Consider the following 72,089-nt stretch of genomic DNA (forward strand, 5'->3'; position numbering starts at 1 on the left):
TTATTCAAATGTCTATGCGAGCGTTCATGTAATTTTTACAATGTAGGTTAACCGATACAGTCAATGATGCGTCGGATACAGTCTACAGTGTAGAAGATACTGTATAAGAATGTTGCGTCGTTCGCTACATTGTTTCACTGCGGAGCATATTTGTGTTGCACCATCCTTCTATCCGATTGGCTGAATAAGGACAACAGAGCATTCAGTTAGGATATAACCGTGGATCCAATTGGATATCCTTGTTAACGTTCTCTTTTTTTCTCTGGGATTGTGGAAAACGATTGGATGGAAAAGGGAACTATGCTCGTAGAATTTTTGGGAGACGTTTGGGTTGTAGGAAGTGCCCTTTTATGGCATGCAGAACATTTTACAGATCATCGCACATCAACTTCCGGTTGGGTGTGTTCAGACGCTTAGTCTAGGAAGTAAATTGGAAATATCTCTCCTTTTAACACAATAATTGTTCACGGAATTAATACCAATCGAAAGGTAACCATTTCCGACATACAATGGACGGTTTTCTAACTTATTTTACTTACGCTAGCCTATTCCATATTATCTGCCGTCAATCTAACTTTCTTGTTCATAGAAAGTTGGATATCCTGCTCATTCAACCAGGAAAAAGTAGCAACTCAACTAACTCATTGACTTTCCCCTGGTTACGTTGTAGAAAATGTCAAAGTCTTTGAAGAAAATCGTAGAGGAGAGCCGGGAGAAGAATATACCCGAGGTCGATATGTGCGACAGGGGTGTATCAAATATGCTCGACATTCCAGGGTTATGTGAGTAGGGGCCTACCGTTGCTGTTTAATGCCATTATCTTCTCTATAAAAAAAACACTTGAATATGGCTTGCTGATTAGTTGACAAGTAGAATCAGGTGGACTTGTCTGGGGGTACTCGAGGACCAGAGTTGGGAAACTCTGGGGATAAGCGAGGACCGGAGTTGGGAAACGTTTGTCTAGCCCTGAATTCCTATTGGTTGACTCTGGGGATTATACAGTATTAGGCCTATATCAACATCAGGCTGATGATGTAGCATATAGATAGGAAGCAAAGCAGTGCCTTTGTGATCACACTTTTGTGTGATCTGTTACTTGGTTGATGTTTGGATTTGGTCAAATTAATAATAATTATAAATGGTGTAGCCTACAAACTGCTGCATGCCTTATGCATCTGAAGGCAAAACAGTATATTTTTATTATAGGATTGGTCAGATCGACTCTTATATAATTGAACAGGGAGTTCATTTTCGGTCACACTTTACATGACAGTGTCTTTTTTACTTTATCTAATCAGGTCTGTTACTTACTACAGTTGTAGTAAGTAATTCCTCAGATAATGCTGGTTCATGTATGACATATCCTTTGTGTTTTTACTTTGCAGTCACACTGTCCAACATTACCCAGCTGGTTCTGAGTCACAACAAGCTCACAAGTAAGTTCTGACTGTTTATCTGTTTATTCCGCTGTGAAGCAAGCAGACTTAGACCCAATCATGTCCCTTCAGTATTCTCCACTTTGACAGACAGATGTCTCAACCAATGTTCCCTCCCATTGTTTGGGGCACTGAGCAAATTTTGGGTCTTGTGAGCGGAAACTTGAACTTTGAGAGAATTTTGTGCAACTTACAGCTCGTTTACAGTGAACACTGAAGCTGTACTCTTACAGTTTGACAGTAGCCAATAGGCTATTGTGGCTATTTGAGGACAACGTAGGCCAACCAACAAAACCAATGGAGCGACTCCCAGAACAGTTTCACATGGAAATAGCTTTTGATTTCTATGATATAGCCTACAGTAGCCTATATGGTGTTCAATGCAGGACTACATTGCATGAGACTTTTTTACATTATGAAGGGCTTGACAATAATTAATGATTGCTTACTTGGTCTGTAACACCATGGGCCAATTAGGTGAATGTAAAATGCATTGTGTTGTATGATGCAAGAAACCACTTTACAAAGTAAAATGTATTATTATTACCACACAGAGAATTAGACAATGTAGGCTACCCCTCTGCCTCTTGGTTTATTTGCATATTCAAATCTGTCTCAAAATACAACACTGGCCCTTTAATTAAGACATAAGCTTTTTACCTGACTGGCTTTTCAAAGAGCTCTTGAAATGTAGCCTACACATTTTGTGCTCAGTGGCGCGCGGCTCTGATCTGAAAAGAGCATTCACTTGTGGGTGATTGAAAGACCTCTCGTGGACTACACACGCCAATAGAGTCCTTCTCCGTTGCACTCTGGCTCTGCTTACAACAAAATCACACACTCAATCTTGCAAAGTTAGATTTGTTTTGGTTTGTTGCATTGAAAAGGGGCTGATATAATGTTGATTCGATCACAGAAAAAAGACGTTGCTCTGTATTGTGCAAACTAATGGGGCGAACTCAGTGAAGCTCAATCTTCTCTTGCATCTCTGTGCGGCCTGACGTTTCTTCTGTTTGCCAGTCCTGGAGGAGGTGCGTGGCTACGCAGGTGTGCTGCATAGAGGGAACATTTGTCTCAACCCTAGTTTCTGTCCGATTTGGACATACTCTGAGTGTACAAAACATTAGGAACATGGTATAGACTGAACAGGTTAAATATTTGATCCCTTATTGATGTCACTTCTTAAATCCACTTCAATCACTGTAGATGAAGGGGTGGAGACCGGTTAAAGAAAGATTTTTAAACCTTGAGACAATTGAGACATGGATTGTGTATGTGTGTCATTCAGAGGGTGAATGGGCAAGACAAAATATTTAAGTGCCTTTGAACGGGGTATGGTAGTAGGTGCCAGGCGTTAGTGTGTCAAGAACTGCAATGCTGCTGAGGTTTTTCCATCTTAACAGTTTTCTGTGTGTATCAAGAATGGTCCACCACCAAAGGACATCCATAGACATGACTGTAGGAAGCATTGGAGTCAACATGGGCCAGCATCCCTGTGGCACACTTTCAGCACCTTGTAGAGTCAATGTTGTGACAAATTGAGGCTGTTCTGAGGGGAAAATGCAGTGCAACTTAATATTAGATATTAGTTCCTAATGTATTGTACACACTATACACGTAGGTCCAGTGGACAGTTTATTAGGTACACCACCCAGTTCACGAAAATGGTTTGCTGCTACAGGCAGTGAGTCACGTGTTCGTGACTTTTCATGCACGACAGTGTCTAGGGTTTACAGAGAATGGTGCGACAAACAATAAAACATTCAGTCAGTGGCAGTCCTGTGGGCGAAAACAGCTCGTTGATGAGAGGTGGAAGGAGAATGGCAAGAATCGTACCAGCTAACAGGCGGGCCCACAAACGGGCAGATAACGGCGCAGAACGGCATCTCAGAACGCACATCTCGTCAGTCCTTGTCACGGATGAGCTATTACAGCAGACGACCACACCGGGTTCCACTCCTACCAGCTAACAACAAGAAGTGGCTCCAGTGGGCACGCGATCACCAACACTGGACAATTGAAATTGAAAACATTGAAAACATTGCCTGGTCCGACGAATCATGGTTGCGTCATACTGATGGCAGAGTCAGGATTTGGCGTAAGCAGCATTAGTCCATGGCCCCATCCTGCCTGGTGTCAACGGTACAAGCTGGTGGCGTAATGGTGTGGGGAATGTTTTCCTGGCACTCGTTAGGTCCCTTGATACCAATTGAACAGCGTTTCCATGCCCTGAAGAATTTGGGCTGTTCTGGAGGGTTTCGATCTGGTACTAGATGGGCGTACCTAATAACCTTGCCACAGTGTATATTATTGAAAGAGTTATTTTTACAAAATTACATACATACACAGCTATGAATGGCAACGCAAGGGTGTGAAATTGTGCTTATTACCACTAGAGTGCACACTTGTGCTGTAGTACTTACCTTAAAAGGCTCACTTTCCGAGATGAGCATAGGAGACCAAGGCCTTTGTAGTCAGCTTGAACAACGAAAGTCAGTTCACTTCTCTGTGTTTTAGCTGGGGGTGTTTGACAAAGTATGCATTTACTTGAGGATTTTTATTTGGGATCTCAAAGCCTAGGGTTCATGTGTGTGTTATGAGTAATTTAAAGAAGAACATAATTTAAGTTGCTAATATGTTTATTACATTATTACACTGTTATTGCATTAATATGACATAAAACCAGGTAACATAGCAATGTAATCACAAAGAATGAGGCAGAGAATCATGTCTCTCTGTTAACTTGTGTATCATCTGTACAAGAGTCTGTAGTTAATTTTGGGACAAGCCCACTAGGGATACACTTGAAACAAATGAACAACAAAAAAATCGCAAGATCTCTTGGCATCTTCAGTCACTACTACAGACACCAGCTCCAAGTTCACATCCTAACTACCTGCATCATGTTGGCACATTGTTTATCTCATACTGCTGGTATCTTGAGTTTCCTGTTCTGTTCCTCACCCTAATCCCCATTTTAAGATGTCACACATTGAGATTACATCCATTATACATTTCTCTCTCCATGCTATTTATAGCGGAAGATCAGAGACTTGTTTTTGGAATAGCTAATTACCATTATCATCCATACCCATTTACCTGCAGGTGTTTTAGGTGCGACCATCTGATCCGTCTGTTAGCAATAATGTTCTTAGCTGTATTTATTTAGTTTTTACACAGCAAATCACTGTATTGCAAATATGGAGCTGTGGTTTATGGCTTTACTCTTCGTCTTGCCGTACCTCTACTGGGGTTTTCCCCTCTCTCCCCTCCGTGGCTCTGATCTTGTCCTGCCTGCTTTAAAGCGCTCCCAGATATAAAAGATAGCGTGCCGTCTTTTTGAACTTTTCAAGGTAGTCAGATATTACAGTGACATTTGGAAAGTCTTTCATTAGAGAGGAGGAAGAGGAAGGTGACGAGAAGGGTGATCTGGGTGAGCAGGGTGCTTACTTAGCCTATGGGAGGGAGAGTGAGCAGCGTAGGAAGGGAGAGAGAGGCTTAGTGAGGGAGCAGGAGAAAGAGGGGAAATGAGATGGCTGTTGCTGCTTAGCCAAAGGTTGGGACCGTTTCCCGAACACGTCTCTCCCCTATTACCATCAATCTATCTATCTGATCATTAACAACTCCCGAGTGTCATAGGGTCCCCATGCCGGCTGCACCAACCTGAACCCAGCCGCCTCCTCTCACACACACTCAAGAGGGCACACACTTAATATCACCCACTTAATACCACACACTTAATATCATACGCACACACACTATTCTCTCTCTCGCTTGCTCTCTCTCCCTCATTTATCTCCATTGAGACTAGCAATTAAACACAATTAAGCAAAAAAGTGTTATCTGTAGTATGAAATCGTATCGTCTTCAGCATGTCTAAGTGTTTAACTTTACTCGCATGAATACAGGGCAGGTGTAGTAAATTAATAGTGTGTAAAGAGATCACTGGAGTGTTGTATTGATTGAGGTGTAGGCCTAGATCTGCGTGGCCAGGTCCAGTACTCTGTGACCCTATGTTCACTCTGCATTGATTCAGTGGACATTCACAGATCTATTGAGACTGAGCCTGAATGGAATTGATTTTGTGGTGCGGGGTAAACCACTGGGATAGATGGAGAGAAATGGACTCTAAAAGTCCAGGGATCGGAATCGAGTCACGATTTTTTCACAGCTCTGGACTCCACTCTAAATCAATCAGTGATGACATGGATTCAGACTGGACCGGTTGTGACATGGACTTGGATTCAGACTGGACCGGTTGTGACATGGACTTGGATTCAGACTGGACCGGTTGTGACATGGACATGGATTCATGGATTCAGACTGGACAGACTGGACCGGTTGTGACATGGACATGGATTCAGACTGGACCTGGACCGGTTGTGACATGGACTTGGATTCAGACTGGACCGGTTGTGACATGGACTTGGATTCAGACTGGACACTTGGATTCAGACTGGACCGGTTGTGACATGGACTGACATGGACATGGATTCAGACTGGACCGGTTGTGACATGGACATGGATTCAGACTGGACCGGTTGTGACATGGACTTGGATTCAGACTGGACCGGTTGTGACTTGGTTGACAAAGTCTCTCTCCCTGGTATACTTTTAATTCCACATGCTACTAAGCTTTAGTTACAGACTACAGAGATTACACACACACACACAAGCACTAGGGCTGGGAATTGCCAGGGACCTAACAATACAATATTGTCACGATACTTAGGTGCTGATACGATAAGTATTGCGACTCATATGATTGTCACAAGTCTATATTTACGGGAACTGAAATTGTGATTTGATCTTCCAATCATATTGCTCACTATATGACTGCTGCAGAGAGTGAAGAGAGAGCATGAGAAAATTAGTTTTGATCAGTCATGGAAATAAGTGCTGAAAACAAACCTATTGGCTCACTATTTAAAAACAAGCTATAAGATGAACAATACAGGAGTTTTGGCGCAGGTACAGCCGACTAGTGCTAGCTAATGGTACCTAGCAACAACAACAAAAAAATCCAAGTATTGATAAAATATCGTCCTAAATAATATTGTGGTATGTAACTATAACAATTATGTCTCATCACTGAAAAGCAATCCCCTCAAAGACTAGCCTTTGTGACATGTTGTCCCTGTGATATGGAAACGGTATGGCAGGGACACGTTCAGTCACCCTGATCTCCCCAGGGACATTCCTGTCAGGTCCACCTGTTCTGTTTGTGTACCCCCCCCATCCCTTCTTAAACAACGCCTTCATTGATCAGGCCTCTAATCGGATAGAGGCATCATCTCATTATCTCCCTATCGATCTCTGTCCACCTCTCAAAAATTGACTCGGGGAGGGGAGGGGAGGGGAGGAAAGGATGAGGAGCCGGAGGATAAGGGTGAGAGGGGAAAATAGGGGGAGGTGTAGGGAACAAAAGAAATGGCCCCATCATTAAAATGTCAAACCTCTGCCCTGATTGCCCTGGCCATAGAGCAGCTAAATGAGCCATCAAAGACATACAGGATGATAATTGGCTCGTTAAGACGCTGTACCATCAGCCTGACTATAGTGGTTCTTCAGCTGGTCGTAGTTTGACTCCATGGTTGTGTTTTAAAGTGATGAAAGAGTATGCAATGTTCAATAAGGCTGGGAGGAAGAAATACTGGTGGTCTGTATTTTTATTCCATGTTTTTCTCTCTCAGCCATTCCTGCCAACGTGGCTGACTTGAAGAACCTGGAAGTTCTCAATGTGTTCAACAACCAGATAGAAGAGCTGCCCACTCAGATCAGCAGCCTGCAGAAGCTCAAACACCTCAACCTTGGGTAGGCCACCGAATGTATTTTTAAATATTTTTATTTTCTGTCTTGTGTGTGTGTGCGACTGTGGCTCTTCAGCTATGCCACTCCTTCATCCTCATTCCAAACTCACAAAGCCTACATTGTCAGACAGGTGAGAGAAAGAGGGAAACTGTTAATTTGAACACTTGTTTATTTGCGGGTCTCTCTCTTCCCCTCAGGACATGGCTGTATCTCTGCGCTCAACTGAATTGCTGTTGTCAGGGCAGGGATCCTGTTATTTTCTCATCTCCGTTTGTGACACAAATCACTTCACCCCTGTAATTTACCCTTAACGCTTTACCCATCACTTCACATTCACATAGTGGAATAAACCATTATCAACTAGTATGCACACATTTATCCTCGAAAAATGTAGATCACACATCTGGCTAAACAGTGTAAGAATACGAGCGTATGCCATCTCTTCATATGGTGATCAGTCGATCTATGTAATGCCATAATAAAGACTGGCAGAATTTACCAGCTTGCAATAGGTTTGATTTGATTAGATTGAAGGACTATAGAAGACAGCAAGCTATGTTCCCTACCTATACCAGTCTGCCAAAGACGACGAATCCCAAACTATTTCAGTTCTCAGGTCAAATTATGCACAGCACAAAGGGACAAGGCTAAACCTAAGACTGGTGTGCGTGAGGCATGGTGTATAATTAGCTATTTGCCAAGACAACATCGAGAGGCTCAGAGACAACTTCATATCGTGTATTGCTGTCCTCTGTGAGCACTTAAAGGCGGAACACAACCTGTTTCCTACTCTCATCCTCTGGTCCAGTACTCGGCATTAACGCTTTTCCTTCTGTCTGGGACAATTACAAAAATTTGTTTAACAAGAAGAATATAGATTTAAGTTGTCAAAATGGACAAGTAAAGACTTGTTTTTTCACACAAATTACAATATCAAACAATTACTCAGATCACAGGCCAACTTTGGAATAACATTCAAATACATTTTTCATGTACATATATAAAAAGGCTACAAAGTGTAGGTGATAAGCACATTGGCTACAGCCTCATGTCCAAACCGATGCCGACATGAGGGAGGCGACGGAAAATGTAGCCAAACTTTAATGAGACTTTTAATTACACAGATATCTGCTAAACGCCAGTCACGTTTGGCCAAATACAATGGAGGATAATTCACATGAACTTCTAAAGACTTGATTCTGTCGACGTACCAGAGGCACCGTTCGTTCAGATGTAATGGTCGAGTGAAGGTCCGTGCCTGTTGCGCCCCGCACCTCACCCACCTTGAACCTGAGCAGAGGCGGTCAGCATTTCAAAACTATTCCACCGGAAACTTAATTGTTTTAAAACCTGCATGTTTTATGTCATTTTACGAAGCATGTCTTGTTTCAAAGTAGCCAAATTATGAGCATAGAAATGTTGAGGGAATTGTTGTTCTGTAGGTTTTCAAATCGACGTTATTTTATTGTCCAGCAGCCAAAGGCATTGTACTAGTCAGTAATCCATCATGCTAGTTGATGCATCTTTTTACATTTTCCTTTTCTTCATTTCGAATGGATATTGTCATCTGTCACGTGAAACCGCTTGTGCGTGGGTGCCCGTTTGAGAAGTGTTTTTCTGCTAATTGCATTTTGGAACGTTCGCAAATAGCCTACAGCCATGTGTGCATTGTTGAGCTTTATAATATGAAGAAATAAAACTCTATCAACATTTTTAAGCTAAATGGTCTGATCTGTTGCATCAGCTTCTTTCTTTTTTTATGTGCAGTGGTTGTATGAATTTTGGATCTGTCGTTCCAGAACTTTCCAGACACTGTTTTGAACCGTAGACATATACAAAAGTAATTGGAATGTTGAAATATTTGAAAAACTACCCAGGGTGGCCAACCATCCTCCATGAGAGCCTTAAAGGGACTGTTGTATTCAGAGGCTTGAATATGCAAAGATGCCAATAGGCTGTGTAGCCTATATTCCTTTCTGATTCTCTGGTAAAAAAAATATGTTAACGCATTTGATTTTGTAGAGTGGTTCCTTGCATCTTAAAATTATGTCAGAATAGTGTTATAGGTCTTCTTTTTACAATTTTAAAATGTTTGGGACAAGTGACTCGTGGTTTGACCAGGTAAAAAATCTACAAGTCCTACTTGAGAGTTTTCTCTCTTCTCTTCCTATGTTCTACTCCAGTTCAGTCACAGCCCAAATGTGTGGAATTAACAGTTTGCCCGTTACAGTTTTAACCCCAAATACTTTTGTGGGCCCCCCTCACCACTGAAAGATGGGGGCTGGCGATAAGGGATTGGTCTCAATGTCACGCGGGATTACCAAAGTTTTTACAATCTCCTCCACCGCTCTGACATTCTGCGTCTCTTATGGATTGGCTGTCAGCTGCACCGTCTCCCAACCATAATCTAGGAAACATAAGCCTCGCAGACGTATTCAAGACCCACTGTCCCTTTCAGCGCGGTGTGTGTACTCTGTACTGTGTGTGTCTGATGTGTGTGTGTGCAGGCGAATTTGTGTGTACCTACCAACCTGATCTCATTTGTCAAAACAATCTCTGCCTCCCAACCTGTAATTGCCTTGCAACCATATCCTGGCGTCGCAGAATCAATTTGTTTTTGCTTTTCAAATCCGCCCTGAAAGCAAGGCGCTCCACTGTGTTCCCTGTGTCTTTGAGACGGCCTAGCCTCTTGTGGTGTGTGTGTGGATATTGATAATGTAATACCTGGAGATGTATAGACTGAGGCTTAAATGGTTGGGCTCAATCAGGACCTGATCTCCGGCTAGGCCCAGTGACACCTTGATCCTCTCCTTCTTCCTGAGCTCATTCTATAGAATCCTTAAACAGTTCTGCCACTATCTATAAGAATATGCCTAACAGAAGGACTATATGTGACCTTGCATGCAGAATGTGAGATTACACAATACAATTGAAGAATTATTTATTTCTCCCAAGGTGAACGCCAGCTAGTATGAAAAAAGAATGACTCTGCGTTCACTGTACATTGGATTTACTGTAGAAATAATGTCACAGGCTCAGGAAACCGATGTCTTCACCATTAGACCAAGTGGAAATGTCCTCTTGTGCTGAGGGTGACACTGATTTTTCTTCAGTCGAGGACTACCTCAGGAAATGCCGTTGTAAAGCTGTGAGTTGATTTAGCTCATTGTTTTCTATCTGTCATTATGCGTGCAGTATGAACAGGATGAGTGCTCTGCCCCGAGGCTTCGGGTCCCTGCCTGCTCTGGAGGTGCTGGACCTGACCTACAACAACCTGAACGAGAGCTCACTGCCCGGCAACTTCTTCTACCTCAGTGAGTCACTCTCTCTCACACACACACACACACACACACACACACACACACACACACACACTGCATCGCACGTACACACGTCCACAGAAACCTGTGAAGAAACACACACATGTACTCAAGTGCGACTGAAATATTTCTCCTGTCACCACACGCTGGGCAGACCACCATTCTTATTACTGAGTCAAGCACATCATCATCATGGGGCTCATCTTTCCAATCAACTCCTCCATTCCATCCACCACCCTGTTCTGGTAATTGACGCACCCTCTCTGATAAAAATGTAAAAACAACTGAAAAGGGGATGTCTTCAACCAAGACCTAAAGTGGGAGAGAGAGAGTTGGTCTCCCCATCTCTGACTGTTTCTCTCTCTGAGGCTGCTGTGCTAGCTCTACTAATGGCCTGTTATTTTAATACTGATGATGACATAATGAAAGCACTATTCACACAGCAATCGGCGCCATTTTAATCTTATTTCCCCCCCTCCCCCGCCTCGCACACTACCTCCTCTCCTCCCCACTCCATCTATCAAAGCTGGAGGGGGCTACGATGCCCAGACACACACACACACACACAGATTGCTACTAATTCCCTGCCCAAATTAAACAGCCACTGATTAATGAATGAGGTGCATATGATTGTCTTTAATCAGAGATACAAGAAGGAGGATATGCACTTTCATTATTGCTATTAGACACCTGTAATGTGGCTATTTTTGGTATTTTACTTTGCTCCAAAGGATCTGTTTCCCTTAGAGTGACATACCAGGAAGTATGCCTGTCTGTCTGGATGTCTCCCCAAATCCCTGATGGAAGAATAGTGTCAGTGAATCTGAAGATTACCCTTTTGGTCTAGTCTGTCTCTTTGTTTGCGTGTGTGTCTCTGGGTGTGGGAGTGTGTGTCTCTGTGTGGGTGTCTCTGTGTGGGTGTCTCTGTGTGTGTATGTGTCTCTGTGTATGTGTGAGAGAGAATGAGAGGCAGTGTGAGCTGCTGTCTTCCAGTGTGTCAGTATGTGTGTTTGTTTATATAGACACCCCCCCTGACTAGACAAGCAGCAGTAAATCTATGTTTGACCCATGTGTGTGTCAGCTGCCCAGAGCTTGCAAACGGTTATTAATCAGCCGTGACTGGTCTTATTGATCACGCTTCGGCCTGGTTAGGACTGAAAGTCCAGTGCACACACACACACTAACCAACTCCTGTGTAAATTGCAGCTACCCTGCGTGCACTCTATCTCAGTGACAACGACTTTGAGATGCTTCCTCCAGACATCGGCAAGCTGGGCAAGCTGCAGATTGTGAGTCATTTATCTAAATATCTCCCTCTGAATATCAGTGGTCTCCTTTCTCTCCTTCGGATTGCTTGGTTGGTTCCTTGTATTGTCCGTCACCTAGAACTGCCAGGAGTGACAGTTCCCCACAATAAGGACTTCAAATGGCATGTGTCTCTCCTATTGTGATGTCTCAAGATGTTTTATTCTGATTGTAGACGGGAAATCATTGTTTAGTATACAGTTGAAGTCGGAGGTTTACATATATTGACTCCAACCTAAGTGTATCTCGTTTTCTTTCAACCACTCCACACATTTCTTGTGAACAACCTATAGTTTTGACAAGTCGGTTAGGACATCTACTTTGTGCAAGTAATTTTTCCAACAATTGTTTACAGACAGATTATTTCACTTATAATTCACTGTATCACAATTCTAGTGGGTCGTAAGTTTACATACACTAAGTTGAATGTGCCTTTAAACCGCCCGGACAATTCCAGAAAATTATGTCATGGCTTTAGGCTAATTGACATCATTTGAGTCAGAGGTGTACCTGTGGATGTATTTCAAGGCCTATCTTCAAACTCAGTGCCTCTTTGCTTGACATCATGGGAAAATCAAAAGAAGTCAGCCAAGACCTCAGAAAAAAATATTGTAGATCTTCACAAGTCTGGTTCATCCTTGGAAGCAATTTCCAAATGCCTGAAGGTACCACGTTCATCTGTGCAAACAATAGCATGCAAGTATAAACACCATGGGACCACGCAGCCGTCATACCGCTCAGGAAGGAGACGCGTTCTATCTCCTAGAGATGAACATAGTTTGGTGCGAAAAGTGCAAATCAATCCCAGAACAACAGCAAAGGACCTTGTGAAGATGCTGGAGGAAACAGGTATAAAAGTATCTACATCCACAGTGAAACGAGTCCTATATCAACACAACCTGAAAGGCCGCTCAGCAAGGAAGAAGCCACTGCTCCAAAACCAGCATAAAAAAGCCAGACTACAGTTTGCAACTCCACATGGGGACAAAGATCGTACGTTTTGGAAAAACGTCCTCTGGTCTGATGAAACAAAAATAGATCTGTTTGGCCGTAATGACCATTGTTATGTTTGGAGGAAAAAGGGGGAGGCTTGCAAGCTGAAGAACACCATTCCAACCATGAAGCACGGGGAAGGCAGCACCATGTCGTGGGGGCGCTTTGCTGCAGGAGGGACTGGTTCACTTCACAAAATAGATGGCATCATGAGGTTGGGAAATTTAGATATATTGAAGATATATCTCAAGATGTCAGTCAGGAAGTTAAAGCTTGGTTGCAAAGGGGTCTTCCAAATGGACAATGACCCCAAGCACACTTCCAAAGTTGTGGCAAAATGGCTTAAGACAACAATACTATTACTATTACTATTAATTACTATGATTAAATGTCAGGAATTGTGAAAAACTGAGTTGAAATGTATTTGGTAAGGTGTATGTAAACTTCCGACTTCAACTGGATGTGGATGAATGTCTGCTGTGCAAACAGTACACATTTAATGTTTTATATACATTGACCTCATCCAGAAGACGAGGTCAGTACAGGTGCATCAAAGCTGGGACCAAGAGACAGAGGCTGATTTTCAATCTCAAGGCCATCAGACTGCTAAATAACCATCACTAGCACGTTAGGGGCTGCTGCCTATATACATAGACTTGAAATCACTGGCCACTTTAATAAATTGAACACTAGTCACTTCAATGATGTTTTTATATCTTGCATTACTCTTCTCATATGTATATACTGTATTCTACACTGTCCTACTGTATCTTAGCCTATGCTGCTCTGACATTGCTCGTCCATATATTTATATATTCTTAATTCCATTCCTTTACTTATATTTATGTGTACTGGGTATATGTTGTGTAATTTGTTAGATATTGCTGCGCTGTCGGAGCTAGGAACATTTCGCTACACCCACAATAACATCTGCTAAGCACGTGCATGTGACCAATAAAATGTGATTTTATTTTATTCAGAATGTATAAATCCCTATTTTCCTCTCTCTATCCCCCCTCTTACTCCCTTTTGTCTTTCTCTCTCGTCCTTCATCTCTACGTCTCTCTCATTACCCCCCTTCTCACCCCTATCCTCCTCTCCATAGCTGAGTCTGAGGGATAATGACCTCATCTCTCTGCCTAAAGAGATAGGAGACCTGGCCCAGCTCAAAGAGCTCCACATTCAGGGCAACAGGCTCACTGTGCTGCCCCCTGAACTGGGTAAGACTGACCACACGAACACACTATTGCACACAGACACTGTATGTGGGCGCAGGTGTCGTTGACTGCTCCTCTGGTTGGCTGGCCTCTCCCAGCATCGCCCCACTGCCCTCACTGTGTGTGTGTGTGTGTGTGTGTGTGTGTGTGTGTGTGTGTATGCCCCAGATGGCATGCTTCACAGATCCACAAACCCATGAACCCCCACAGAGGTCACCAGGGGTCGACCCTCTCTCTGACAGCCTGTAGAGTACAATGTGTGGACCCTCGCCACTGGAGGTTCTGCAGCTCAACCCAGCTCAGTTTACGAAACTGAAACACCTTCCAGTACAATACAAAGGAAATATTTTCATCAGTTGGTAAAAACCAAAAAAGGGGATGTCTTCAGCCAAGACCTAAAGCAGAAGAGCGAGAGTTCAGGAGGAAGAGGAGAGGGAGGGAGAGATGGTCTCCTGTTTCTCTCACTATGTGTGTAGAGCTGATTAGAATCTCCCTGTCACGGCTCCCTAATCCCAGTGTCTCACTCCTCTGGCCTTGTTAGGGCCACAGCTACACCACCAGCCAAAAGAGAGGATGGGGGAGGGAAATGATGTGGCGGGAGAGAATGTTAGAGAGATGGAGGGACAGACAGGCGGAGGGAGCGACTGGGGGACGGGGTGCTCCAGAGATGGAGGGACAGACTGGCGGAGGGAGCGACTGAGGGGACGGGGTGCTCCAGAGATGGAGCAGAGGAAAAGAGGGGGATGAGGGGAGAAAGAGATGAAGAGGGAGTGGCCCCTCTAACAAGGAGCAGCCAAGTGCACAGGGGAAGTGCAGGTTTGGGGATAGAAGATCGGCATTGTAGCTGTCGAGGCCACACTGGAGAGAAGAGGGACTAACACCGACCTAATCCTGTAACTAGGGGAGAGGGATGATGGAGCGGTGAGAAGGAAAAGAGGATAAATAAGGGCGATGAGGTTTCAAGTGTATGTAATATAAATCAAAAAAAGTGTATTTCAGACAGATTATTACAGTTTAACCATAATGTAAAACCATCAAATCATTCAGTCTCTGAATTCAACCCTAGTTCGTTCTCACTAAAAGAAATTCCAGACAAAGCTGAAAGCAAGGAGTTGATTAACAAGAGCAGTGAAACTGTAGATTCTGTACAATTATAGATGAACAGCTGAACAACCCTAACTGACTAGTTAGCATGGGGCTGCTGGTGTTGGCTTGCTCTGACCAGGCATAACGTTGGGGTTGGGGGACCTAGGGGTTTTAGGTTTTAGGCCCAGACAGCTCTCTCGGTGCTGGGCTAGTCAGATGTGTGTTAATTGGTCTCTGAGGTGCTACCATCGACCACATTAGCACCGTGACCCGTCGCCCGCGCCACAATGTTGTCAGAACGTTGTTCACTCTTTCGCCCTTTCTCTCCCTCTTTCCTCGCTCCTCTTTTCCCCACACCTTCATCTCTCCACCCGTTACCTCTTCTCCTTTCCTCTCTGACACTCTTTTCTATATCACTCAATCTCCTAATCTCTCTCTGTTCATCCCCTCTCTCTCTTCAGGTAACCTGGATCTGACTGGGCCTAAGCAGGTGTTCAAGGCTGAGAATAACCCGTGGGTGACCCCCATTGCAGACCAGTTCCAGCTGGGTGTCTCCCATGTGTTTGAATACGTCCGCTCCGAGACCTACAAGTAGTAAGTAGTCTAATCTACAAACACCCCTACACCTACAGCAGTAGTGGACTCACTGACTCCGACCTACTGAGGGAGAGGGCTCTAAGAGGAGAGAATGGGACGTGTGTGTGTGTGTGTTAAGGACTTTAATTCGTGTGACTGTCTCCGTGTCCTGCTGGTCTTGTGGCTGTATCATGGTGTTGTTGGACCCTCGCCCTGCCCTGCTCTCTCCTGGGCCCTCAAACCTTTACTTCTCATAAGGGACAGTGCGAGGGATGCGTGGATTCTCTGTCCTCTCCTTACCTCTTTTCTCGTTCTGTCCATTGAGCTACTGGACTACCACTTCAACGCAATCCTCCAGCCGAGACCCACTCACTCTTATAGACCTGAGGGAGTTTGTCCGTTCCTCTACGGATGGTGTACAGTAGCTTTCGGTTTCTGTTGCGTTGTCCTCCTGCTCAGGGCTCTATGGATTTCCATCCCAATGTCAGGTGTAAAAGGGGGATAAATAAAGAAGCGTATGATGTCACTTCCTGCATAATGGCGGATGTCTCTAGGCTCTGACCCCGGCACCAGCTGTCTACGTCCCAGACTCCCTCAGTGCCAGCCCCAGACACAAGGATGGAGAGCTGGAGGAGGAAGGTGATACAGACCTGTAAGACTTGGCCATTGGTGGGAGGCAATGTTCTCTCTAAACCACGCACCTCCTCCAGGACTGGCAAACAGAAGAAACGCCAGCCCACGCAGAGACGCAAGAGGAGATTGAGCTTCACTGAGTTCGCCCCATTAGTTTGCACAATACAGATCAACGTTTTTTTCCTGTGATCGAATCAACATTATATCAGCCACTTTTCAATGCAACAAACCAAAACAAATCTAACTTTGCAAGATTGAGTGTGTGATTTTGTTGTAGGCAGAGCCAGATTCTATTGGCGTGTGTAGTCCACGAGAGGTCTTTCAATCGCCCAGAAGTGAATCTGCTTTTCAGATCAGTGCCGCAAGTGTGCACATTTGTTGATATTCTTTGCTAGTTAGCAAGTTAACCCAGTTATAGATAAGTATAGGGCAGCAATAGGGAGTTAGTTTGGTGGGAGCTACCCAGAGACCAGAGCTAACAGCATGAAATAACACTCCCAACAACAGCACAGCCCTGTCTGACAAGCCCTGGAGCTGTCGATGTCTGCTTTGAGTTACCTCTACTGTCTGTTCACTGCTGAGCCCATCTTTACTCTAAAACCTTGCGCTCACACACACACTCTCTATTTGTCTCTCTTTCTCTCTCTGTGTCTCGCTCTCTCTTGTAATATGTTTTTCTGTTTAAAAGAGCAGAGACTTCCTGTGTGTGGATGGTGAGGCTAATTTTAGTCCTCTTATAGAGGGCAGTTTTATTTTGGAGTCTTTGTTTCTGGAACAACCCAGTCAGGTCATTCTAGTTAATGTCTGTCTGTCTAGTTGGTTCTATTAACCCAGAATCAGATCAATTACTATGACGGGCTTGAGGCATTCATTTTGTCTGTCTGTGACTGGGGACTGGTATTGTAGTACAGTATCGGCCCATTCCAAAGCTATTTACACACTTAAACATTATCTATGCATTTGAAACCCGTAGTTTTGGTTTGTACTGTACCAGGTATGTTCTTAGATGGCACAGTTGAACTAGCCTTGTCCATTGCTCTATGTACTGTACCTAACTTCTGGGCTCCCGAGTGGCGCAGCGGTCTAACGTGATCACACCAACAGCGCCATTACATTTCAGTACACCAGAATTGCATTAATTTCCAATGAAACGTTGCGTTTGCCCTGCAGCTTTGCGTTTGCCTTTCAGCGTTGCGTTTGCCCTGCAGCGTTGCGTTTGCCCTGCAGCGTTGCGTTTGCCCTGCAGCGTTGCGTTTGCCCTGCAGCGTTGCCCTGCAGCGTTGCGTTTGCAGCGTTTGCCTTGCAGCGTTGCGTTTGCAGCGTTGCCTTGCAGCGTTGCGTTTGCAGCGTTGCCTTGCAGCGTTGCGTTTGCAGCGTTGCCTTGCAGCGTTGCGTTTGCAGCGTTTGCCTTGCAGCGTTGCGTTTGCAGCGTTTGCCTTGCAGCGTTGCGTTTGCAGCGTTTGCCTTGCAGCGTTGCGTTTGCAGCGTTTGCCTTGCAGCGTTTGCCTTGCAGCGTTTGCCTTGCAGCGTTGCGTTTGCAGCGTTGCCTTGCAGCGTTGCGTTTGCAGCGTTTGCCTTGCAGCGTTGCGTTTGCAGCGTTTGCCTTGCAGCGTTGCGTTTGCAGCGTTTGCCTTGCAGCGTTGCGTTTGCAGCGTTGCCTTGCAGCGTTGCGTTTGCAGCGTTGCCTTGCAGCGTTGCGTTTGCAGCGTTGCCTTGCAGCGTTGCGTTTGCAGCGTTTGCCTTGCAGCGTTGCGTTTGCAGCGTTGCCTTGCAGCGTTGCGTTTGCAGCGTTGCAGCGTTTGCCTTGCAGCGTTGCGTTTGCAGCGTTGCATTTGCAGCGTTTGCCTTGCAGCGTTGCGTTTGCAGCGTTTGCCTTGCAGCGTTTGCCTTTGCAGCGTTTGCCTTGCAGCGTTGCCTTGCAGCGTTTGCCTTTGCAGCGTTTGCCTTTGCAGCGTTTGCCTTTGCAGCGTTTGCCTTTGCAGCGTTTGCCTTGCAGCGTTTGCCTTTGCAGCGTTTGCCTTTGCAGCGTTTGCCTTTGCAGCGTTTGCCTTTGCAGCGTTTGCCTTTGCAGCGTTTGCCTTTGCAGCGTTTGCCTTGCAGCGTTTGCCTTTGCAGCGTTTGCCTTTGCAGCGTTTGCCTTTGCAGCGTTTGCCTTTGCAGCGTTGCCTTTGCAGCGTTTGCCTTTGCAGCGTTTGCCTTTGCAGCGTTTGCCTTTGCAGCGTTTGCCTTTGCAGCGTTTGCCTTGCAGCGTTTGCCTTTGCAGCGTTTGCCTTTGCAGCGTTTGCCTTTGCAGCGTTTGCCTTTGCAGCGTTGCGTTTGCAGCGTTTGCCTTGCAGCGTTTGCCTTGCAGCGTTGCGTTTGCAGCGTTTGCCTTTGCAGCGTTTGCCTTTGCAGCGTTTGCCTTTGCAGCGTTTGCCTTTGCAGCGTTTGCCTTTGCAGCGTTTGCCTTTGCAGCGTTTGCCTTTGCAGCGTTTGCCTTTGCAGCGTTTGCCTTTGCAGCGTTTGCCTTTGCAGCGTTTGCCTTTGCAGCGTTTGCCTTTGCAGCGTTTGCCTTTGCAGCGTTTGCCTTGCAGCGTTTGCCTTTGCAGCGTTTGCCTTGCAGCGTTTGCCTTTGCAGCGTTTGCCTTGCAGCGTTTGCCTTTGCAGCGTTTGCCTTTGCAGCGTTTGCCTTTGCAGCGTTTGCCTTTGCAGCGTTTGCCTTTGCAGCGTTTGCCTTTGCAGCGTTTGCCTTTTTGCAGCGTTTGCCTTTGCAGCGTTTGCCTTTGCAGCGTTTGCCTTTGCAGCGTTTGCCTTGCAGCGTTTGCCTTTGCAGCGTTTGCCTTTGCAGCGTTTGCCTTTGCAGCGTTTGCCTTTGCAGCGTTTGCCTTGCAGCGTTTGCCTTTGCAGCGTTTGCCTTTGCAGCGTTTGCCTTTGCAGCGTTTGCCTTTGCAGCGTTTGCCTTTGCAGCGTTGCGTTTGCAGAGGCAGTTGCAATGCGTTCTGTGTGGTGCATACGTTGGGTTTAAAGAATGCATGTGTCAAACTGTGTAGACAGCTTGACAGAAATGGCAGCAGAAGGTGAATGATGAACTATTGTTGCGCACATATTCAGATGATGCTGCGTGCTATGTTGCACAAGGACTCTGGCGGTGAGTTCAAAGCGTAAGGCACTGCATCTCAGTGCTAGAGGCGTCCCTACGGACCCTGGTTCGATCCCGGGCTGTATCACAACCGGTCGTGATCGGGAGTCCCATAGGGCGGTGCAAAACTGGGCCAGCGTCGCCTGGGTTAGGGGAGGGTTTGGCCGGGGTATGCTGTCATTGTAAAATAAGAATTTGTTCTTAACTGACTTGCCTAGTTAAATGAAGATTTTTTTTTTTTTTTTAATATTAAACTAGAAGACCAGAGATACAGTCCAGGTTGAGGCGGCGAAAAATTGGGCCAGTGTCACCTGGGTTAGGGATGGTTTAGTAGGCCGTCATTGTGAGGCGGACGCAGAACAAATCCCTTTGTTGAAAACTTTCATATCCAGCTGATCCTACTTCTTCAGAGAGACTCGACCCACACACTGGAACTTATCTTCTTGTGTGAATATGTGCCTCTGTGACCTGGTGCAAGGACATGTCTGTCTGGGTTTATCCAAAGCTATGGCATCCCACTCTACTGTTGAACTGTAGTAGATTCTGCAGGCATACAATATGCATCTTGGCACTGTGATGCTCATAGTTACACCTTTTGTTGCAATCAAACCAACAGCAGTTTCTGTCAATCCAAAATAGTACACTTATTTTAGCGTTCCGTTTACAAAGTGTACGTTTTCTTGAACGTTTCCCTCTGTGTTTTGATAGGCGTATGCTAATGTAGCGCTGGCCACTCACCAACGACAGGTTTGATACACCCCAATGCTGTCTGCATCAGACGTATGGTGTTGAAGACTGGCATATATTACCAACGGCAGGTTTGATGCACAATCAATGCTGTCTGCATCAGTGATGATGTTAAACGCTGCTGGTCAATGAAAATGCAGCGTACCATAAATCACTACTCAGACAGGCCAAGTCAAACCGGCGTCCCTGCCGCTGAGATTATACTAGACCTCTCGCTTTATCTGTCTCATAAGTCATCTTTATATTTCCTCATCGATTCGCTGATTCATCAAGACAAAAGTAGTGGTGAATGTGCTGTTGGAAACGTCACGGTCTGCTGTTGATACTGGCATTTTTATTTGGTATTGCAGGGGACCGATTGCAAGTGTCACGATCGATGATTGTTCCTGCTAATATTTTGTATTATATAGTGTTTTGTATTTGTATAAAGTACCTCAACTGTGCCTTCGTTTAGTGTTCTCCTTGGTACAGAATTCAAGGCCTCTAGGCCTAAATCTATTATGAGCTGGCAAAGATGCGGCAATGTTTCTTCCTTCCTTGTCAGTCAGCTTACGTCCTCTTCTGTAAAGTGGAAAATACATTTCTCCAAGAGAGAAAATAAGCATTTGCTTGCAGAAGTTCCCGTAGTCGCAAGTCTTCCACAATTTATTGAGATGTCATGCTAGCTTTTTTGTGTTAAAAGTTTTTTTTAAATTACTCATTAGCTAGGAGTGAATAGGTTTTGTCTCTTTGAGTCTACTCAGTTGTTACATGGGTTATGCTCGTCATGGACATGGTGTGCTGTAGCACTCTATGTGAAATCACTGTGAGGTGGATTTTAAATAGGCTATTCAGACAATGTGATCCTCATTCTCTGTTAGTGTGTTAACGAGGTGCAGACTTTGTGGGGGATGGTGTTATTACTGTACTTTCACTTTACTGGTCCCCTTCCGTGTGTGTGTGTGTGTGTGTGTGTGTGTGTGTGTCAGTCAGACCTGGGTTCAAATTCTATTTAGGGTTTTGAAATGACTTTCAAAGACATTTTGAAGGTAGTAGTTGAATATTGGAATATATTTGGAAATACACTTGAAATGTGTTGGCATGTATTTGAAAATATTTAAATACACAGTGTATTTTCAAATAGAAAATATTTAAATGCTCCCAAATGTTTTGAACCAATGTCTGTGTGGTATTTGGAAAAAAGTATTTATAGGAAGTCATTTGAAAATACTTTCAAATACTTCAAATTGAAGTACCTGATTTGGGCACATTATTTGAAAATACACAGAAAATAAGTTTTTAAGTAACTAATAATTAAATATGCATGTCTTTGAACCCAGGTCTTGTGTGTGTGTGTGTGTGTGTGGGGGTAACGGTTATCTCACATTAGACAGGCGTTAACAGACCTCCGGGTTGTGTCTGGTCTCCGAAGGATTCATACGCACAGCAGCCTCCTTCTCACTTTCCTCAGTGTCCTTCAGACACCACTACTCAAGACTCACTCTCTATTCCTCCTTCTCTCACTCCCATTTCCCTTCTCTTACTCTGCCTCCATCTAGCTCTCTTTCTCCCTCTTCCCTTCTCTCTACATCAGTTTACTCCCTAACATGTCATGGAGTTTACTTTCATTGCTTGCTCAGGGATAAGAGTACCAGTGTGCTTTTCAATGCAACGCATGGCAGAAAATGTTGTACTTCTTGGTATGTCCTCTTGAACAAAGAATCCATTGCAGTTGGTACTACACTATAGAGCATTAGACATTCTGCATGAGTATAGTTTAACCCTACCTTCACTCCACTAAGGTCTCTTCTATCACGATCACTGCTTTCTCTCGGCGTTGTCAATAGTATCCAGAAATTGCTGTGTCTTCAGTCTTCTGTGGTTTTCTGAAGCCCCAAACCATAGTGCAGCACCATTATACTCATCTGTTTAGGAGCGTGTGTTTTAAGGAGGAGGGTATGGACTGTTAAGTAGTGCCCGCTCTCCTCTCTTCCCTTCGTCCTTCTTAGTTCTTCAAATTAAGTGTGTGTGTGTTGTCTTAATTGTGTTTTCATTTCTCAGTCAGCTCTGGACAGCTGTGCAGTGACGAACACTGGCCACCCTCTCTTATCAGCAATCATTAAGAGAAGAGCGAGAAACGGAGCGAGAGAAATCTGTTGTGTGTGTGAGGGAGCAGAATTTGAGTTTAACATGTGTTAATGCTTTATGATTATGCCATGGCTTTCCCTTCGCCGCTGTCTGTCTGTCTGTCAGTCCACCAGTCCGGCTGCCAATTATTTCTGTCAAGTTAACAAGCTCCGTATGAAATATGCATGACAGGTACACACACACACACACCTGCTGTGAAACTACTACTGCTGGCTTCAGCCAGAGACTGAAGCTAAGTAGGCTCTAGGTGTATCAGTTAAAAATTACTTTAAACCTATTAGGAAGTGTTCTCCTCAATGCTGTGTGGGCATTCGGATCATTAGGAACCAATCAGGGTTTGTCTGGTCTAGACACAGGTGCTCAGCACTTTACAAATCCACCCGCTGAGTCTGCCATCTAAATGGTACCCTATGTAATGCACTACCTTTGACCATAGGGCAATGGCTGTGTCAGTCACGTGATATTTAAAATGATGTGTTTTTAAACCATAGACCTCTGGAGTTATCTTTGTAGGACTTTTGAGTTTTATTTTGAGTCTGACCTCAGAAAGTACAATGAGAGAGGCAAGGTGATAGATGATGTTATCATGTGTTGATAACTCTGAATTCAACTAACACATTCGTGTCATAACGGCACAGTAGGAGAGGGGAGGAAAATCCTTTGCACTAAGCTTCTCTCTGGTGTAGCTAACTAACATCCCCCCTCCCCCAACACACACACACACTTTACCTTAGCATATTTTATCAGGCGATTCTGCATGGCTAGCTAGCCCTAGTTCGTTAATTCTGCTGAATGTGCTCAGAAGAGTTTTCAGACTTTCATCCTCCGAGCTAATTATATTCATGCATTAATGAATATGCCCGCCTCGCTGACATGGGTGGACAGGGGCCCACTGGCTACTGGGTACGGCTGCCATTTGGGTCTTTACTCCCTCTGTGACTAGTATGTGTCTGGAGCCAGTAGTGCAGCTGTCAGTGTATGAGGCTGGTGAAATGGCTGTTGAGCTGTAAGTAAACTTTGTCAATCTCAGTGCGGACTGAAGCAGTCAGTGATAGTTGAAACCTGAATGTCCAAAATCGACTGTATACTCACAGATCTAGAGTTTGCCCATTAGAAAGAAAAACACTTCTCTTCTGTGAAGAAAGATGACAACGTGCGGAGGAGGACAGTGAAGACCTGGCTTGTTATTGTCTTGTAGTGGCAGATTGCAGATCGTTTTCCATACTGTCCTACAGTATACAGACCCTGTATAGTGTATAACCACAGTACATCAGACCCTGTTATGGTATATAACCACAAACCACAGGGATAGAATAAACTGTCCAGCTCCCTGCCTCAGCCTAAATCCATAGTGACAAGGCCACAGGAAATCCATGGGGAGGCTCGATGAGACTAAATGACAATAATTAAGACGCATGACAAACGAGCTGTGCTCCCAGCCTATGACAGATCTTCCCTCCACTCCTACTCTCCTCCCTGCCTGCCCACATCGTTAGCTGTAACCTTAAGGATGATCGAACAGTCTATTGTTGCTGACTGACCAGCCCACTGCTATGCCTACGTGTGGCACCAACGAGGGTAAGAACAATTTGGGATATTCTACCTCTGCTTTTACACAACTCATAGCACCAATGTATTGTAATGCGTATACCCCTGAGAGAAATGATAATTCCAATGACCCTAATGTAGATCCTCATGAGTCGTGTATCATTCTAGGCAATTAGTGCAGGCCTACTACTGTGTATATGAGGTTGTTGGACTGTATTTGTGCCATAGAAGTGGATGGCTACTTCGTTAATAATGCATGTTGTACATAGGCTAATTTGTGTTATTGTTACATCATTGATTTCTCTGATTTTTCTTCCTCACAGGGGCCTCAATCGTGCTGTTTGGGGCCCTCGATTGGCCCCTTGTCTCCATTCATTACGGGAACTGAGAGAAAAAAGGAGAGAGAGCGAGTGGGGCAGAGAGAGAGCAAAGCTAGAGAGACGAGGCCCCTGTATGTTTGTCCTTTTAATGAGGCGTCTGATTGATAACCTGTAGGAGGCCCCTGGCCACTCAGGGGCCCGTGTTATAGAGCTGTCCTCGAGGCCCGGCTAATGAGAAGTGATGGGACTCCAGTGATCTCTCACCCCATTTGACCTGACCTATAGATACTGTCTTCTCTGAGGTATGCAGATTTCGATGCATAGTACAGAGAAAGGTATACTTGGAAATTTGCATTGACTGTGATATGTGGTTGTTTCCCTCCTATTAACCTTAGTTGAATGTACTGGACTGTAAGTCACTCTGGATGAGAGCTTCTGCTAAATGACAAAAGTAAGAGTTTGTACGTATTTCTAGGCGCCATATGAGTTTGAATTAACTTCTTATAACTATAGCAATTGATAGAAATGGTAGATCTTGATTTCACTCAGAAGTATATTTCCATCTGTAAAACCTATAGTAATGCCATAAAATAACTGTAAAACTGAAAATGGAATGGCCTCCCGAGTGGCACAGTGGTCTAAGGCACTGCATTGCTGTGCTTTAGGCATCACAAAAGACCCGGGTTTGATCCCGAGGCCGTGTTGCCAGCCGGCCGCAACCTGGAAACCCATGAGGCGGCGCACAATTGGCCCAGCATCGTCCGTGTTAGGGGAGGGTTTGGCAGGCCGGGATGTCCTTGTTCCATCGCACTCTAGCGACTCCTTGTGGTGTGCCGGGTACAATGCATGCTGACATGGTCGCCAGTTGTACGGTGTTTCTTCCAACACATTGGCGCAGTTGTTTTCCGGGTTAAGCGATCAGTGTGTCAAGAAGCAGTGCGGCTTGGCAGGGTCGTGTTTCATAGGACGCATGGCTCTCGACCTTCGCCTCTCCCGCATCCATACGGGGGTTTCAGCGATGGGACAAGACTGTAACTACCAATTGGATATCATGAAATTGGGGAGAAAAAGGGGTAAAAAAGGACCCCTAAAAAATGATTAAACAAAAAAATAAAAAGTGGAACAGGATGATAAAGGATAGAGCTGGGACGATTAACTGAACGTCTTCGACACTGACCATACTTATCATAGGCATTTTCCTTACAATAAGCAGCCTATACTAGCAATTTATAATGGATTAAGTTTGCTAATATGTGTGATTTGTTAATGGGACAATTGATGGCAATAACTATCAAACTGGTAGTCGTAGTTTAAAGGATAATAAAAAATATAAATACTTTGGTGTACATTGCTATAAACTTTTAGTGTATTTATTGTTATCGCATCAATTTAGGCCATTTATTGCATTTTTTTGTTGTTGTTGTCCATATCCCCCAGCTCTAATACAGAACACCAGATATCAGATCAATGACCCAAGGTGCTGCACAATTATCAAGAGAGAGAGAACCTATGGACACACACTGGCAAGTGCTTTGATTATTTAAGCCGTGTAAAATGGAAAATAGAAAAAGCCGTATAAAGAGTCTCTAAGACCACACCAGGACCCATTAAGTTCTCTGTGCTGCTCTCCCCCTTTCAATGGCCCTAAGTCTTCACAGGGGTCCAGTCCCCTCTCCACTCACTGCAATGCTATGGGAAATCTTTGTGTTTATGCAGAGACAGAACTGCTGCTGCTGCTGCCCATGTACAGTGGTAACAAGACTCTAGTCGGCCCTCAATGATTTGCGCTGTATGTATGTGTGTTTGTGGCGGGGGGGGCAGTTCTGTGGATATCCCATCTTCCCCTTGGGCTCTGGCCTCTCCAGTGAACAACAGACTGTGACAGAGTGAGGAAGAGAGAGAGGGGGGTGGGAGGACAGAGCACATGGAGGAGCAGGAGGGAAGGAGGAAGAGGGGAAGTCTCATTGTAGACTTTCCCATGGGATGGAACGTCTACTTTTTGCCCCCAATATTTTTATGAATATTGCTAGCAACAACAGAATCAACTAATTTTAAATGATAGATCTACAGTAGAAAATAGGAGAATAAAACTGCTAGTAAGCTTTCTTGACTTGGGCATACATTTTTGCCAACATGGCTAACTAATGTCGATTGACGCACCCGTGCGTCACATGGTCACTTTATTTTGAATGTTGAATAGCTCGCCGTGTATTTATCCTAGAGACTTAGTTTATTGTAGTGGCTGCAGCTCAATCCCGTCTCTCCGCCATTATAAAGTTTGTGCACATGCCATAAATGGCCTTTTTCTACACACTAGGTTCCAAACAAGAAAATCGTAATTAAATAGTCTGTAAAACCAAAACCGTGTGAGCTTCAAACGGTCACCAAACTAATATGACTCCCACAAACACTACAGTGTCGGTTGTTTGGCTCTACGACATCCACAAGCTTTACAGCAGTCATCTGAAGGTAACTCCATACCGACTGTCAAAATAGAAAAAGGCGTCAAATGTGCCAAAAATAAATAACGTGACCAAAACCTGGGTCTAAACATTGAATCGAAGTTTTCTCATATCTCATAGATATAGGACAGACACTTCAAAACCTTGTTCCTTTGAGAGATTTTTTGACTGTCTTTTTTTTTGCAATTTATGGACGTGTTATTCAATGCTTTTCTATGGGCTATAGCAGTTTAGGTATAATTCAATGTTTCGGCAAAAAATAAATTATACCTGCAGGTCCTAAATTTCTAAATCAAATGGCTAAATTATACATTTTTTGACCATCTTAAAGCAATTCCAGATTTTAGCTCAGTAGATTTTGTGATCTAAGGGATTAGACCTACAGGGGTTATCAAATTAAACGGCTGCTCTTACACCTAAATTCAAAATTTTCCCGCTATGTGATGCTGTTCGTTTTGCAGCCACGGTCCCAGCCATTTTGCCATCAAGATCAAAAATAGCCCAAGAAATAGGTTCAAAAACTAGAGATTTTTTGTAAGAAAATTCTCCTCAGTTAGTCTGGTCCCATTGCTGCAACTCTCGTATGGACTCGGGAAAGGCGAAGGTCACAACGCCCGCTTAACCCGGAAGGCAGCCGCACCAATGTGTCGGAGGAAACACTGTGCACCTGGCGACCATGTCAGCGTGCATTGTGCCCTGCCCGCCACAGGAGCCGCTAGAGCGCAATGGGACAAGATCATCCCGGCCGGCCAAACCCTCCCCTAACCCAGACGACGCTGAGCCAATTGTGTGCTGCCCCATGGGTCTCCCGGTCGCGGCCGGCTGCGACAGAGCCTGGACTCAAACCAGGATCTCTAGTGGCACAGCTAGCTCTGTGATGCAGTGTCTTAGACCACTGCACCACTTGGGAGTCCTCTCACGTGGCCCATTATATCGGTATTTATTGGGCTATGTCATCCAATTGGGTAGACCTAGTTATAAAGGAGAGTGGATACTTAATTGACTTGAGCTACATTTTGCATAACTGGATGATTCTTCAGAGCAGGATGATTTGCAAGCAGAGTAAAATACATGTGTTATCAGTATTTATTTCCAGTCGGAGTCTAAATGAGCCTATCATATTTAGGAAGTTAAGGGCAACTGCACCGTGCTTCAACACCCATATAACCTAGTCTACAGGCTATTTAATTGAGACCAAACATGGGCGTACTTGATCTCGCACGCCCAACAAAATCTTATAATGGTAGCGACGGAGGGGATTTTAACACACTAGATAACAAATAGCCTACAAAACAAAAGACCTTTTCGAAATATTCTTGCATAACTTTGATAGGAGCAGGTAGACATAAATACATGTGTTATCAACATTGATTTCCAGTCAATGTCGAAGCCTAACCCAGCCTATTATATTTAGAAGTTAATTTCCATGGAAAGACAGGCTATTTAAGTGAGACCACGCATAGCTGCATTTGACCTTGCACGCTCCAACAATAGAGGAGAGGTAGGTTACTGAACTTGAGGCAGAATTATCCTATGAGAGTGTGTGAATAGTACGACAGAGGTGCTTTAATACAATAGTTAACACATAACAAACAGAAAGACAACCGTTCTAAATAATCTGTGGCGCAAAGATATATTTTCATCCCAAAGTTGTCTGTCTGACCGCCCACTCCCGCTGTGCAGCATGAAAAATGTAGACTTTGCCGCAATGCTCTCTGTCGGGGCCCGCGGGATGCCCTCGGGAAAGCGGCTCTCTAGCCCAGAGCAGAGAAACAATAGCATGCTGTTCAGGTGGCATGATAGAGCATATCTTTGCTGTGTCTCCCTCTTTTCTCCCCCATGTCTACCCCCTCCCCCACATCTTCCTCGTGGTTCCTCAGTATTCCACTCATGTTCCTCTGCCATGTCATTCCTCTGAGACTGTCAGAAAGAGAGCGGGAGAGAGGGGGCTGGGGATTGATGGATGGAGGGAAAAGGGGGGTTGAAAGGAGGGTGGGGGAGAGCGAGAGGGCGGGATGGCCGGGGGGAGGAGGTATGCTTTGTTGATCCCACCGCAGCTTCCTCTCCCCTTTCCTCCCCTCCACCTCTCACCTCTCTCCACCTCATCAGACCAATGTAAAACAAGACCAATTAACTCCTAAAACAGTGTTGTGTGTCTGTATACGTGTTTCTGTCAACACTGATCCTTCTGACAAGCCCCGGTCTGATCAGCCTCTATCTGCATGTCTCGATGGGGAATAAACCAACTCTACCACTCCTTCAGATGACTCCCAACAACATCACACACAGCCAGGCTACATCAACTATGTTACACTGTATGACCTCCACACCATAACAGTCATCCTGGTAACAGAGCCTTTACGAGGACATTCGAGACTGAAAATGACATTTTTTTTTTTGTGAAACTTTGCCAATGACATTTGTAAGACCTGATGTAGTCTTGCAAACCCTGCGAAGTTTCAACCTATCATGCTTCATACTAGATGTAATGCCGAGACCGCCAATGAGACGATATGTTGTTGTCAACGTTCATGATATATTATATCAAGCTTTAAGTCATGTTTATAACAACCCAATGTAGGCATTAGTATGCTTTCAAATGAAATGTTACTGGTGTTACTGTATGTGTTTTAACTTGGGGTCATCTTTGAGTTTCAAAATATACTGAACAAAAATATAAACGCAAAAATGTCAAAGATTTTACTGTGTTACAGTTCATATAAGGAAATGTGTCAATTTTAAATACATTCATTAGGCCCTAATCTATGGTTTCACGTGATTGGGCAGGGGCGCTGCCATGGGTGGGCCTGGGAGGGCGTAGGCCCAACCGCTGGGGAGCCAGGCCCAGCCAATCATAATTTGTTTTTCCACACAAAAGGGCTTTATTACAGACAAGTACTCCAGTTTTATCATCTGTCCGTGTGGCTGGTCTTAGACGATCCTGCAGGTGAAGTAACCGGATGTGGAGGTTCTGGCCTGGTGTGGTTACAAATCGTCTGCGGTTGTAAGGCCGTTTGGACGTACTGCCAAATTCTCTAAAATGATGGTGGCTTATGGTAGAGAAATTAACATTAAATTATCTGGCAACAGCTCTGGTGCACATTCCTGCAGTCAACATGCCAATTGCATGCTCCCTCCAAAATTTGAGACATTTGTGTCATTGTGTTGTGACAACTGTACATTTTAGAGTGGCCTTTTGTACCCAGCACAAGGTGCACCTATGTAATGATCATGCTGCTTTTTCCCCAGCTTCTTTATATGCCACATCTGGCAGGTGGCTGGATTATTGTGGCAAAGGAGAAATTCTCACTAAGAGGGATGTAAGCACATTTGTGCACAAAGTTGGAGAGAAATAAGCTTTTTATGCGTGTGGAAAGTTACTGGGATCTTTTTATTGCAGCTCATGAAACATGGGACCAACACTTTATATTTTTGTTCACTATAATTAGTGTACTACATTTCCAAACACATCTTTATCATATTGCCCTGGCCTACACCCTAGCAATTGTTCATACAGTTCCTAGCCCTCCTCTTTAGTGACTCCCTTGATCCAAAACACTCCATCATTCATTTGGGGGTATTATTCTCCTCAGATTGATTTTTTCTTCATGACACAATGGATTGTTTTCTCTTCCTCTCTGCATCCCCTTCCTCTAAATCATCCATCAGTGGGGCGAGAGCTACAATTATGCAGAAACACAGTGGCTTGTTATGACACTACTGAGTGCTGCGCCCCACTACATGTTATTGACAAAATGAGTAAACCTGCTCTTTTAAGCAGCTCCCTCCATCAGTCACCCCCCTTCTCCGTTCCGCTAGATCCCTGCTCTCTTATATACTCGAACACATGCCTCTTTTCCTCTTGTGTGTGTTTCTCTCTCTCTTTCATTCTTATCTGATTTCTCTATTAGTTGAGTAATATACCGGTAAAACAGCATAGGCCATGTGAATGCATTCCAATGGTAATGCTGTGGCTTTATGCCGGAGTCTGGCCCTGCTCTTGGTCATGGTAGCGAAATGGTTTGGATGTCGAAGTAGAAAGAGAACTATATCTCTTAGGACCCTGGTTCTTCCAGACACTGGGGGCCCCCAGGGGCCAGCGGAGTGGCTCCTAGCCCCCAGCCAACCCCCTTCTCCTGGGCCAAAGCACCACGCCTGGCTGGGCAGCAGCTCTGGAGGAAGGGGTGGTACAACCGCTTCCAAGCCCCAGGAGGGGGGTCTGACACTGGGCCAAACACAGAGGGATGTGTCTGTAGAGCTAGAAGATTCCAGGTTCGTCCATCACACAGTGACAGACGGGATGACAGAATCTAGACTCCATTTTTGATTTGTAGATACTTTATGGATAAGTAGTAGGAAGGAAATTCAAAGGAATGACATGTTGACAAACCATCATTTAAATTATTATTATTTTTTTTTAAAGTGCACTATCCATAGTTGAGTTTGGCCACACTTAAACCAACATTTTGGTGTTCTATTTGAAGGTGTGTGTGTGTGTGTGTGTGGGGGTGGGGGGGGGTCCGTCATCTGGTCCGTCATCCAGATGGTTACTGTGTTAACCCTCACAGTAAGGGTTAGTTAGAGCAAGAAGCCGCAACAGAATTATGTTTATGCTGATAGACAGTAAAAATATCGCTCTGTCAAAAGTGAAATATTAACTATCTACATTATTAATGAAAAATGTGTTTGATTTATGCAGCGTGAGAGTCAGTCAACACCTTTGTGCGTGTGTGTGCGCGTGTGAGAAGCTCTGCATGGCTATATCTCAAATTTCTGTATTAGAATTGAACTTCTTCCATAAAGCTAATCAGACTCTTGACATTTTCCTAATCTGCAATTATAACTATTTCTGAAATGGCATTCTTCATTTACCCTCAACAAGTGGGTTGCAGACCAGGCAGTAACGTGCACTCAGCTGTCTCCTGTCCATCAACCTGCTCTTTACCGTTCCTCCTTTTTCCTCCTCTCCTCTTTACCTCTCTCCAGACAGTTGTTTACAACCTCTATCTTTTCATCGATGGCCTCCGTTCCTTCTTGTTCTTCTCATGCCCCCACTACCCCTCTCTATGTATCCCTCTTTCTCTATCTTCTGCACTCTTTCCCTCTCTCTCTCTCTCTCTCTCTCTCGCCCTCTGTCACTTTGCTCAGCCCCATGGGTGGCTCTCCCTTACAGAGAGTGAAAGAGTAGTGGACTGGAAAGGACTGTTCCTCCCTCTTCCCTTCCCTCTCTTTTTCTCCCTAGCCAGAGCGGCCCAGTTCTAAGATAATTGTCTCTGTGTATTCCCTGTTCTTCTGCAGGATAATCCCCAACTGGGGCTGTTTAGCCTCACATAGATAGTGTTTCCCCATCTCTCTCTCGCTCTTTCATCTCTTTTGATTATGTCCTATTTATTTAGCCCTGTTTATTAAAAATAGGTATAAATGCTGTAATAACGTTTAATTAATTGTTAGACTAATAAGAGGTTGAATTAAATACTGTACATGTTTGATACATGAGGAGAATAGTCAGGACAAGAGATGTTGAGCTGAGATTCAGTGTGGCTGTGCATGAATGCATACATAGAGTAAGTAACAAAAAATCCATGTTTCTTCTCCTACCACAGTCTGTACGGCCGACACATGCAGGCCAACCCCGAGCCTCCGAAGAAGAACAACGACAAGACCAAAAAGATCAGCCGCAAGCCCCTGGCCGCCAAAAACAAATGAGGGAGAGGAGGATGAGAAGGATGAAGAGGAGGAGGAGGAGGAGCTGACTGCTTGTTTGCCCCCTTTTTATGTATTTATCAGAGGAACACAGAACTACATTTTATACTGCTCTATGTTCAGGATGTCACGCTAGTGTTAATGGTAGTCCACCATGCATCTTTAACTGCCACAGAGGCCCATTTTATTACAGCACCCTTTTAAGCAGACCAAAGGACTGATTCAGTCAACCCATCCTCTTCAAATCAATTCATAAAGCGTCTTTTATTAACTTTTTTCTCGGACAGTGTGATTTTAAACCATCAGCAATTTGTTTCTTAACTTAATTTGGAAGATAAATCATTTCCCAAGCCATATGTGTAGTGGTGAAGTCGTTACACAGGTTGACGGGCTCTGGCCCCTGTGGTCCCACAGTAACTGAATTAGCTTGTCCTGGTGGGGGAGACTATTGTGAAACAATGCTAATTTGTGTAGCTATCTGCCGACACAAAACGCCTTGTAGAGTAACCACCAGAGAGACGGCATTAGCTTCACCCCGCATTTGATTTGATCCAGCTTACCAGAGAGCGAGCGAGGGGAGGGGGTGAGGGGAGGGACGCCGGGTGAGGGAGGAGAGTTGGGGGGGGGGTTTAGGAAGGAGAGCAGGCCATTTTGGAGATGTTCATATCCGACCCCTCCAGCACTCCCTGGTGACTCCTTGTCTCCACTGTAGTGAGACAGGTTGTGTAAAGGCAGCCGCTGCAGCCCGAGTGGATGGAGGGATTTTAGACGGCTTTAAAGGGTCTTAACTGCATCTGTAGTATCCTGCCCTCGAGGGGAGTAGAGGGGTATAAAGTCACTGACTGTTACCTTTTCCTGCATTTGCTCTTCTTAGTCTTGTTTTCTAACACAGGGATATGTATCCACACTGTCTCTTGTGGTCAATTGAACATGTTCGCTGTCTACGAGCTATGGGAGCCAGCAGTGGCCAAAATGCCCCCAGAGCTCATTTTTATAAAGGATAACAAGTAGCTTTCAACAATGGGGTGGCCATGTACCTCAGATATCAGTCATATGGGACATAACACTGAAACAATATGGCGTCCTAAAGTTGCAATCCACTATAGTCTGGTACGGTGCTCGGTCATAATCCACTTTGTAAAACCGTTGTCCAAGTCTTTTCAATGACCTGGAGATACTGGAGTATTTTGATTGTTCCATTTTGTCAAGTGTCTTTGAAATATGTCCGCAACAATCTGGGACAAGCCATAGAATAGCCATTGATAGCCTGAGTCTTTACTGAAAGTGTTATATTTAAACGTGCCTCGGAAACGCACGCTTCCTGACAGCTGTCCTTAACATTTCAGCTTAATAATGAAAAGAATGTACTCCTTTTGTTATGCTTTTATCAAGTCATGCGCCAGATGCCACAATATACTGTATGTTACATGTGTTCTGTTTTCAATATTTTAAATAAAGCAATCCATTTGGTTTGAGTTTAGATTTTGGTCCAAATCTGCTGTATAACTTTGATAACCCCGATGGGTGTGGTTTCTAGGACAGTTAAACACTGAACTTGTGGACACGCAGCAAGTCAGTCATGGAGATCACACACCCTAAGACGACCATGTCACGCCTCACACACCTGTCCTACACACACACACACACACACACCTCCCCTGTTGTCATGACGGCGGGTGGAGGGAGGCGATGAGATCTCCTTAGAACTGACCTTTCAGCAGTGTGTCTCCTGGTAACCAGCTGATGACTCTTAGGATGGTGTGTGTGTGCGGTTGTGGATGGGCGTGTGTGTCAGTTGGCCGCCGTGGGGCTGCCTGTCCTGCTCGTTCACACACCACGCTCACAAGCACAGCGGGCACATCTGTCCATCTCTTAGAGCCGACGCAACAACTCAGAAGCTGGAGACCTGACACGCATCCACACACCCCCTCTGCTCTCACACACACACACCCCTCACCTCGCCCCATCGTGCCAGCATACCCCTTACCCATTCCTCCTCAGTGCTACTCTCGATGTCTCTCATACCTGTCTCCAAACACTGTCTACGCTACCTTCTCTCCGTTCCTCATTAACACCAGTAAATCATCCTCTTCTCCTTATCCAAACATCTCATCACTCTGTCCCCTGTGTTCATCCACAGCCTGTCTCCCTCTCCAATCTTCTCTCTCTGCCCCATTGTCTTCTAACTGGTGGCATCACTTCTACACAACGCTTGTCCCTCAACCAACAGTGCAGATGGATTCGTCATGCTTTCCAACGTACGACAATGCCCTCTGCCCTCTATGCTCTTCCTCCTCCATCCTTCACTTCACTATACAATACCTTCTGGTTGTTATGCTCTTCCTTCCTCCTACTCCTTCAGTCTGGCCAGAGGGTTTAATCTGATCCCTCAAAAAATCTGAACTATTACAATTCCAAAACAGGGTGTGGTTTTTAAACTTGGCAATTCATTACTGTCTGAGAGTTTAGAACCAATCCATCTATTTGTGGATCTAGAATAATGGCAACCTGACCCATTCTCTACAGCGGTTCAATTGTGTTGTCAGCCTCCATTAGAATGGGAGGACTGGCCTGAGAAATGGAGCTCGTCAAGGGAAATGCATCATTATGCGAACGGTGGATCAGTCAACGACAACAATGAATCTATGACCTTTTCCAACTATTGTTGTTTTAAGTTAAAACTTCACAATGCTGCATTGGAATAGATTTGATTCTGGCCCCCTCTTTGATTTTGGTAAAAGTCATTACCTCGACGTTTTGTTTTTTAAGCTCGTTTTTATTTCCTTTCTGCTACTCCTTCCTTTAAACAGATGTTATTCCTTCGTTCCTTCTTCTCAATTCATCTCACGGCCTCAAGGACACAATAGGTCCCCAGCTAACCAAGGCCATTGATTTTCACTGGGTGATTTATAGGGTCCAGTGTGTGTTAGGGTAGACCTGATTGGCTAGGGAACCTGCTCTATGCCACCTTAATGGGTGAAGAGTCGTGGATGGCATATGGCCGATTTGGTGCCTACAGGCACCTATGCCACCCAGACCATGCCAATCTATAGAATATGAGTACCAGAGAACGTGTGTGTGCGTGTGCAAAATCGGTCTTGGTGGCCTTAAACAGTGAAATATTGTCACAGCCACCTTTTTTGGTCCCAGCGTTACGTCAAAGCTCTTCAGACAGGACGTGCTGCTTTTATGCATCTAGCAAATCGTTATCCTTATGACCTGCCGTCTGCACACAGAAGAGCGCGCAGTGTGCAGGGCTTTGCGCCCATCCAAGTGCAACACAGCAATCGTGTTTGTGGTAACAACCTGTTGAACACATGAAAGGAGCGTAAAGAATATCACCTAAACTGTTCAAATGTGTACCTCATATTTACCTTGGATACCAGGGCCAAGCAGCAATAAGCTACATTAGGATATAGTTTGTGTTTACCACAGCAATGTGCTATAATTTATCTTCTGCTGTTATGATATTGACAGAAGTGTCATTATAATGATCGCCCTGTTACCTTCGAAGCTCCTTGTCAGGGACTTGTTTAATGTATCAACTAAGTGGTCTCAATAATATTGTTTTTTTTTGGGCGGTATAATAACCCGGAACCATGGTTTGATTTAAAGGACATAAGAGTCCGCGACCAGCGATTGCCTCCTCGTGGCTCATGATGTCCTAGTTTGAGTTACAGGAATGTAACCATGTAATAATCATGTTTACGTGTAAATCATAAGTGCTGTATTGATTGTAGTCTAAAGAAACACAGAGATGTTGCCACATAGCCCTGAGTAAACGCGAAAGTAAAATAATCCAATGTGTCTAAGCTTGAAACATTTATATCCTCTATAGCAGTGATTAATGCCATCTTTGTCCAAGGCCTGATTGCATCCCTCCAAGCCTCTCCTCCTCCTCCTAGTGATGCCAAGTCTGAGTTTTGGACCGAGCGAGATATCAAGATAAAGGAATGGGTGGTGTTACTCTGCACTATATTTCCATCTTTTATAAGACGGTTCACTATCTTGCCCTCCCTCTCTGTTTTTTCTTCTCTCTCTGTGCAGTGCAGAGTACTGCGCATACAACTCTGTAAGCTACGCGCTCTGATCAGAGGCACCCCGCTCTCCACACAGGGCTTAATGACATTACCAACGGTTTATAGAGTCGTGCTTACACCTGATATGCTGCTATTCTTTAACAAACTCTGGACTGTGTACACAGTGGTAGACTTTTAGACCAGTTGGCTTTGGATATAAGCTGTGGATCGTTGGAGAATAAAGGAGAGGAAGGAGTGCGTTCTCCCACCGAAGTGTTTTTTGTGTGCTACGCGTCCACACGTGGCTGCTTACAGCAGGGCTTTAAAGTACAGCCGCCACCTCACAGATGCTGAAGACAGTGTTTTTTTAAGCACTGACGACTTAAAACGCGAGCAGCCAGGAAAAGGGCTGAACTTTCCGATTCGGTGAGACTTAAATAAGCAAACATCAGCACAAAAAGTAAAGAGCGGAAAGAAGAAAAAAACAGACGCGCAGGGGGCTTGGCCCAAAAAAAGTTCATTACCATTAACTTACCAACAAACCAATATTGGCTGTATATTTTTTTCTTTTTAAAAGCGTACCTCATCAACCACCAAGATTTCACCCAAAAGCAGACAAGAGGATCGCCCTGCGCTGACGAGACTGGTCGGCAGGAAGCGGCTAATAGCGGCTGGAGTGCTTGGAGTCGTCATGGTGTTAGTGCTGGTGATTCTGATCCCAGTTCTGGTTAACTCCGCTGGAACTTCAGCGCACTATGAGATGCTGGGAACCTGCAGGATGGTATGTGATCCATATGGAACCAAGTCACCGACCGCTACGGCAGACACGGTGCGAGCGGACAACAGCCTCATGCAGTCTTTACCAACTTTTATAACAGGTCCGAAAGGGGAACCGGGCCGCCCGGGGAAGGCCGGACCCAGAGGCATCCCAGGTGATCAGGGCCCGCCCGGTCCGATGGGGCCACCCGGGGAGAAGGGGGAACCGGGACGGCCTGGACTACCGGGGCCACCGGGACCCAATGCCGCGGCGGGGGCTATCAGCGCGGCTACGTACAGCACCGTTCCCAAAATCGCGTTTTACGCAGGCCTTAAAAAACAGCACGAGGGCTACGAGGTGCTGAAATTCGACGACGTGGTCACTAATCTGGGGAACCATTACGACCCCACAACCGGGAAGTTTACCTGCTCCATACCTGGGATATACTTCTTCACTTATCACGTCCTGATGCGGGGAGGGGACGGAACCAGCATGTGGGCAGATCTCTGCAAAAACAATCAGGTATGGACCGGTGCACAAAGAATTACGCACACACTGAGGCACATATTGTTGTAGCCTTTGTGTGTTTATTGGCAAATATAATGTTTCAACCTTTGTCACTTGTCACTGAACTGGCGTTCGAATGATCTCTTTTTTGTTTAATGGGAAAATAAGTAGGAACCGAAAAGTGACCAAATGCATAAACCATTAAAACAAACATTGCTCAACATGATAAATAGAATGCTATTAGCTTATTTCATGAGTGTAGCTGAAGTCAGTTTTACGCATGTATGAATGTTTCTATTTAAATAATCACTCCAGCATATATAGTAGCCTTTTGGCTTAAAGCCAGGCGACAATAAAACGAAAGTGACACTTTTACCCACTCAAACATTGCGTTGAACTTCCTCAGTCATGCCCGTGTGCGCGCTGACAGGAGGCGTGTGGATGCTTGATTGAAGATGCCGGGTGTTGGGTGTAATTGATGCAAACGGAAAAAAAAATTGCGGCAAAGATTGTCCATTGTTATCATAATACATTTTCAACACTAATTAGGTTAATGAGTTAACATTGGTTTGACATTCAATTTTTTTCCTAAGACTGAATGATTGAGTTTAACGAAACGAAACAAATCTCTATTTTACTTTTCACACCAATTCGAAAAGTTTTTTTTAAAGGCCAAATAATAACATGTATTATACCCTTTCCTGTCTTTTTGACTTGATTACATTATGATAAATCTGATAGAAGATCATCCTAACAATTGTTTATTATTTTCATTACAAGTTTTTTTTTAATTAAAAAAGAAATAGGCCTATCATATTTCTTTTTTACAAAAAGCATTATTGTTATTATTATAAAATCCTTAATCATAATAAAATTAGAATATGTAGATTTAGCAATATATTGTTACTCACACTGTATATGGCTACAAATCATATTTTATCTCCTTTTTCAACAGTGCTTCAACGATCAGAATTGACAGAATCTGCTCATAATACTAGCTGCTGTCAGAGAGCACATCTAATCCCTATTCCCTCGGGACATCCCGTGTCACCAAGCCACTGTGAGTCTCCTCGACTCACAGAACCCGCTTCACCATGCGCATCTCCCTGTCAACGGCTACTGCGCTCGGTGTACCGGGCGACCAGGCAGCCACTTAGGCTGAAGCCCGCAGCTCATTCTGCACAACACAGCTACAGTACGGGCCAATCAGTTCACAGCACAGACAGACAGGTTTATCCGAAGCAAAAACTGTACTTTTGGTGTGTAAAAAAAAGAAAAAAGACAAAAAACGAAGACTCTGCCAAGAGGCTCTGTGTTTTGTTTTTATTGTCACATCCAGTGTTTGAAAACAGCATGCTGAGCTGAGGACTAGTAGAGGTCAAACGTGAGCTAAAGCAGAAACAAACAATTACAAATAATAAAATAAATTCTTTATTTATTCACTCACTCAGATAATTAAAATAATTTGGATTACACTAAAATATGCCTTTAGGCACGAGCGTTTACAGTATGATTTTAAAATAAAGTCATCTTAAATAATTCAGATGTTATTCATCATTTTATTATAGTGAATTAACAGGGCTTGCTGTGCATGCCTTTAGTGGCATTTAAAGGTTGTTCTCCATTTGAATCTTCACACACAGAACATCAAAATAGTGTTATGCAAACAGTGGATTTATAGCAAATTCCCTAATTTACAGTCTCATGTTACACCTTACAGAAGGTGTCTGAGGAGACTCATTTGAATAAACAACAGCCCACAATTCCCTGCTATGTTTCACTTTCTAGATTGTAATGATATTCATGTTCATCAATCAATGAAGACTGATGATTAGGCTAATTAGGGCGATATTGCCGAACAATTTCTGGTTGATGACAGGTCTGGATAGGTGTAGCCTAATTGGGCTTAGGCCAATCCTTCATATGGAAGTCTACCATCCCCTTTCTCTATGTGATATTGATATAACATTTTTATTGGTGGTTTTAATTCATTGTGGTATTTTGTTATCTCGCTCAAATAGTTGTTTTAGCAATAGTTAGGGTCAGAATGCAGAATTCAAGGTTCTTCCTGACACTCAAGCCTGAGTAGTTAGGTAGTCTGGGTAATTAGGGTCAGAATGCAGAATTCAAGGCTCTTCCTGATTTTGAAATCTTCCTGACAAGCCTCTGGTGTCCGGGTAGGCCTATTGTGTATTGGAGCTGTCCATGGGGCTGAAACAGTGATCGCCTCTTCTTTATAATCTACATCGGAAGCAAGACCAAGTCCTACCCTATGACTCTAATATGTTGTTTTTAGAGTGAGCAGTCCACTACAGTACTACAATTTGGAGTCATAAACATTAGATTATGTACACATGTTGTATAAAAACTCCCCAGAAGGCAATTCAATTAAGTTGCATACTGACATAAAAGGAATCTTTAATGTAATTTGCATTAAACATTTATGAAACTAAAGATAATGTTCTTGTAAAAAAATTAAGCAAACTTGTTAGTGTCAATTCCACACAATATTTGAAGTTAAGTGATAACTGAAACATTGCTAGTCTGGCAACCTTCGGGGTGGAGAACCTGTTATGGGACTCCAATGAGAAACCTTGGGTTAAGGTGCTGATTCTATTCCATTCAATACGACTTTAATTATCCACTCAAGGGAAATTAAGAAAGGCATATTGCATATCAACATGGCTATTCTCCTCTGGGCTTGAGCCAGTGTCACAGTGAGTTGATGGCAGTTAACTATATACACCTGTCTCCATTACCCTGTAGGTTTGAGCCAATGCCATGTGTTCATGATAACAAACTGTGTCTCCATACATTCCCCTCTAGGTTCAAGACAGTGCTAACTGTACCCATTACTCCATTCCCTTGTGGGTTGGAGCCAGTGTTAACTAATTATATACATGAACTAACTATGTAAACATGTCTCCAACCCTCTAGGTTCGAGCCAGTGCCATAGCCCAGGACGCTGACCAGAACTATGATTATGCCAGTAACAGTGCCGTGCTGCATCTGGAGCCTGGAGACGAGGTCTACATCAAACTGGACGGGGGCAAGGCCCACGGGGGCAACAACAACAAGTACAGCACCTTCTCTGGATTCATCATCTACGCAGATTAGCTAACAGACCTAGCCTCAAACCTCAGTCAACCTACAGCCTCACCTCTCAGTCAACCTACAGCCTCTCAATCATACGGAACACCCTCTCCATGATCTGTCCTATAGTAACTATAGTAACTATAGGCCCTAGTTACTAAAGCTACCATAGTGACTAATACTATATTTGAGAGTTGAGGCTATAGGACCTAGCCTCAACTCTCATTCCTCCCTACAACCTCAACCCCCTCAGTCACCTACTTACAGAACACCCTCTCCATCTATATGATCTAGCCTCAACTTTCAACCCTCAGTCATCTAATATCGCAAGCCCTCCCCATACCCCCCGATTGGATGGAAGGCTGTAGAGGGTGGGTGTTTCACAACGACAGAGTAATTGAGTTTTGTCCAATCCTGCTACTGGATCCAAAGCTGCCTGAGGGAACTGCCTGTGTGTAAAGAAAATGAAAGAAGAATTGAAGAAGAAGAGTTACGGAAGGAAAATGTCAAAACATAAATTGTAAGTCAAACAGAAGTGCTGGCCTTCATTATTCTACCACCAAAGCAGTAAACTAGTGTACATCTTTGTTTGTGTAGCTATATAAACGAAGCCTAGTCGTGTGATGACGAGACTTTTTATGAACACAGAACCAGATGATTGTTTGCAATAACCCACATAAACAAACCATAATTGTCCTTGCTGTGCGTGACGTGTTAAAACCGAAGGCAATACAATACTTTCTGAGGGTTGCCAAGCAACTCGGATGCTTACATGTTGGAGAAAGGTTGGTTGTGTTGTTGTAGGGTTATAGTGAGAGGGGGGACGATGACGTCATCTTCAATCTGGTTTCAGTTCATGGTTGGGAATGGACTGTGTATATGGTGAAGTCTCTACTAGCTCAATAAATAGTCATTCCTTTCCCTTATTTAATTAAGTAGACTTTAAGGCCTGATAAAAAAATACCTTCAACATCATATTTAAAGGGATAGTTCCTTTATGGCAGAGCTGCTTTCTTATGGTTATAGCAGACACAGCCTTTTTGTTTACAAAAGGTACACATGGTTTCTATACATTTTTAGAAAAAAAGGTGCTATTTAGATCCTCAAAGAGTTATTTGACTGTCCCAATAGGAGAACCCTTTGAAGAACCCTTTTTGGTTCAAGGTAGAACCCTTTTGGGTTCCATGCAGAACGAGTTCTAGTTGGAACAACAAATGGTTCTAGTTGGAACCAAACGGATTCTCCAACGGGGACAGCTGACAAACCCTTTTGGAACCCTTTTTTTCTAAGTGTACAGTATGTATACTTTTTCTGAAGGTCAAGCCTAGACTGTTCAGTGGTTAGGTCCACTTAGAAGCACCTTGTTTTACACTAGATGAACCATCGAGTGCTGAGTGGGAGTGGCGCTACCTGACGTGCAACAATGCTTAGCCCCATTAGTTCAGCACAACCGTGTGAAGTTACAGTATTGGAATGCTACTGGAGGAAAGCACTATGCAGAACTACGAGTATGACTACTATGTAAATGTATATGTATGTATCCTAAAGAAAGTTTAACGAGAATGTGGATAGCACCACTGAATTACTGTGTAAATATTGTAGTGATTATGAAATTGTTCTTATTTTTCGCCCCTATAAATGTACAAAACTGTTGAAAGAAAGAGCACGGGTTGGATAACCTACCGCTTCGTATTAGAACCATAGTCTAACTTAATGGGACATGCAGTACCAGTCCTATACTTATTGATATGTGTGTGACTATGTCTGCGTCTGAAATGGCACACTATTCCCTATATAGTGCACAGCTTTTGATCCGAACCCTATGGGCCCTTGTCAAAAGTAGTGCACTATATAGAGAATAGGGTGCCATTTCAGACACAGGCTATTAGATCAGGACACGTTCTTCTATTGTATTCCCTGGACACACTTCACCTGTGTACTGTTTACTCAAATCATGTTGCCATTAAATGGACAAATCGAATCAGATTATCAGATTCCTGTCTTTATTTATTTTTCTGATTAGTAATATGTATTAAGATACAACCATTAAAACAACTGTCTGGATGGTGCTCAGTCCTCACTGGGTTGGTTGGAGGGGATAAAGGAGTGTCCTCAAACTTTAATCAGATAGAATGTCAATGTTTCAACTCACCAAACTTTCTGTCTGTGAAGGGTGGTCGGTTACACAGGAGAGTAAAGTCACTGAAGTGTTCAGTCGATTTTAAGTAAAGGCATCCTCACATGTAATTCCTGCACAGTAATTGTGCAAGTCTTGTAGAACTCAGAACGTGAGCTTCCACAGTTCAGCCACAGTGTTTCTCCTCCAGGAGGTCTCACAGTATGACAACGGATGTAGCCAGTTCTTAAAGAAACGAACCAACCCACACTTTCCTCAGTGGTTGAATTGTTCCCCATCTGTGCCTCTTGGGAGTGAATGGAAAATTCTGGTACACCAAGTTCTGTCCATTAGGAGTGAGGATTATTTGGTCATGGGCATAGGTTAGTACTTGTCACTGACTCTCTCTACACCTCTTATAGAGACACATAGAGCTTGATTCAAGCCGTGTTGCTGAATTTAAAGGTAATCTCCGACATATGCAGCATTTACTGTCTCTGCTAACGTGGGAACCGTTGCCTTTAAATGTATTTTGCGCTGTGGCGCAGCTCTTCAGCACTACGGATTGAATTGAGCCCTTATATTTGCTTTGTTGTGAGTCACTCTGGCTCACCGCAGAGTTCCAAAGGGCCATATGTGCACTTTAGAAGTCATCTGAGTGGAAAACAACATTGGACAGACTCAGACAGAGAGAGAGGAGAGAGGAAGAGAAGAATGGAGAGCGTGAGGGAATAGGTGAAGGAGAATGGTGTCAGGGAGGACAATGCAGCGCTGTCAGGGAGGACAATGCGACAGCCTCACACCTCTGTTAGCGCTCCAGATGGGGCGTCGGTCTGGCCGGTGGTACAGATGTCAGATCTTAATTTGAGCCAGTTCGCTACGGCAGGAAAACAATCCTGCATCAACAGGAAATGAATTATTATGTGGATTATAACTATTGGACATTTTCGTATTGTAGGGGTTAATACATTTTTTGTAAGAGAAAATAAAGTCTGAAATGTAAAAGTGGAAATAAGAAACTTCAGAAGCCTTTTTTTAAACCTCAAATAAACTACAAGTTTGACATTTCCTGCATTTCAGGAAATATCTCCTGCAACAGGGTGATCAAATTAAGATACTTCATCTGTACAGGGGAGGGGTGTGTCTGGTTATGGACAGGACAGGACAGAACACAACTTGACATCTTGATTTATTCCTTTAATTTCCAGCAAACTCTGTTTACGAAACAACATTCCCACTCTATACAACACAGCAGGGGTCAAGGGTTATACACAGACAGGGTTATGTAGTCAATATTGAATATTACATAATGTTATATTGATAAATGACCGCATTGTCATGGCTTGTTAGTATGGTGGGGATTAAAAACATCTGTCTATGCACAATGCTGCTGTTTCGGGGAGATTTCCCTTCAGAAGGTTTTTGAAACCTGAAAGATTTATTTTGTACTGTCAGAAAAAGGTGAATGAAATATTCACAGAATCCTGGCTGTTCCATTATCTGATCATGCAGTACTAATTTAACCACACCCCCCAGGCTCAATTGCTACCACCTTATGTTGGCTGGGGATGAGATTTGTCCTATAGGCAAGTAAACATCATTGGATGACGTAGTAATGACAGCGAATTATATTTGTACATTTGAAGTGAATTTAATGTTTAGATTATTAAAACGTCGTCCTGGAGGTGAGATTGGGCCAATCAGTGAGCTGTGGGTCATAGGTCAAAGGTCATGACACTTTGTGAGGTCAGAGTGATTCCCAAATGACCCTGCAGGAACACGTACTAGGATGGTAACAATACCACACATAGACATACCTCTGAGGACGATCTGTGATATCTACAGCCTTCATGCAACATGTCCGTACACTGGCGATCAAAGCGTCTCTTCTTACACACACACACACACACACACACACACACACACACACACACACACACACACACACACACACACACACACACACACACACACACACACACACACAAATGGAGTGACCTTTTACTCTCAGGTAATCAATAACATCCTCAGCGTCTTCAGTACGGGGACTTTATTAATCATTATAATGACTCTGATGTTGACAGCCTCTATATGCCACATGAAAGAGGAGTTATATCACACAATTATCTCAGAACTGCAGCTAACACAGTCAGATTTCTCCTCATTACTCGTCACAAATCACAATTGCTTCTTCAAACCAACAACTCCGTCAATAAATGGATAAATGAAAAAGATGCTACGTCAGCGCTAGTCACTCTGCACATGCCAGTCCTCTAACCTCTCCTAATGTGTCATCAGACATACGTCTGTTACATAAAAGATACTTACTTCCTCAATCCAATCAAATCAGACTTTCTTTTCCCTTCATTCACAAGGAACCAACCAAGGACATCTGTCTGTGACGGGTCTAAACTTTGTGTTCCTTCCTTTCTTCCTTCTGTGTCTTTTCTTCTCCTGATGGCCAGCTTTAATAATGATAATGTCCAGGTTGGGATTGCTCCTATGTGGCCGTCAGACGGTCATTTGTCACACAGAGTCCTGCCTAGCGGAGCCACCTGTTCAGAAGGCTGCTGGCTGTCTGGCTGGCTGTGTGTGTGTATGTGTGTGTCTTTTTCTCACTGTACGTGTGTGTGTGTGGGTGTGTGTGTCTCTCTGTGTGTATGTGTGTCTCTGTGTATGTGTGTGTGTGTGTGTGTGTGCTTGCATGTGTGTGTGTGTGCTGGCTGCTCATGTCCTTCATTATGAGCTGTCTATCCCAGACCCCATTAATTACACATCAGTTACCAGCAGGAGACAGGGGACACTGGACATCATAGTTTGACTGAAACCCAGCCTACAGATCATACACATACAGGTACACGTGTGAGACTCACAGTCTATATCTGATCTGAACCAACACCACAATAATATTCTATTCCGATGCCGTCCTTCCTCTCCTCTCCTCTCCTCGTCTCCAGTATATTGTGCTGTCCTATAAAGTACCCATCCTCCCTCTCCTTTTTCTGAGCCCCGTGTACTCCATTGCCCAACCCGAGATCTACCAAGTGTAAAAATAACACGGTCTACAAAGTTGGTTGGAAGACATACTGTCACGGTCTTCCTCCTCTTCATCTGAAGAGGAGAGGCGAGAAGGATCAGAGGACCAAAATGTGGCGTCGTATGTGTTCATAGTGAATTTTAATAAAGAGAACACTGAACACTGCAACACTATACAAAAGAGTAACAAAAACAATGACGACCGTGAAGCTACAAATGAGACCTGTGCTGACACAAGCCACTAACATAGACAATCACCCACAAACAAACAGTGCAACCCAGGCTACCTAAGTATGATTCTCAATCAGAGACAACTAATGACACCTGCCTCTGATTGAGAACCATACTAGGCTGAAACATAGAAATCCCAAATCATAGAAAATCAAACATAGACTGCCCACCCAACTCACGCCCTGACCATACTAAATAAATACAAAACCAAGGAAATAAAGGTCAGAACGTGACACATACAGACATTATCGATACGATGTTTCCGGTTGACGTCTTCTTGGTACAGACAGCCCTGTGTCAGGACTGAGGACAGAACAGCTGAATATACCGATGTAGGATCTTAATTTGAGCCAGTTTGCTACAGCAGGAACATAAACCTGCAGTAACAGGACATATTAATTGTTACGTGGATTATAATTAATGGACATTTTTGTTGGGGTTTATACATTTTTTGTAAGGGAAAATCAAGTCTGAAATTTCAAGGTGGAAATTAGATACTTCAAACTTTTTAAACCTCAAGTAAAATAAAAATAAACACGTTTTACATTTCTCCTGCAACAGGGTGATCCAATTAAGATCGTACATCTGTACAGTCTCCAGTCAAAAAATCACAATAGGAAACAATATCCACATTACCAGAGAAACCTGCAGGTCAGAAGATAGATAATAGAAGAAGTGTTAATAAGCAGGTTTGCACCTTCTGTCCATACACACACACACACACACACACACACACACACACACACACACACACACACGCACACTCACACTCACACACACACACACACACACACACACACACACACACACACACACACACACACACACACACACACACACACTCACACTCACACTCACACTCACACTCACACACACACACACACACACACACACACACACACACACACACACACACACACACACACACACACACACACACACACACACACACACACACACACACACACAAAGCTCATTGAAAAGATACCCTTAAGTGCCATTACTGCAGAATGGGTCTCCGGGACAGAAACCAATATAAATTGATAAATATGCCAAGGGAATATGCTGGGTGTCATTTATCTATTGGAGCAGCGCTCAAAGATTCTAGGTCTAGAGTCTGGAGGAGAAGCCTGAAATCAATCTGTATGGTTATTTCTGAGTGCTGTTATATCTGAGGGGCATCTGTAATGTTGACATGTTGTCCTGCTTAGGCCTATTATATAAGGAGCACAGACAGCCAGTCACAGACAGACAAGGCCAACAGGCAGGATAGTCTCCCCAGAATAATCTACTCTCCATGGCTGCGCTCAAAATGATTACCGTTGTTGGGTAACAAGTTGTGGTTTCAAGGTACATTGCAGCCAATCCAGTAGCGTAACTGGTAAACATTTGAAAGTGACCCAAGTAGCCTGTGTGGAATAGGAACAGTTGACAACAAAAGCATAAATGGTCGTAACATTTATAAAACCTCATCTTTTTTGCACGGCGGTCATTGGAGACAGATATCTTAGCTACTTTACTTGTTTGAACTATCCTTTCAAAATCAGACATCACAATGGAAACCTCTGATCAATATTTGATTCAATGAGAACTGCTTGTGCAATGTTATGGTGTATCGTGACTCAAACTCATTCAAAGGTTTATTTAAATTTCAATGAATAGTTCTGTCTGGGGAATGGGCGAGAAAGCCTGAGAGAAAGAGAGAAGAGAAAGAAAAGGGAGGAATGAAATAGAAGGGGAGGAGAGAAAGAGATGATAGAAAACAAGAAAGGAGGAATGCATTAATCAGCAGGTAAATCGATGGCTGTGTGTCACATTCAGGAAGAAGCTATATCTGTATGTGTCTTTCCAGAGTGAAAAAAATGCCCTGCGAGTTGTGTGTGTGTATGTGTGTGTGTGTGTGGGTGTAACAGTGTCAATGCTCACCCCACACCACCCCTTTACGCACAAATGCAATCACACACACACACACACCCTTCCAATGTTTTTAATCAGGAAAGGTCAGAGCAGAGAGAGCAGAGGGGGGATGTGAGGTGTTTAAATAAGAGGCAAATTATAACGATGAGAGAGAGGAGGGCTGAAGAACAAACATATTAACAGCATCCCATCTGAAAGGAAATTAATGTGGGAGTTAGGAGGGAGTGAAATGTCACTGGCCTTGCTGTCTCATATTGGGTAGAGGCCTCTGTGACTCAAGGAGATCAACTTTCATCTCTATGCACAACAGCTAAAATGGTAACGAACCATGAAAAGCTAACTACAGGCCTTAATTTGCAAGCACTACTCTTATGACATTATTATGTAAAAAAAAAAGTGTCTTCACTGTTTTATCCAACTCTTTATGGGATCATCCTAACTTTCACCTTTTTTTAAAGAGGTAGTAGGCCTGTACAGTCTATTTACATATATTCCCACAACAAACTTCCATAGGACCACACTCAATCACAAGAGCGTTCAATTTGTAAGTTGTCAATTGTTGGGGGTCTCCTTGCCCCCAAGCAGGCAAATTGAATGCTCTGCACCTTACTGTGATGTTTTATTGATAACAACCTATATTGACCTGCATATACTGTGCACCAGGCCATACTATTGTCTGAATCTATAAATACCTATAGGGCTCTATTCAATCCATAGCACTGAAGATCCGCTTTATAGCGCAATTGACAATTAAAGGCAATGTTCTCATGGTTGTAGAGACTGCATTCATGATAAATGCTGGATATGTCGGCTCAATTGGAAAAAACCTTTACATTTTAACCCAGCTCTTCCGCGATACTTCGGTGATACGGTTTGAATCCAGTCCATGGTCTTCAGAGAGGAATTTCAGTTCAATCTAAGCGCTTTTTGTCTCAAACCCTTTTGTTGTTCTGACATAAATCCCCAGCTCTCCTGGTGGCTCTGAGGATCTGCAGAAGGCCTGAGCAGTGTGTGTGTGTGTGTGGTAACAATGCGTTTTGAAAACAGGCTCTTCTCCTCGGGCACGGATCGGCTCACACTCTGCTCCCCACTCTCCTACTCCCTAACCAGATCTTATCGTCTCAAATGGCAGCCTATTCCCTACATAGTGCACAACTTTTGGCCAGAGCCCTGGTCAAAAGTAGAGCCCTTTATAGAGGATAGGGTGCCATTTGGGACTCATATCCCAGTGAGATAATGAAGGCCAACCCCGGAACGCCACGGGAACGCCATCTGACAGCCCCAAATCCTCCCTGACTTTGACTGATCGGGACAGGAACAAAAACACGCAGCAAAAAAGTCCAATTACCTTCAGTGGCCGGTTCCCCCCTCTACTCTCCTCTTTTCTGGTCAATGTGGAGGGAGAAAGGGAGAGAGGAAAGAAGGAGAGGAGAGGGAGGGAGTTAGAGTGTGCGTTGCGGGATTGGCCCCATGTTCCACTTAGAGCTGGGAAATGGAATGGATAGGATTGATTTAAACAACTCAAACTAAACATGATGACCTGGGGCTAGGCTCTGCTGCAGTTGCCCTGGCTGTGACAAACTGTTGAAGGTGCTAGTTGTGAGTGAGTAAGGACAGAGTGTATTCTTACAGTATGAACTGATTTGACTGTATAGTATGCCTTGTGTACCCACACACCAACTGGTCTTGTAGTACTGTATTGCAGTACCCAATCTGCTATGGAGTCTGCAGCACTGTCAGATGCAGTTGTGTCAGGTGTGCAGCACGACAAATTGCTGATACCAATCTACAGTGGTAATCCCCTGTAAACAACTGGTTTGATGTCAACGATGCCAGGCATGCACGCGCACACGCGCGTGCGCACACACACACACACACACACACACACACACACACACACACACACACACACACACACACACACACACACACAGCCTTTTCTCTTTCCTGAATTAGCTAGGTAGAGAGAGGCAGAAAGGCTGAGAGCGGTGAAGAGATGAGAAGTGACAGGTACTGTGGAACTATTTGGACGGGGATGGGATTCACTTCTCTCCTTACTGATCAAATCTCCCTGAGAACAGACTATTAACTCCAAGCAAATTGTGCCAAGTAGCTTAAAGGGCCTGTTGTCTCTTCTAATATCTTTGATATCTCCATTTGTTGTCAGGGTGTAAAACACTCTGCTGCTGCTGTGGATCTATTAGGACAGGGGGATGTGATAGCAAAAAGCACATTTGTCATGCTCCCCATCACCACCTCTCTCTTACTGTATCTCTCTCTCTCGCTCTCTCTCTCTCTCTCTCTCTCTCTCTCTCTCTCTCTCTCTCTCTCTCTCTCGCTCTCTTTCTCTCTCTCTCTCTCTCTCTCTCTCTCTCTCTCCCTCTCTCTCTCTCTCTCTCGCTCTCTTGCTTTCTCGCTCTCTTTCTCTCTCTCTCTCTCGCTCTTTCTCTCTCTCTCTCTCTCTCTCTCTCGCTCTCTTGCTTTCTCTCTCTCTCGCTCTCGCTCTCTCTCTCTCTCCCTCTCTTTCTCTCTCTCTCACACTCCCTCTCTCCCTCTCTCCCTCTCCCTCTCTCTCTCGCTCTCTCTCCCTCTCCATCTCTCTTTCTCTCTCACTTTCTTTCTCTCACTCTCTCTTTCCCTCACTCTCTCTCACACGCACCCAACGTGCGCACACCCACACTACCCATCTGATGTCTCCTTGCTGTTTGCTGCTGGTACAGAAGTACTCTTCACATTACATGGGTGAATGCTGACATTGGTCGCGTCTCAGTTTCTTTGAGAAGCGTGAAATTGTGAACACTGGTTCCAATTCTAAGTGTTTATTTTCTTCTTCAAATCAGCTGTCCATTGCTTTTCTCAGCTAAATAGATAAAATTGAAATACTTGATTTTATTGAGGTTGATAACTTATTTATCTACATATTTGTAATCATCAATCATGCACACTATGTCAATGTAATGTAAACCAGGTGCATGTGTGTGTGTGTGTGTGTGTGTGTGTGTGTGTGTGTGTGTGTGTGTGTGTGTGTGTGTGTGTGTGTGTGTGTGTGTGTGCGTGCGTGCATGTTTTTTTGGGTCCATGCCGAAGCTGCCTGCCACCAATTCTTCTGGGATGGGCCTGTCACACACGCACTCTTCGGACGTCTATCCCTGTGGATATAGGACTATGGATTTCCAGACAGCAAATGAGATGGCAGCGCGATGTCTGAGTTCCTCAACACAAACCAGTTCTGACACCAACAAGACAAGACACCAGCGGACAGTGGAGAGGACTGGCACAGAAGAATTAGGGGAAAGAAATAAAGTATCTAACAGATCCGGCCCGAAAGACCATGTAAAAAATAGTCTGTTGTCAGCTAAGGGGAGGGAGGAATGCTAATGTTTGTAGTATGTTGTCAACTAAGGGGAGGGATGAATGCTAAGGTTTGTAATGTGTTGTCAACTAAGGGGAGGGAGGAATGCTAAGGTTTGTTGTGTAGTTTATACAAATAGAATGTTAAGCACCAAACAGCTTCAGTTAGAGAGGGACTGGGCCTCAATTTGGAGTGCCATTATAAGGATAAGATTCTTTGTTCAATCCTGGAACAGCACTGAAGGAGAGCATCTCAAACCCCTTACTCCAGTTTTCCCAATATCCCCTATCTCTCACCATGACAACCATATAGTGGGGTAGAAATAATGGAAATTGCTGCAACATAGTTCACTACATGGTCAGTCCTTTTATAGATAAAGATGAGTTGAGAGTAGATAGGGATTGTTGTTAGCGAGGAAAAGAGAGAAAGAGATAGATAAACAATCTGTCCCTGAAAAAGAATTCCTTACATTAAGCAAACAAGACAGCACACTTTTATTTAATTGTTTTAATTTACGGATAGCCAGTGTCACTCTCCAACATTCAGACATCATTTCAAAACAAAGCGTTCAGAGGCAGTAAGGATGACCAGGGATGTTCTCTTGATAAGTGTGAATTGGACAATTTTCTGTCCTGCTTAGCATTCAAAAAGTACTTTTGGGTGTCAGGGAGTAAAAAGTACATGATTTTATTTAAGTAAACGTCATCAAAAATATAAATGGTAAAGTGAAGTACAGATACCCAAAAAAACTTCTTAAGTAGTACTTTAAAGTATTCTTGCTTAAATACTTTAAACCACTGTGTAAATATAGTAAGTTATCCAATAAGTTCACAATAATAGTAGGGAAATAAAACAATAATCCTTAAAAAAAAAAAAATCTGTAACATAGTCATCAACATTATAAATCAAACATTTTTTGGTCACTAAGGTCACTTTGAATTGGCCTAAAACTAAAGGAACATCAACAACATGTGATGTAGACTGATAGACATTGTATTGACCAGAGAGAGAGTTCATCATTGCTTAGTTCGAGCCAATGTCAACTGCTCCATTCAGCCTATTGCTTTGAACTAACAAATGGCTCCTTCGTGGCTGTGTGAAATCAATGTTCCCTGTATGTCACGATCAGAACCAGCCTGCAAAGCTAGTTATTATTGAAGATGGATTAGCTGTATGTTCCATTGCTTCCTACACAACGCACACAAATTACAACCATTGACTAACTACACAACCTGAACATAGAGAGAGACTCACATTTCAGGACATGCAAAGGTTGAAGGCACTGGCAGAGGAAAAACCCTGTCCATGTTCATAACAGCCCAACCACTTTCTCAGCTGAAGTCTTGAAATAAAATTGCAGCTCGCGGACGGAAGACAGATCAATTGTGACATTTCTGGACGGAGTGTGAAACATTTAATTAGCACAAGGCAACACTGGTGAAAGCTTGAATTACTCAATAAATCAGCCGCAGACGATGCCTGCTCGGACCGGGAGCAGTGAGGTGTCGGTTGAGATGCGGGAGGAGCAGGAGCAGGAAGTGCTGTCCATTTATTTGGCACTTTCCACAAATGTTTCACAACAGGAGCCAGTAATACTTGACAGCATTTAGGGGCTAATTGAGGCCCAGTCGGCACCTTGATGAAGTAGTCAGCTGATCCCATGCAATTGGCTTTCTGAAACAACCAATTCCTTCTGGTAAATGTAACCTCTATCTCCTTGACGTTTCCAATTAATACAGTGCATACATTTTCAAGACAATCAAGTTTGAAAGTAATGGATAATTGTAAAGTAATGCAGGTATAAAACAATAGAGAAAAATAAGCCATGTAGTCTAGAATAAAGTTATCTGTAAGTCTAATGGTTGATCTAAGGTCTGTTGTTTCCCCTTTCTTCCAAATCTTGAAGGCTACAATTGGGGTGGAGTAAACTGATCAGGTCAAACCTACAGTGACCTCCAAAATTATTAGCAAAATTATTTAAATTATTGGCACAATTATGTGCAAAAAATACTACATCAAATAAATAATAACAAATACTGAGCTATATGGTATGCTCCAAAAAATGAGAAAATTATATTATTTAATACTAATACAATTGCTTGGAGAAGTAATATCTTTTTTTTAAAGACAGGTGCCATAATTATTGGCAACCCTGTTTTCAATGCTTTTTGTACCCTCCCCTTGCGAGGATAACGGCACTCAGACTTTTTCTATAATGTTTAATGAGATTGGAGAACACTTTACGAGGGATTTTAGATCATCCCTCCATACAGAATCTTTCCAGAACCTTGATTTCCTTCGTCTGTGCTTAAGGACTGCCTTCTTCAATTCAAATCACAGGTTTTCAATTGGGTTCAAGTCCAGAGACAGAGAAAGTCACTGAAAAATGTTGATTTTGTGGCCAATTAACCATTTCTTTGTGGATTTTGATGTGTGCTTGGGGTTATTGTCTTGCTGGAAGATCCACATGTGGCCAAGTTTCAGCCTCCGGGCAGAGGCAACCAGGTTTTTGACTAAAATGTCCTGGAACTTGGTAGAATTCATGATGCCGTTGACCTTAACAATGCCCCTAGGACCAGTGGAAGCAAAACAGCCCCATAATATAAAATATCCACCACCATATTTTACAGTAGGTATGAGGTTATTTTCTGCAGATGCATTTTTCTTTCGACACCAAACCCACCACTGACGTGGGTGGCCAAAGACCTCTATTTTCATCTCATATCACCATTGCACTTACTGTAGTTCCAATCCAAGTGCCAATTCTGTTTAACAAGCCCCAGACATTTACATTTGTTGGTTACTGTCAATAAATGCTTTTTTTCTGATAAGCCTTGCAAATAGCCTACTGGCATAAGGGTGGCGTCTAACTGTAGATTTGGAGACTTGCTGACCCGAAGATAAAATCAAGTTCTGTAATTCTCCCATCCTTTTCCTTGGACTTTTCTTTGCCTCCCAAACCGTCTGGTAGAGGACACAAGTGTATCTTGTGTATCCAGGCAGGTAGAGGACCCAAGTGTATCTTGTGTATCCAGGCAGGTAGAGGACCCAAGTGTATCTTGTGTATCCAGGCAGGTAGAGGACACAAGTGTATCTTGTGTATCCAGGCAGGTAGAGGACCCAAGTGTATCTTGTGTATCCAGGCAGGTAGAAGACACAAGTGTATCTTGTGTATCCAGGCAGGTAGAGGACCCAAGTGTATCTTGTGTATCCAGGCAGGTAGAAGACACAAGTGTATCTTGTGTATCCAGGCAGGTAGAGGACCCAAGTGTATCTTGTGTATCCAGGCAGGTAGAAGACACAAGTGTATCTTGTGTATCCAGGCAGGTAGAGGACACAAGTGTATCTTGTGTATCAGGCAGGTAGAGGACCCAAGTGTATCTTGTGTATCCAGGCAGGTAGAATACACAAGTGTATCTTGTGTATCCAGGCAGGTAGAAGACACAAGTGTATCTTGTGTATCCAGGCAAATAAATAAGACACAAGTGTATCTTGTGTATCCAGGCAGGTAGAGGACACAAGTGTATCTTGTGTATCCAGGCAGGTAGAGGACCCAAGTGTATCTTGTGTATCCAGGCAGGTAGAGGACCCAAGTGTATCTTGTGTATCCAGGCAGGTAGAGGACCCAAGTGTATCTTGTGTATCCAGGCAGGTAGAGGACCCAAGTGTATCTTGTGTATCCAGGCAGGTAGAGGACCCAAGTGTATCTTGTGTATCCAGGCAGGTAGAAGACACAAGTGTATCTTGTGTATCCAGGCAGGTAGAGGACACAAGTGTATCTTGTGTATCCAGGCAGGTAGAGGACCCAAGTGTATCTTGTGTATCCAGGCAGGTAGAGGACCTAAGTGTATCTTGTGTATCCAGGCAGGTAGAGGACACAAGTGTATCTTGTGTATCCAGGCAGGTAGAGGACACAAGTGTATCTTGTGTATCCAGGCAGGTAGAAGACACAAGTGTATCTTGTGTATCAGGCAGGTAGAGGACCCAAGTGTATCTTGTGTATCCAGGCAGGTAGAGGACCCAAGTGTATCTTGTGTATCCAGGCAGGTAGAGGACCCAAGTGTATCTTGTGTATTTTGGCAGGTAGAGGACCCAAGTGTATCTTGTGTATCCAGGCAGGTAGAGGACACAAGTGTATCTTGTGTATCCAGGCAGGTAGAAGACACAAGTGTATCTTGTGTATCCAGGCAGGTAGAGGACACAAGTGTATCTTGTGTATCCAGGCAGGTAGAGGACCCAAGTGTATCTTGTGTATCCAGGCAGGTAGAAGACACAAGTGTATCTTGTGTATCCAGGCAGGTAGAGGACCCAAGTGTATCTTGTGTATCCAGGCAGGTAGAGGACACAAGTGTATCTTGTGTATCCAGGCAGGTAGAGGACCCAAGTGTATCTTGTGTATCCAGGCAGGTAGAGGACCCACGTGTATCTTGTGTATCCAGGCAGGTAGAAGACACAAGTGTATCTTGTGTATCCAGGCAGGTAGAGGACCCAAGTGTATCTTGTGTATCCAGGCAGGTAGAGGACCCAAGTGTATCTTGTGTATCCAGGCAGGTAGAAGACACAAGTGTATCTTGTGTATCCAGGCAGGTAGAGGACCCAAGTGTATCTTGTGTATCCAGGCAGGTAGAGGACCCAAGTGTATCTTGTGTATCCAGGCAGGTAGAGGACCCAAGTGTATCTTGTGTATCCAGGCAGGTAGAGGACCCAAGTGTACCTTGTGTATCCAGGCAGGTAGAGGACCCAAGTGTATCTTGTGTATCCAGGCAGGTAGAGGACCCAAGTGTATCTTGTGTATGCAGGCAGGTAGAGGACCCAAGTGTATCTTGTGTATCCAGGCAGGTAGAGGACACAAGTGTACCTTGTGTATCCAGGCAGGTAGAGGACACAAGTGTATCTTGTGTATCCAGGCAGGTAGAGGACCCAAGTGTATCTTGTGTATCCAGGCAGGTAGAGGACCCAAGTGTATCTTGTGTATCCAGGCAGGTAGAGGACCCAAGTGTATCTTGTGTATCCAGGCAGGTAGAGGACACAAGTGTACCTTGTGTATCCAGGCAGGTAGAGGACACAAGTGTATCTTGTGTATCCAGGCAGGTAGAGGACACAAGTCGTTCCAGTGGTTATAAACGTCTTAATTATTGTCCTAATAGTGGTACATGGTATATCTTTTTTGCTATTATTTTCTACCTATTGCCTGATTTATGAAAGTCAATGACCAATTGTCTCTTTTTGCTTGATAGTTAGTTCTTTGTCTCTTCCCATGGCAATGGATGACAAATGGATTTGGCGTGTGTGTTACCTCATTTTCATACCCCAGCGAAACACAAAGCCATGGAAGGCCACAGAACAGTTCCTTAAGCTGATGAACATTAAAAAGAGATGAACATTAAAAAGTAAAATGTTAATGCTGATTTGATTTCTAAGAATCTTTACGGGTGGTCATAACTCTGACACCTACTGTATCTTTTATTCGATTTTTTCCGCTTCAAAGGAAACAAGTGAAAGACAAAACAGTACAGATAAAAAAACAGGGTAAAAACGATGTGCAGGTGAGGTTGGAAACCCAAAAGGGCTTATGTGAAAACCACATCACAATACCAACATACACATATTAGTACAAAAAACGTTTGATCAATCAGTTACACAGAGCATACTAATTATACATGTACATGATATACTCAGTGTATAAGACAAACAATGTTTGATTATGTGTGTGTATGTGAATGTGAGAGTTAGGCTATATGGAGGGGATTACTGGGTAGTTTGGTTCATCAGGCTGACCCCCTTGAGGGATGGGGATGTTTTGGCAATGTGAAGATAGGAATTCCAGAGTATGAAACCTCTGTATCTGATAGAGAATTGACTAAGTGAGGTGCGGCAGTGGGGAGGGTGAAAGTTATCGCAGTGTTGTATGCATGGATTTAGGAATTCACTTGGAAGAGTCCTTTGAAGGTTTAGGGCCCATAGGGCGGCGCACAACTGGCCCAGCATCGTCCGGGTTTGGCTGGGGTAGGCCGTCACTATAAATAAGAATTTATTATTAACTGATTTCTTCACGCCCTGATCTGTTTCACCTGTCCCTGTGATTGTCTCCACCCCCTCCAGGTGTCGCTTATTTTCCCCAGTGTATTTATCAGCTTTTCCGAGAGGATTCGAAGCCAACTGAACGTCTCGTGAATCTATGACGGGTGAGTTGGATACTCCTGAGACTATGCAGTTGGGAAGAGCTAGGTTATAAGTTGGGAAACGCTCACTGAGGATGAATAGTAAATGTTGTCTGTACTATGGAGGGGCAGGACAGTCTGCCCTATTAGGAAACCCTTGTCTCTAGTGATTACCAGTACTATGGTGAGTCAGACTGGGAGTTCCCTAATTCTCATCTCCCCCACACCCTTTTTTGTGCTGTGGGGAGACCAATCTGTCTCTCCGTGCTCATTGACTCTGGGGCTAATGAGAGTTCTATGGATACCGCTATTGCTTCAGCGCATGGTATTCCCACTCTGCCTCTCTTTGTGCCCATGGATGCTAGGGAATTGGACAGCCGCTCTATAGGGGAAGTCACCCAGAGTACTGTTCCCGTTCAATTACGGGTTTCTGGTAACCACAGTGAGACGATAAAGTTCCTCCTCCTTGCATCTCCCCATGTTCCGGTTGTTTTGGGATTTTCCTGGCTCCAAAAGCACAATCCTGTGATTGACTGGACCACATGCTCCATCTTGGGTAGAGCCCATTTTTCCATTCTCACTGCCTTCAAGCAGCACAGCCTTCCCCAAGTCGTCTTCCTCAGGATGTTAGCAAGACTGTGGATGTCTCTGCTATTTCTACTGAATACCATGACCTCCTGGAAGTGTTCAGTAAGGTACATGCTACTTCCCTTCCCCCGCACCGTCCTTATGATTGTGCCATTGATCTTCTCCCAGGCACTACACCACCTTGGGGTAGGTTGTATTCTCTGTCCGGACGAGAGACCAAAGTTATAGAGGAGTCTCTGACCACTGGAGCCGTCTGTCCATCTGCATCACCTGCCAGCGCAAGGTTTTTCTTTGTGGCGAAGAAGGACAAGACCCTGCGTCCGTGCATTGACTTCCGGGGACTTAACGACATTACTGTTAAAAATCGTTACCCCCCCTACCTCTCCTCTGTGTTTGAACCTCTCCAGTGGGCCACCATATTTTCCAAGTTGGACCTTTTGGAATGCCTACCACCTGATTCGGATACATGAGGGGGATGAGTGCAAGACAGCCTTCAACACAGCCAATGGACATTATGAGTACCAGGTCATGCCATTTGGACTCACCAACGCCCCCCACTGTTTTCCAGGCTTTGGTCAACGATGTGCTCCGGGACATGCTAAACCGTTTTTGTGTTTGTTTACCTTGACGACATCCTGTTTTTTTTTACCCGATCTGCCCAATAACATGTACTTCATGTCAGACAGGTCCTTCAGCGCGAAATACGAAGTAAGTTCCACCGCTTTACCATCACCTTTCTGGGATATGTCATTGATGAGGGCAATGTTCAGATGGATCCTGGAAAGGTGAAAGCAGTGGTGGATTGGCCTAAACCAACATCCAAGGTGCAGTTGCAACGGTTTCTTGGTTTTGCTAACTTCTACCGTCATTTCATTCGGGATTACAGCACACTGGCAGCCCCCCTCTCGGCACTCACCTCTCCCAAGGTACCGTTCAAATGGTCTCCAGCTGTCGACAAAGCCTTTGTGAACCTGAAGCATCGGTTCACAACAGCACCCATCCTCATCCATCCGGACCCCTCGCGTCAATATGTGGTGGAAGTTGATGCTTTGGATGTTGGAATGGGGGCCATCCTGTCCCAACGATCTGCCCAGGACCAAAAGCTTCAACCCTGTGCCTTCCTGTCCCATTGTCTCAATCCTGCAGAGAGGAACTACGATGTAGGCAGCCGAGAACTCCTGGCAGTTAAGATGGCATTGGAAGAGTGGAGGCACTGGCTGGGAGGAGCAGAACAGCCATTCTTGGTCTGGAACGATCATAAAAACTTGGAATATGTCCCTACAGCCAAGCGCCTCAACTCCAGGCAGGCCCGGTGGGCCCTCTTGTTTACCAGATTCAACTTGACCATTTCCTACCACGCCCTGATCTGTTTCACCTGTCCCTATGATTGTCTCCACCCCCTCCATGTGTCGCTTATTTTCCCCAGTGTATTTATCCCTGTGTTTCCTGTCTCTCTGTGCCAGTTTGTCTTGTGTGTTTAGTCAAGTCAACCAGCGTGTTTTTTCCCCGTACTCCTTTTGTATTCTCTTTTGCTAGTCTTCCCGGTTTTGACCACTGCCTGACGCTGGACTACTTTCCCGCCTGCCCTGACCTTGAATCTGCCTGCCCTTTGGTACCTATTGGACTCTGAACTGGTTTTGATCTTTTGCCTGTACACTACCATTCTCTTTCCTACCCCTTTTTGGATTAATAAACATTGTAAGACTCCAACCATCTGCCTCCTGTGTCTGCATCTGGATCTCATCTTGTGCCCTGATAGACTTGCCTAGTTAAATAAAAAAAAATAGAAGAGTTTCGGTAGGCTGTCTGGTACGTATTTATAGATGAATGGGCATAATTGGAGTAAATTAATGTCACTCTATTTTCTTAACTGCGTTGTTGGTTAAGAGCTTGTAAGCATTTCACGGTAAGGTCTATGTATTCGGCGCATGTGACAAATAACATTTGATTTTATATGCTTCCTACCTACACATTACTCATCACACAACAAATCTGCAAGACTAGACACCTGTCACCTGTAAGTACTTGGCTCCATCTGCCCCTCTGTTTAAGAAACTCAATGTACTGTCTATTTACAACTACAAAATAAACCAAGGTTAAAAAAAAATGTTAAAGTAAGACAGAAAAATAAAAATAACAAGGCTATATACAAGGGGTACAGAGTCAATGTGCTGGGGTACAGGGTAAATAGTCCAGGTTGCCATTTGATTAATTGTTCAGCAGTCTTATGGCTTGGTGGTAAAAGCTGTTAAAACCTCTTGAGTGTAGGGGGCAGTATTTTGATGTTTGGATAAAAAAAAAAACGTACCCAAATTAAACTGTCTATTTCTCAGGCCCAGAATCTAGAATATGCATATAATTGTCAGATTAGGATAGAAAACACTAAAGTTTCCAAAACTGTCAAAATATTGTCTGTGTATAACAAAACTGATATTGCAGGTGAAAACCTGAGGAAAATCAAACCAGGAAGTGGCCTCTATTTTGAATGTTCCATAGCCTGCCTTCACTCCATTTAAAGGGATATCAACCAGAATCCTTTTCCTATGGCTTCCCCATGATGTGAACAGTCTTTAGACAGTTTTTATTTTGAAAAATTGAAAAATTAGCTAGAAATATCACATAGTGTCATTGTATGGCTGGGTGCCAACAGCATTTTGTATGCGCAACAGCTTGGAGCAGCCATTTTCACTCTCTCTCCTATTGAAGAAGCTACATTCCCGGTTGATATATTATCGATGATATATTGTAAAAACAACCTGAGGATTGATTAAAAAAACGTTTGAAATGTTTCTATGAACATTACGGTTACTATTTGGACTTTTCGTCTGCGATGTCGTGACCGCTCGAGCCTGTGGATTTCTGAACATAACGCGCCAACCAAATGGAGGTATTTTGGATATAAAAATAATCTTTATGGAACAAAAGGAACATTTATTGTGTAACTGGGAGTCTCGTGAGTGCAAACATCCGAAGATCATCAAAGGTAAGCGATTTAATTGATTGCTTTTCTGACTTTCGTGACAATCTACTTGGCTGCTAGCTGTTTGTAATATTTTTCCTACTGAGAGAGATGTCCTTACATAAACGCTTGGTATGCTTTCGCCGAAAAGCTTTATTGAAATCTGGCATGTCAGGTGGATTAACAGCAAGCTAAGCTGTGTTTCGCTATATTGCACTTGTGATTTCATGAAAATGTAATATTTTTAGGGATTTAATTTGAATTTGGCGCTGTGCAATTCAGCAGTGGTTGACAAATGATCCCTCTAATGGGATGGGTGCATCAAGAAGTTTTAATTAAGGAGCCTTTTGAACCTAGACTTGGCACTCCGGTACCGCTTGCCATCCGGTAGCAGAGAGAACAGTCTATGATTTGGGTGACTGGAGACTTTGACCAAAAAAATGTGGGACCTTCCTCTGACACCGCCTAGTATATTGGTCCTGGATGGCAGGAAGCTTGGCCCCAGTGATGTACTGGGCTGTATGCACTACCCTCTGTAGCGCCTTACGGTCGGATGCTGAGCAGTTACCATAACAGGCGCTGATGCAACCGGTCAGGATGCTCTCAATGGTGCAGATGTAACTTTTTGAGGATCTGGAGAACCATGCCAAATCATTTCAGTCTCCTGAGGGGGAAAGGTATTTTCATTCCCTCTTAGTGTGTTTGGACCATTATAGTTTGCTGGTGATGTGGACACCAAGGAACTTAACTTTCGACCCGCTCCACTACAGCCCCATCAATGTGAATGGGGGCATGTTCAGCCCTCCTTTTCCTATAGTCCATGATCTTCTCCTTTGTCTTGCTCACATTGAGGGAGATGTTGTTGTCCTGGCATCACTGCCAGGTCTCTGACCTCCTCCCTATAGGCTGTCTCATCATTGTTGATCAGGCCTGCTACCATTGTGTCGTCAGCTAACTTAATGATGGTGTTGGAGTCATGCTTGGCCAAGCAGTTGTGGGTGAACAGGGAGTACAGGAGGGGACTAAGCAAGCATCCCTGATGGGCCCCCATGTTGAGGATCAGGGGGGCAGATGTGTCGTTGCCCACCCTTACCACCTGGGGTAAATCACTGGTACTTCCAGCTTTTGTTTTTGCTTGTAAGCAGGAATCAGGAGAATATAATTATGGTCAGATTTGCCAAATGGAGGGCGAGGGAGAGCTTTGTACATGTCTGCATGGTCTAGAGTTTTTTTCTCTCTGGTTGCTTATGTGACGCGGGTAGAAATGAGGTAAAAACGGATTTAAGTTTGACTGCATTTAATGTCCCAGGCCTCTTGGAGCACCTCTTCTGGATGAGCATTTTTTTGTTTGCTTGTTTGCATTAGACTAGTAACTGAAAGGTTGCAAGATCGAATCCCCGAGCTGACAAGGTAAAAATCTGTCCCTCTGCCCTTGAACAAGGCAGTTAACCCACTGTTCCTAGGCCGCCATTGAAAATAAGAATTTGTTCTTAACTGACTTGCCTAGTTAAAACAAAATAATAATGAAAAATGGCCTTATAAAACTCGTTGAGTGCGGTCTAAGTGCCAGAGTCGGTTTGTGGTGGTATATAGATGGCTACGGAAAATGTAGATGGAAACTCTCTTGGTAGATATTGTGGTCTACAGCTTATCATGAGGTACTCTACCTCAGGCAAGTAATACCTTAAGACTACCTTAACAGCTAGTGCGTGATGTCTAATATTATTGACAAATAGATACACACCCCCACCCCTCATCTTAACGGACATAGCTGTTCTGTCCTGCTGATGCATGGAAAACCCAGCAAACTGTATATTATTTTGTATTTTCTTTACCCCTTTTTCTCCCCAATTTCATGGTATCCAAATGGTAGTTACAGTCTTGTCTCATCACTGCAACTCCCGTACGGACTTGGGAGAGATGAAAGTGGAGAGCCGTGCGTCCCCCGGAACACAACCCAACCTAGCTGCACTGCTTGCTTCTTGACACAATGCCCAATTAACCCGGAAGCCAGCCGCACCAACACCATACACCTGGCGACCGCCACAGGAGTCACTAGTGCGCGGCGGGTCAAGGACATTCCTGCCGGCCAAAACCTCCCCTCACCTGAACGACGCTGGGCCAATTGTGCACCGCCCCATGGGCTCTGCGTCAGAGCCTGGACTTGAAACCAGAATCTCTAGTGACACAGTTAGCACTGCACTTCAGTGCCTTAGACCACTGCGCCACTCCAGATTCCAGTGTAGAGTAGTTTTTACGAAAACCATATTGGTGCTCATATAGAATATAGTGTCGGTTTAAATGTTTCAACATTAGCATTATAATTAATTTTATTCAACGAGGCAAGTCAGTTAAGAACAAAATCTTATTTACAATGACAACACCAGTTTCTCTAGGACTATTGGTGCACAGATTTGTCATAAAACATATAGTACATTGGTCAGCCATGTTAATCGTTTTTCTAACAGCCGATATAGCTAGCCTTACTCAAATGATCACTCCCACTTGACCTTAGCTTAGTCTGTTTGCTCACTGTCTTTTCTCTGGTCTGTCCACTATACACTCACATACTTAGCCAAATTAGTCAGAGCCAAGCAAGAATAGGTTGTGTTGGGGCTGCTGGATACGAGAGTTCATCTTTCATAAAGCACCCCCCACCCCCAGCCATGCCCTAATCTGGCCGCACATTCTTAGATTCTCTCCCCTGGGGCTGGGGCCATAGTGTGGGGATCAATACCAATACAGCCAATTGTTTAGCTGTGCATGCCTGACCACACTACTGTATACTCATACATCAAAGCCAGTAGGCCCTGAGTGGCCAGGGAACTCTTCTGCATATGTGTCTTCGACAGGACACAATACACACACACACATATATGCTCGCACAGAGGGCCGGTTTCAGGCATAAGCGACATTAAAAACACTTTAAAAAAATAGGCAAGTCAGTTAAAAACAGTATTATTTATAATGACAGCTCATCCCAGCCCAGACAACATGGGACTATGGGACTCCCAATCACAGCCAGATGTGATGCAGCCTGGATTTGATCTAGGTACTGCAGTGACATCTCTTACACTGAGATGCAGTGTCTTAGACCATTGCACCACTCAGGAGCCCTAAGTGGTCAATTTGGGCACTCGGTCACTAGAGTGACCCCGACCCAGATATAAATAAATATATATGTTGTATTTACAGTACCAGTCTGGACACACCTACTCATTCAAGGGTATTTCTTTATTGTTACTATTTTCTACATTTTAGAATAATAGGGAAGTCATCAAAACTATGAAATAACACATATGAAATCATGTAGTAACCAGATGTGTTTTGTAGTTGAGATTCTTCAAAGTAGCCACCTTTTGCCTTGACAGCTTTGCACACTCTTGGCATTCTCTCAACCAGCTTCCTGAGGAAGTCACCTGGAATGCATTTCATTGAATAAATCCTCTTTGGGCTAGGGGGCTGTATTTTTCACATCCGGATGAAAAGCGTGCCTAAAGTAAACTGCCTGTTACTCAGGCCCATAATTGGTAGATTTGGATAGACAACACAGTTTCTAAAACTGTTAAAATAATGTCTGTGAGTATAACAACTGATGTCACAGGCAAAACCCAGAGGACAAACCAGCCCAAAAAAATAATAATTTCAGCCTACCACTGTTTCCAATGGCTTTCATGTTTATTATGAGGCGAAGTCCTCCCAGATTGCAGTTCCTAGGGCTTCCACTAGATGTTAACAATCTTTAAAAAGAGTTTCAGGCTGGTTTTTGGAAAAATTAGCAAGAAGTTATAATTTTTCTAAGTGGCTCCCATTTAGGCTGTAGTGTTTTCATGCGCGTGGATGAAGCGCGTTCTTTGTTATTTATCTCCGGTAATGAACATACTATTCTCCGTCTTAAATGGTATCATTTATTTATGTATAAGGTTTGATTATAAACCATTTTTGACTTGTTTATTGGAGGGAAGGAGGGAAACCGGTGGATTATTGACTGAAGCGTGCCAGCAAAACTGTTTTTATGGATATAAAGAAGGACATTATCGAAACAAAAGGACCATTTGTGATGTAACTGGGATCTTTTGGAGTGCCAACAGAAGAAGATCATCAAAGGTAAGGCATTTATTGTATCACTATTTCTGACTTTCGTGTCGCACCTGCCTGGTTGAATTTATTTTTTTCATGGTTTTGTATGCGGGGCGCTGTCCTCAGATAATCGCATGGTGTGCTTTCTCCGTAAAGCCTTTTTGAATTCTGACACAGCGGCTGGATTAACAAGAAGTTAAGCTTTATGATGTATTACGCTTGTATTTTTATGAATGTAAAATATTTTTATTTCTGCAGTTTGAATTTCGCGCTCTGCAATTTCACCGGATGTTGTCGGTGTCCCGTTAAGGGCACGTCTAGCCGTAACAGGTTCATTTAACAGGTGTGCCTTGATAAAAGTTTGTGGAATGTCTTTCCTTCTTAATGCGTTTGACACAATCAGTTGTGCTTTGACAAGGTAGGGGTGGTATACAGAAGATAGGCCTATTTGGTAAAAGACCAAGTCCATATTATGGCAAGAAAAGCTCAAATAAGCAAAGAAATGACAGTCCATCATTATGGAACATTTCAAGAACGTTGAAAGTTTCTTCAAGTGCAGTCTCAAAAACCATCAAGCAAAATTTTTTCCTTCATTTAACTAGGCAAATCAGTTAAGAACAATGATGGAATAGAAACAGTGGATTAACTGCCTTGTTCAGGAGCAGAACAACAGATTTTCACCTTGTCAGCTCAGGGATTTGAACTTGGAACCTTTCGGTTATTAGCCAAATGCTCTAACCACTAAGCTACCTGCCACTATGATGAAATTGTCTCTCATGAGGACCACCACAGGAAAGGAAGACCCAAAGATACCTCTGCTGCAGAGGACAAGTTCACTAGAGTTAATTGCACCTCAGATTGCAGCCCAAATAAATGGTTCACAGAGTTCAAGTAACATCAACTGTTCAAAGGAGACTGCATGAATTAGGCCTTCATAGTCAAATTGCTGCAAATAAACCACTACTGAAGGACACCAATAGGATGAAGAGACTTGCTTGTGCCAAGAAACATGATCAATGGACATTAAACCAGTGGAAATCTGTCCTTTGGTCTGAAGAGTCCAAATTTGAGATTCTTGGTTCCAACCGCCGTGTCTTTGTGAGACGCAGAGTACAGCAGGCGAACGGATGATCTCTGCATGTGTGGTTCCCACCACGACTCATGGAGGAGGTGTGATGGTGTGGGGGTCCTTTGCTGGTGACACTGTCATCCCATCTGGTTTGCGCTTAGTGGGGCTATCATTAGTTTTTCAACAGAATAATGACCCAACACACCTCCAGGCTGTGTAAGGGCTATTTGACCAAGGAGAGTGGTGGAGTGCTGCATCAGATGACCTGGCCTCCACAATCACCCGACCTCAACCCATCTGAGATGGTTTGGGATGAGTTGGACCACAGAGTGAAGATAAAGCAGCCAACAAGTGCTCAGCATATGTGGGAACTCCTTCAAGACTGTTGGAAAAGCATTCCTCATGAAACTGGTTGAGAGAATGCCAAGCTGTCATCAAGGCAAAGGATGGCTACTTTGAAGAATCTCAAATATAAAATATATTTTGATTTGTTAAACACTTTTTTTGGTTACTACATGATTCCATATGTATTATGTCATAGTTCTGATGTCTTCACTATTATTATACAATATAGAAAATGGCAAAAATAAAGAAACCCTTGAATGAGTCGGTGTGTCCAAACTTTTGACTGGTACTGTACATTTTTTAGAATCTCAGTTGGTGTCTCAATTTACTATTGCGAGTAAGAATAGTATAATACCAGCAGCCTGGTCACTAGACATCAGGTTAATAATACAACCGGTGCAGTTTTGAAAATTTGTTGTGCATCAGCAGTTTTTATTTTGTTATATCAATCACTGAGTTACTTAATTAGCCATGTCAGCTAACACTTTTTAGATTGGTAGGTAGTGTAGCCTGCTATCTAAACTTGTAGTAATCATGGCCGAAATACTGACCGGGTATGCCAGGGCACTTGCCCATGGGCCCTGAGCTCCAGGGTGCCCACATTGATTTTGTTAGTCATTGGGAGAATCTCAAATGTATACTCCTCACATCCTCTCTTCTTTCTCCTGTCCTCCTTCTCTAAACCCATTGGATGAGAAAGCCAGAGGTCACTCCCCGCTCTAATCTCATTTCAGAGAAGGAGGTGAGGAGAGAGGAGAGAACGCGAGGAATATGCAACTGAGATTCTGATTGTAGCTCAGACTGTATCATATTAATATGGTATAAGTCATTCCAAAATGTGTAGAATTGCAGGAAATTAGCTTTAAAACTGCACGTTTCTTCTCTCTACCTCATGACAAAATGAGTAGAATTGCATGAAATTTGTTATAAAATTTCCACATTTTCTCTACACCCCACGTAAAAAGGTGTAAATTTGCAGGAAATTAATTTTAAAACTTCAAATGTTCTGTCCATCATCAAGCTAAGGCCCCCAAAAGACTAGAGCTGGCCCTGCTGTCACACACTAATAACAAAATACATGGATAGCTATAGCTCAACATAGAGCTGATATATAGTGAAGAGATATTTTTAACTCTCATCTATAATCTAAATAATCTGAACCTCTCTCATTTAATGGAAATTGCTTTTCACCACTCTGACCTTACCAGCCAGGACTCAAGCAGAACTAATTTCTGAATACTGATTAAAGTGCTTTTGGCTGAAATCTGCTCGTGTCTGCTCCCATCTGCAATTTCCAAAGACAACTGAACTAAAACAGATGAACATTTTATCCCCTTGAAACACTTACCCAACCATGAGAGTAATCAGGTGTTGGTCAAGAGATTAATTTGTTTTGTAAAGATTTAAAAAAAAAAATACATATAACCTTAACTTAACTAGGCAAGAACAAATTCTTATTTACAATGCCTACCTCAGCCAAATAACACTGGGCCAATTGTGCGCTGCCCTACAGGACTCCCAATCACAGCCAGATGCGATACAGCCTGGATTTGAACCAGGGACTGTGGTGACACCTCTTGCACTGAGATGCGGGAGCTGATGAAGATGTGCTTTGAGTCAATAAACCTGGCATAAAGGTAAATTAATAGGATACCCCAAGGAGGCCGAGATGCAAAAATGATAATATCATTAATTTAGTCCATGCTCAAAATAATTAAAAAAGTGAAAGTACAAGGGGGGGTAGGGAGAGGGGGAGGTACAATTGCTGGTGCGTGTAGACAATACAACTTAATATCAGTCACAGCATGATTAGCCTCATGAAACTATCTGGCCACTGGTGATTTTTAGCAAGAAGTGGCCTCACCAGTGTGAGATATTTTCATGAGGCTAATCATGCCGTGACCGATCTTAAGTTCTGTGCCTTTGACCGTGTTTTCTCAAGCCGCAGACGCCGCAATACGGATGAGCGCCTTCTCCAGTGTGAAGCCCGATGGATCTTCTACTTAACTCACACCCCCAACGGCTTAATGAGGAATTGGACCTTGTATGTTTCCAGTAGTGTTGTCTACACGCACATGTAGCCCCCCTCCTCCCACTGCTCTCTGAGTATTTCATATCTATTGCTTCTGATATTGTTTTGTAACCCAGACTGTTGTCTCTTTCCAATTATATGTGACATTTGAAATGTCCATTTTTGATGGTCATATATATTCCCTGTTAATGTGCATTGACTCCCGATTAGCCAGTCTCTGCCTATTATGCACAACAGGTGTGTCTTCATAAGTGTCTTCTTAATTTGTTTGTACAGAACTGAAGGCATAAGGCTGAAACATATGCTTCGTTCCCCCCTTTATTTTTGTTCAGTAAAAAAAAAAAAAAAAAAAAAAAAAAACCAGAACATTCAACAGTTTCAAAGATTTTACTGAGTTACAGTTCATATAAGACAATCAGTTAATTGAAATAAATTCATTAGGCCCTAATCTATGGATTTCACGACTGTGATTGCAGATATGCATCTGTTGGTCACAGATACCTTATTAAAAAATGTAGGGGCCTCCCGAGTCACTGCAAACCTGGGTTTGATCCCAGGTTGTGTTGCAGCCGACCACAACTGGGAGACCCATGATGCGGTGCACAAATGGCCCAGCGTCGTCCGGGTTAGGGGAGGGCTTGGCTGGCCGGGATGTCCTTGACCCATCGTCCTCTAGCAACTCCTTGTGGCAGGCCGGGCGCATGCACACTGACTTCAGTCACCAGTTGTAGAGTGTTTCTTCTTACACATTGGTGGGGCTGGCTTCCAGGTTAAGTGGGCAGTGTGTTAAGAAGCAGTGTGGCTTGGCAGGGTTGTGTTTCCTGAGTCCATGCAGATATTTCTGCGATGGGACAAGACTTTAACTACCAATTGAATATCATGAAAAAATGGTTTAAAAAAAAGTAGGGGTGTGGATCAGAAAACCTGAAGGTGTGACCACCATTTGCCTCATGCAGTGTGACATATTTCCTTTGCATAGAGTTGATCAGGCTGTTGATTGTGGCCTCCTCCTCAATGGCTGTGCAATGTTGCTGGATATTGGCGGGAACTGGAACATGCTGTCGTACAGCTCAATCCAGAGCCTCCCACCTGCTCAACGGGTGACATGTCTGGTGAGTATGCAGGCCATGGCAGAACTGGGATATCTTGTGCACAAACCCTTGTGACATGGGGCTGTGCATTATCATGATGAAACATGAGGTGATGGCTACAGGCCTCAGGATCTCATCACGGTATATCTGTGCATTCAAAATACCATCGATAAAATGCAATTGTGTTCGTTGTCCATAGCTTATGCCTGCCCATACCATAACTCCACCGCCACCATGGGGCACTATGTTCACAACGTTGACATCAGCAAACCGCTTGCTCACACATAGACAAGATCTGCATTTGAGAGGCCGGTTGGACGTACTGCCAAATTCTCTAAGACAATGTTTAATCAGCTACCTAGATATGCCACATTTGTCAGGTGGATGGATTATCTTTTGACAAAGGAGAAATGCTCACTAACAGCGATGTAAACAAATTCATGCACTTTTATTTCAGCTCATGAAACATGGGACCAACACATATTTTTGTTCAGTGTATATAGCACCTTACACTTTCACTTTTTGTTTTCTTTCGAGCATGGATTAAATTATTTTAAATAAATTATTTCATTTTTGCATCTCGGCCTCCTTGGGTTATTCCTTGTCATGGTTTTGAGTGTGAGTACCTATTTTCACTCCCAAGCACCGGCCTTTCATTCTAGCCTGAGCTCGAACCCTCATGGCTTTCTACATCAAATGAACCTTCAAACTAACAACATATTTTACATACAGTACATTGATTACCAACTGGGGTTATTTTGACACCAAGAATGAATCACAATTAATTAAATGGCCACCGGAAAATTTACATTGACCCCCCCATTTACTTTATACACTGCTGCTACCTACAGTAACCTAACCTGTACACGGCCAGGTCTCTGACCTCCTCCCTACAAGCGGGCTCATCGTTGTTGATGATTTGGCCTACCAGTGTTGTTGGAAAACTTAATGATGGTGTTGTAGTGCTTTGCCATGCAGGCATGGATTACAGGAGGGGACTGAGCACACACCCCTGAGGGGCCCCCGTGTTGAGGATCAGCATGGTGTGGCAGATGATTTGTTACCTACGCTTACCACCTGGGGGCAGCCCATCAGTATGTCCAGAATCCAGTATGTCCAGAATCCGTGTTTAGTCCCTGGGTTCTTAGCTTGGTGATGAGCAAAAAAATATTTTACCTTTATTTAACTAGGCAAGTCAGTTAAGAACAAATTCTTATTTACAATGACAGCCTACCAGGGAACAGTGGGTTAACTGCCTTGTTCAGGAGCAGAATGACAGATTTATACCTTGTCAGCTCGGGGATTCAATCCAGCAACCTTTCGGTTACTGACCAAGTACTCTATTCACTAGGCTACCTGCCACCCCACTATTGTGTTGAATGCTGAGCTGTAGTCAGTGAATAGCATTCTCACGTAGGTGTTCTTTTTGTTCACGTGGGAAAGGGCAGTGTGGAGTGCAATAGAGATTGCATCATCTATGGATCTCTTGGGGCGGTATGCAAATTGGAGTGGGTCTAGGGTTTCTGGGATAATGGTGTTGATGTGAACCATGACCAGCCTTTCAAAGCACTTCATGGCTACAGACGTGAGTGCTACGGGTCGGTAGTCATTTAGGCAGGTTACCTTGGTGTTCTTGGGCACAGGGACTATGGTGGTCTGCTTGAAACATATTGGTATTACAGACTCGGTCAGAGACAGGTTGAAAATGTCAGTGAAGATACTTACCAGTTGGTCAGCGCATGCTCTTAGTACACACCCTGGTAATCCATCAGGCCCTACAGCCCTGTGAATGTTGACCTGTTTAAAGGTCTTACTCACATCGGCTATGGAGAGCGTGATCAAACAGTCTTCCGGAACAGCTGATGCTCTCATGCATGCTTCAGTGTTGCTTGCCTCAAAGCGAGCATAGAAGTAATTTAGCTCATCTGTTAACCTCATGTCACTGGACAGCTCGCGGCTTTGCTTCCCTTTGCAGTCCGCAATAGTTTGTAAGCCCTGCCACATCTGTTGAACACCGGAGCCAGTGTAGTGCGATTCAATTTTAATATCATTTGCTTTTTGGAATTTTGAAGTAAATATAATTATTTCCATATTTATGTTATTAAAAACTACTGCAATGTATAGGGGCAGTACACCAAAATTGGAAATAAACTTTAAATGTAATGTACAAAGAGTGATTCATCTGTTTTATCCTGAGACAATTACCAAAATATGGCATCATTTTCTTTATTGACATACCCCACAGCCAGCATTAGCATCGCTGCTAGTGAAACAATGGGAGTGGTAGGGCCTGTGGCAGGATGCTTCAAAAAGCATACCCAAATCCTCAAAGTC

General features: G+C 43.8%; 2 protein-coding genes across 2 annotated transcripts; both read left to right on the top strand.

Moving 5' to 3' along the window:
* Window positions 1–209: 209 nt before the first annotated feature.
* rsu1 (Ras suppressor protein 1) lies at window positions 210–33,882 on the top strand. The gene is made up of 9 exons (XM_042299019.1): window positions 210–489; window positions 671–782; window positions 1,386–1,436; window positions 7,130–7,250; window positions 10,443–10,561; window positions 11,774–11,856; window positions 13,971–14,085; window positions 15,630–15,762; window positions 32,303–33,882. Exons 2-9 carry the CDS (start codon window positions 674–676, stop codon window positions 32,403–32,405), a joined length of 834 nt encoding a protein of 277 aa, XP_042154953.1. The 5' UTR covers window positions 210–489; window positions 671–673; the 3' UTR covers window positions 32,406–33,882.
* A 2,495-nt stretch (window positions 33,883–36,377) lies between these two features.
* On the top strand, window positions 36,378–42,764 carry c1ql3a (complement component 1, q subcomponent-like 3a). The gene is made up of 2 exons (XM_024374683.2): window positions 36,378–37,700; window positions 40,623–42,764. Exons 1-2 carry the CDS (start codon window positions 37,113–37,115, stop codon window positions 40,800–40,802), a joined length of 768 nt encoding a protein of 255 aa, XP_024230451.1. The 5' UTR covers window positions 36,378–37,112; the 3' UTR covers window positions 40,803–42,764.
* Window positions 42,765–72,089: the final 29,325 nt, after the last annotated feature.

This window comes from Oncorhynchus tshawytscha, linkage group LG16 (genome assembly GCF_018296145.1).
Source record: "Oncorhynchus tshawytscha isolate Ot180627B linkage group LG16, Otsh_v2.0, whole genome shotgun sequence".
NCBI lineage: Eukaryota > Metazoa > Chordata > Actinopteri > Salmoniformes > Salmonidae > Oncorhynchus > Oncorhynchus tshawytscha.

Bases quoted from the DNA above. Each gene is read 5' to 3' on its own strand.
- rsu1 (XM_042299019.1), top strand. From the start codon at position 674: ATGTCAAAGTCTTTGAAGAAAATCGTAGAGGAGAGCCGGGAGAAGAAT. The intron at 1,437-7,129 runs GTAAGTTCTGAC...TTTCTCTCTCAG, and splicing joins GAGTCACAACAAGCTCACAA to CCATTCCTGCCAACGTGGCT. The intron at 15,763-32,302 runs GTAAGTAGTCTA...CTCCTACCACAG, and splicing joins CGCTCCGAGACCTACAAGTA to TCTGTACGGCCGACACATGC.
- c1ql3a (XM_024374683.2), top strand. From the start codon at position 37,113: ATGGTGTTAGTGCTGGTGATTCTGATCCCAGTTCTGGTTAACTCCGCT. The intron at 37,701-40,622 runs GTATGGACCGGT...CCAACCCTCTAG, and splicing joins ATCTCTGCAAAAACAATCAG to GTTCGAGCCAGTGCCATAGC.